The sequence below is a fragment of the Oncorhynchus keta genome, unplaced genomic scaffold, assembly GCF_023373465.1.
Source record: "Oncorhynchus keta strain PuntledgeMale-10-30-2019 unplaced genomic scaffold, Oket_V2 Un_contig_27618_pilon_pilon, whole genome shotgun sequence".
Lineage (NCBI taxonomy): Eukaryota > Metazoa > Chordata > Actinopteri > Salmoniformes > Salmonidae > Oncorhynchus > Oncorhynchus keta.
The window spans coordinates 43,127-115,215 of NW_026285618.1; the positions used below are offsets into that span (position 1 = coordinate 43,127).

General features: G+C 43.4%; 1 protein-coding gene across 1 annotated transcript; it reads left to right on the forward strand.

Moving 5' to 3' along the window:
• The first annotated feature begins 7,668 nt into the window (after positions 1-7,668).
• LOC127922911 (protein eyes shut homolog) lies at positions 7,669-49,269 on the forward strand. Its single transcript, XM_052506916.1, has 6 exons — positions 7,669-7,813; positions 11,548-11,618; positions 21,995-22,984; positions 24,482-24,598; positions 48,201-48,395; positions 49,256-49,269. Exons 3-6 carry the CDS (start codon positions 22,684-22,686, stop codon positions 49,267-49,269), a joined length of 627 nt encoding a protein of 208 aa, XP_052362876.1. The 5' UTR covers positions 7,669-7,813; positions 11,548-11,618; positions 21,995-22,683.
• Positions 49,270-72,089: the final 22,820 nt, after the last annotated feature.

The window sequence follows — 72,089 nt, forward strand, 5'->3', positions numbered from 1 at the left end:
TCTGGGGCCTTCAGTGATTCATTATAATATTGTTGCTATTCACTCTGGGGCCTTCAGTGATTCATTATATAATATTGTTGCTATTCACTCTGGGGCCTTCAGTGATTCATTATATAATATTGTTGCTATTCACTCTGGGGCCTTCAGTGATTCATTATAATATTGTTGCTATTCAATCTGGGGCCTTCAGTGATTCATTATAATATTGTTGCTATTCACTCTGGGCCCTTCAGTGATTCATTATAATATTGTTGCTATTCATCTGGGCCCTTCAGTGATTCATTATAATATTGTTGCTATTCACTCTGGGCCCTTCCGTGATGCATTATAATATTGTTGGTATTCACTCTGGGCCCTCAGTGATTCATTATAATATTGTTGCTATTCACTCTGGGCCCTTCAGTGATTCATTATAATATTGTTGCTTTTTACTCTGGGCCCTTCAGTGAGTCATTATAATATTGTTGCTATTCACTCTGGGCCCTTCAGTGATTCATTATAATATTGTTGCTATTCACTCTGGGCCCTTCAGTGATTCATTATAATATTGTTGCTATTCACTCTGGGCCCTTCAGTGATTCATTGTAATATTGTTGCTATTCACTCTGGGCCCTTCAGGGATTCATTATATAATATTGTTGCTATTCACTCTGGGCCCTTCAGGGATTCATTATAATATTGTTGTTATTCATCTGGGCCCTTCAGTGATTCATTATAATATTGTTGCTATTCACTCTGGGCCCTTCAGTGATTCATTATAATATTGTTGCTATTCACTCTGGGCCCTTCGGTGATTCATTATAATATTGTTGCTATTCACTCTGGGCCCTTCAGTGATTCATTATAATATTGTTGCTATTCACTCTGGGCCCTTCAGGGATTCATTATAATATTGTTGTTATTCATCTGGGCCCTTCAGTGATTCATTATAATATTGTTGCTATTCACTCTGGGCCCTTCAGTGATTCATTATAATATTGTTGCTATTCACTCTGGGCCCTTCGGTGATTCATTATAATATTGTTGCTATTCACTCTGGGCCCTTCAGTGATTCATTATAATATTGTTGCTATTCACTCTGGGCCCTTCAGGGATTCATTATATAATATTGTTGCTATTCACTCTGGGCCCTTCAGTGATTCATTATAATATTGTTGCTATTCACTCTGGGCCCTTCAGTGATTCATTATAATATTGTTGCTATTCATCTGGGCCCTTCAGTGATTCATTATAATATTGTGCTATTCACTCTGGGCCCTTCAGTGATTCATTATAATATTGTTGCTATTCACTCTGGGCCCTTCAGTGATTCATTATAATATTGTTGCTATTCACTCTGGGCCCTTCAGTGATTCATTATAATATTGCTGCTTTTCACTCTGGGCCCTTCAGTGATTCATTATAATATTGTTGCTATTCACTCTGGGCCCTTCAGTGATTCATTATAATATTGTTGCTATTCACTCTGGGCCCTTCAGTGATTCATTATGATATTGTTGCTATTCACTCTGGGCCCTTCGTTAACCTGGTACTTTGTCTGAAATGGCTCCATAATGGCTCCATAATGAAGGGTTACCTAACAAATCCCTTTGCCATGTGTAGAGGACATTTGATCCATCTACTTGTATTACTCTATTGGAAACACATCTAACACTTTGTATGAGCTGCTGGACTGCAACAGAGCTATTGTACAAGGCATACACTATGATGGAACAGGTTTTATGATTCGGAAGGATGATGATAGTGGGAGGCATGTGGATAAATGTTTGTTTTACTCTGTTATATATTCTCATGAAGACACGAAGGTCAATATCTCTCTTTCTAACAAAGATCCCCAATGCTATGGGAATTAGAAAGATGGCCTGTGTTAGAAGCAAAAGGGCAACTCGTTAATCTAGGACCTACCGGGAGGGAAAACTGTTTTCAAAATGGCACCCTATTCCCTACATTGTACGAAATGGAACCCTATTTCCTATGGGCCCTGGTCAAAAGTAATGCCCTATAGAGGGAATAGGGTGCTATTTGGGATGGAGATAACTATATTGGAAAAATAAAATGTCTTTCACAATGCCTCAAAATAGAATCCTATTTCCTAGCCTCTGGCACGGCAGGGGAAGGAGGGGCAGGTGTGCTGCATATCATGTTTTTACAGTATTTATTGGTCATTTAAGAGGGAGACTTTTATCTCTTGTAATATTGTAGTGAATACTCTTTTATTGAAACATATGACATTACTCTTTCTGTGTGGTAGCTCAAAAATATTGTGTTGTGTTCAATTGTTTAGTGTAGCATCCATGGATTCAAACATCGATTGCATTTTCTGTTTAGTTTGCATGTTGTGGTCGGAATTTACTAGGTGACGAATGGAGGAAGACAGTCCTGGATGGGACTGGAGGGGACTGGATGGGGACTGGTGGGGTGGTGGAGGGAACTGGATGGGGACTGGAGGGGAGGTGGAGGGGGACTGGATGGGGACTGGAGGGGAGGTGGAGGGGAACTGGATGGGGACTGGAGGAGAGGTGGAGGGGAACTGGATGGGGACTGGAGAGGAGGTGGATGGGAACTGGATGGGGACTGGAGTGGAGGTGGAGGGGAACTGGATGGGGACAGGAGTGGACTGCACAGCACACAAAAAAAAGTCCCAAATGGCACCCTATTCCCTTATAGGGCCCTACTGCCTATAGGGTTATGGTCAAAAGTAGTGCAATATGTAGGGAATATGGTGCCATCTGGGATGCATCCCCGGAGACTAATAAACATGAACAAGGCCTAACCCGAAACCCCCTTCACACACTGGCCCATGCCCACCTCTGCTGGATCTGGGGTCATGGATCGGCCTCCAGCCATCGGACGACCCACAAACAGGATGTCATCTGGTTGTCAGCTGGTTGGATTGACTTCATATTAACCAGTTTCACCAGGTGCTACTAATCATACTTAACCCTTGAGTGAACACGGATGATTCAGTTGATACATTTTCTTGGAACGGTACATTGTTGGATTTCTCATTAAATATGAAAATTATTTTGCTTTGAAGTGACACACATAATGTCATGGCATTTTACTTCCGGAGAACGTTGTAGTACACTATTGTTAATTGCAAACCACAGAAATTGTGAACTTGGTCTTGCCCTTTTATAAGGACACAGACAGACTATTCATTATCTATAATTTTATGATGTAATAAGCATCCATTATTTAAAAACCATGAAGGTTAGATTCAAATGTATAATTTTCTTGCCAAAGCGTGAAACCATGACAGCATCTGAAATGGCACCTAATTCCCTTTAAAGTGCATTTACCAGAGCCCTATTGGCCCTGGTCAAAACAAGTAAGTGCACTATAGGGAAAGGGGTGCATCAGGGCGGTGGTGCTTCTATTAAGTGAAATACGGTAATCATGTGATCTGGAGCTGTGAGTTATTGGTACCATTTGAATGAATTGTTTGTGTGCTCCAATAGTTGCAGGTATGACTGGAGAATGCACCTACGCCTGTTTCCTACAAAATGGTGGTGCATTTTCTGTTCTGATGAGAGAATGGAAAGACGGGGAGAATCTCAAATGGTTTTACTCAATGCCTCGTGTCCTCTCATCTCCTCCTTTTGAAAAAGGGCACAGGTAATCAATGATAGGAGTCTAGGAGTGTGCTTGAATGAAATGAGACTTTCCTTCTCAACTAGCTCGTCATCGGTCATATGACATTTACAGAGAAGGAAACCCGTAATACATGTGTAAAGTGGTCAAAATAAATGCAGCTAGTTGTGCTAGACATTTCATAGATAAAAGGATAAGTAGTGTATAATTTCTAAATGTGTGCCTGCTTCTTTCCTCTGATTGAACAACAGCTGATTCAAAGGGGGTGTGGCAAATTTCCAAACTCTTCTGTGGAGGATATGAGTACAGTGCACTTCAGTATCCACAGATGGGGGTAATGGGGGACAGGAGCAAACTCCCCTGTTCGCCTACTAACGAATTTACTCTTCTTGACCACTTGGACACTTATGGACTAGGAGGCGGCTGGTTTGGTGGCTGAGTGGACTAGGAGATGGCTGGTTTGGTGGCTGAGTGGACTAGGAGACGGCTGGTTTGGTGGCTGTGTGGACGGTTTCCAGGTCACAGAGGAGGACAGACTTTTCCCCAATTGAGAATCTACCCTTGATTCCTTGCATCCTCACTCCTTGCCTCCTCCTCAACTCCCATTGGATGAAAAGGTCAGGGATCCCTTCCTATGACCTTCTCATCCAATGGGTTTGAGAAGGAGGTGAGGAGACAGGACTGGTTTGGTGAATAAACCAAGAATTGAAATCGAGATTCTCCAAGAGACAGATGCTGTTTATTCAAATCAGCTGGTTTGGTGGCTGTGTGGACTAGGAGACGGCTGGTTTGGTGGCTGAGTGGACTAGGACACGGCTGGTTTGGTGGCTGAGTGGACTAGGAGACGGCTGGTTTGGTGGCTGTGTGGACTAGGAGACGGCTGGTTTGGTGGCTGTGTGGACTAGGAGACGGCTGGTTTGGTGGCTGTGTGGACTAGGACTAGGACACGGCTGGTTTGGTGGCTGTGTGGACTAGGAGACGGCTGGTTTGGTGGCTGAGTGGACTAGGAGACGGCTGGTTTGGTGGCTGAGTGGACTCGGACACGGCTGGTTTGGTGGCTGTGTGGACTAGGAGACGGCTGGTTTGGTGGCTGTGTGGACTATGGCTGGTTTGGTGGGAGACGGCTGGTTTGATGGCTGTGTGGACTAGGAGACGGCTGGTTTGGTGGCTGAGTGGACTAGGAGACGGCTGGTTTGGTGGCTGAGTGGACTAGGAGACGGCTGGTTTGGTGGCTGTGTGGACTAGGAGACGGCTGGTTTGGTGGCTGAGTGGACTAGGAGACGGCTGGTTTGGTGGCTGAGTGGACTAGGAGACGGCTGGTTTGGTGGCTGAGTGGACTAGGAGACGGCTGGTTTGGTGGCTGAGTGGACTAGGACACGGCTGGTTTGGTGGCTGAGTGGACTAGGAGACGGCTGGTTTGGTGGCTGAGTGGACTCGGACACGGCTGGTTTGGTGGCTGAGTGGACTAGGACACGGCTGGTTTGGTGGCTGAGTGGACTAGGAGACGGTTTGGTGGCTGAGTGGACTCGGACACGGCTGGTTTGGTGGCTGAGTGGACTCGGACACGGCTGGTTTGGTGGCTGAGTGGACTCGGACACGGACTGGTTTGGTGGGTGAGTGGACTAGGAGACGGCTGGTTTGGTGGCTGTGTGGACTAGGACACGGCTGGTTTGGTGGCTGAGTGGACTAGGAGACGGCTGGTTTGGTGGCTGTGGGGACTAGGAGACGGCTGGTTTGGTGGCTGAGTGGACTAGGAGACGGCTGGTTTGGTGGGTGAGTGGACTAGGAGACGGCTGGTTTGGTGGCTGAGTGGACTAGGAGACTGCTGGTTTGGTGGCTGAGTGGACTAGGAGACGGCTGGTTTGGTGGCTGTGGGGACTAGGAGACAGCTGGTTTGGTGGCTGTGTGGACTAGGAGACAGACGGTTTGGTGGCTGTGTGGACTAGGAGACGGCTGGTTTGGTGGCTGAGTGGACTAGGAGACAGCTGGTTTTTGGTGGCTGAGTGGAGGAGACGGCTGTTTTGGTGGTGGACTAGGAGACGGCTGGTTTGGTGGCTGTGTGGACTAGGAGACAGCCGGTTTGGTGGCTGAGTGGACTAGGAGACAGCTGGTTTGTTGGCTGTGTGGACTAGGAGACGGCTGGTTTTTGGTGGCTGTGGGGACTAGGAGACAGCGGTTTGGTGGCTGTGGTTTGGGGACTAGTGGGAGACTGCTGGTTTGGTGGCTGAGTGGACTAGGACACGGCTGGTTTGGTGGCTGTGGGGACTGGTGGGAGACGGCTGGTTTGGTGGCTGAGTGGACTATGAGACAGCCAGTAAAGGTAATCCTTGTGTTTTTATTGTGGCTTTATTATGTATTACATTCATACACACTAACTACCTTTTTAGCGTCTATTCATGAAGGTATCTTTTGTTAAGAGCCCCGATGCTTCTACACCTGCATTGCTTGCTGTTTGGGGTTTTAGGCTGGGTTTCTGTACAACACTTTGAGATATCAGCTGATGTACGAAGGGCTATATAAATAAATGTGATTTGATTTGATTTGATGCTTGTCCTGAACATCGCTTGCCGAACGGTTTTGGAATCATAAGAAACATATCTTTTATATCAGAGAGAAATAATCATCATAAAAAATGCTGAATTACTGCACATCTTTATAGAGTTAGGGTTAGTGTTCCCACACGGCCATATCTCCATGTTACAGCACTTGTATACGGAAGACAAACTGAAGATAGAGGCGACCACCTGTGCTAATTAGCTATCTAGTGTGCGCGAACACCTGTGTGTAAGCGTAACTACGGAGGAAGTGTAGTTTGTTGGCTGGAGACACAGCCGTATGGATCTGTGCAAACCTGCTACAGTAAGTCTACCTTGTTTATTTGATAGCTTATTTCTCGCTCATATGACATTTAAATTCCATATGTTTGAAAGCAATGATTTGTTGGGATTGTACTTCACATGGTTCCACCGGTAAGTGATGCTTATAGCCCAGAACCCTTGAGATGAGGCAGAATGCCTTATTTAATGCTGTGGGCTTTTGAGATGAAATTTATTACGTGAAGAACCATGCAGAGAATAGTGCCATTTTTTGGGACAAACACATGTGAGTTTCCATGTTTCAGGATTTATTACAGAATAAATATGTATTGATCATAGACATAGTGTATTTATTTCATACATGATTCTTTATTTAAACCTAGATTCGCTGACATTTCAGCACGGTCCTTCAAGGTTACCATGGCAAAGAAATAGAGTAGTCCCCATACTGCACCACACAACCATGTGTCACTAATGGCACCATGTTCCCTATGTAGTGCACTACTTTACCATAGTGCATTACTTTCGACCAGAGCCCTGCATGTGTATGGCAAGGGTAGGCAACCCTATTCCTGGAGGGCCGCTAGTTGTTCCAACTAGGCACCACCCCTGACCATCTGAGATAATTGATCAGTTCAGTGATGGCCAAAATTCAACACACTTGGTCTTCCAGGTTGGTGTGCAATAACAAAGTTGAAAACTTGTTTCCTTTCACAGGTATTACAGTTTTAAAGATGATCTGGGCCTGGGTTGATCTCAGGCATGACCTTCTCATCCACTGTGTTCAAAGACCACTGGAAGGTAAAAGCATGATTGTTTCTGACAGACCAACCGATCTGACCTTTATAGGTCTTGACCCTGGCTGGATTGGGTTGTGTTGTTTTGTTTGGGCTATGTCTGATCTGATGAATGACAATATTGATAGATTCACTATTTATTTAATTTAATAGATATTGCTATATTACATTTGCCAAAGTTTTGGTCTTATCATATATGCTTGGACATTTGAGATCATTTTTGCATGAATCTCCTTGCCGATATTGCTGAAAATATATTATATTGTTTGCAAAACTGTAATGCGCTCAATATCTACTCCTGTGTCTTATTCGAATCAGTATAATTTCCTATAGCCAACTTTGCTTTTAGGCTCTCTCATATCCATGACTTTGTTATTCCGATATTCTCATCATGGGCTCAGAGAAACACCTGCTGCTCGAGCCCTGAAAGCTCTCTAAGCGTCAGGTTTCCGTAGCAACAGGTCCTTCACCGAGGCTTCCGGTGTTGTCTCACATGTCCAAAGAAAACATTGTAGCTATCCTTTTTAAATTGGAAACATATGACTCCATGTACTTTTGCAACTAACCATCATTCGAAGTGTGCTGCTGCAACATGTTCAACTGAGGGTGAGCATACACGTATGTGATAATTCTGTATTGAACGACGCGCGAAACTAAATTGGTGAGCAGGGAGCTCGAACATAGAGGCGCGAGCAGCAGATGGCCCTGTGTGTCGTCAGATTATATCCTAGTTAAACCCAGGGCCTTGAGCATTTCTAGAGCGGGGGCAGACGTGGTGGATGTTGCTGAAATAGTCTACGGTTACTTTGTGTACATTATAATTGCGAATAAATGAATGCATGTAGCCAGGCATTATCATGGCCGTGCCGTAATTGCCTCCACTCGCCATAGGCTATAGTTGGTGATTGGAGAATAGCAATTATGTCCTCCTTGTGCGAACGGAGACGACGTCGTAGTTTAATAAAAATGTATTGGCTACCAAATTCATCTTACGAGTGGTAAAATATAATGTGTTATTAACTGTAGAAAACAAACGCATTCTTGACATTGTCTACAGAATGGGAGCGCCTGTGACTCATTATATTCTCCACAGTCTATTCTAGATTCTAGAGACGATGGTACTATACACCGTTGGCACTTGACATTTATCACCAGAGAACACACCAGTATCCACCAATAATTCGATCATCAGACCTATGTATGAACTGTGTGAATGACACATGCCATGGACAAGGTTGGTCTTTGAGTCCTACGTTTTCATAGGGGGATGTCATAAGCACATCATATCAAGTAGAGGTACAGGTTCCTGGATGTGGAACTTGCACTTCTTATTGATAGCCTACACACGTAGCATACAGTATGGTCTCATACACTGTAATTAAAGCAGTCAATTAGAGGTATAAACGATATAATGAAAGCCTGTAATAAGTCAATGCTTTTGGGTGGTTTAAGAAATAATCATCAGGATTTATGGGTGTTCCAGATAATTGGATTGATCCGGGAAATCAATAGTGAAATGATATAAATGCATCCCAAATTCTATCCCTGTGTAGTGCACCATTAACCAGAGCCCTATGGGATACCCCATGCGTCCTAGTCAAAAGTAGTGCACTATAGAGGGAATAGGTAGCCATTTGGGACAGAAGCTATATACATGTCTATTTAACAGCTTCTTCATCATCATATTCCTCAGTGCTCTGTATTGACCTGCAACCTTTCTGCTGGAAATGGAGGGAGGAGAGGAGAGGGAAAGAACGTGCAGGAGGGAGGGAGGAGAGGGAAAGAACGTGCAGGGGAGGGAGGGAGGAGAGGGAAATAACGTAATGGAGGGGAGGGAGGAGAGGGAAAGAACGTGCAGGAGGGAGGGAGGAGAGGGAAAAACGAATGGAGGAGGGAGGGAGGAGAGGGAAATAACGTAATGGAGGGAGGGAGGAGAGGGAAAGAACGTAATGGAGGGAGGGAGGAGAGGGAAAGAACGTAATGGAGGGAGGGAGGAGAGGGAAAGAACGTAATGGAGGGAGGGAGGAGAGGGAAAGAACGTAATGGAGGGAGGGAGGAGAGGGAAAGAACGTAATGGAGGGAGGGAGGAGAGGGAAAGAACGTAAGGAGGGAGGGAGGAGAGGGAAAGAACGTGCAATGGAGGGAGGGAGGAGAGGGAAAGAACGTGCAGGGAGGGAGGAGGAGAGGGAAAGAACGTAATGGAGGGAGGGAGGAGAGGGAAAGAACGTAATGGAGGGAGGGAGGAGAGGGAAAGAACGTAATGGAGGGAGGGAGGAGAGGGAAAGAACGTGCAGGAGGGAGGGAGGGAGGAGAGGGAAAGAACGAATGGAGGGAGGGAGGGAGGAGAGGGAAAGAACGTGGAGGAGGGAGGGAGGAGAGGGAAAGAACGTGCAGGAGGGAGGGAGGGGAGGGAAAGAACGTGCAGGAGGGAGGGAGGAGAGGGAAAGAACGTGCAGGAGGGAGGGAGGGAGGGAGGGAGGGAGGGAAAGAACATGCAGGAGGGAGGGAGGAGAGGGAAAGAACGTGCAGGAGGGAGGGAGGAGAGGGAAAGAACGTGCAGGAGGGAGGGAGGAGAGGGAAAGAACGTAAGGGAGGGAGGGAGGAGAGGGAAAGAACATGCAGGAGGGAGGGAGGAGAGGGAAAGAACGTGCAGGAGGGAGGGAGGGGAGGGAAAGAACATGCAGGAGGGAGGGAGGAGAGGGAAAGAACGTGCAGGAGGGAGGGAGGGAGGGAGGGAGGGGGAGAGGGAAAGAAAAGTGTAGGAGGGAGGGAGGAAGGGAGGAGAGGGAAAGAACGTGCAGGAGAGAGAGAGGGAGGAGAGAGAAAGAACGTGCAGGAGGGAGGGAGGGAGGGAGAGGGAAAGAACGTGCAGGAGGCCTTTGAGTGTACAGTGTGTGTGCCTGTGTGAATCCATAGGCCTGTAACACATTTGCAAATCATGGTCATTTATTTTGTGGTCCTTAGTGAGACTCTTCCTTGCTTTTCAAACGTGACAAATGCAACAGTCAGCAAACCGACAAGTCAATAAGTGTTTTGATGTCAGTGTTCAGAGAGACAATTCCTCCTCAACAAGTGATATATGTGATCGGGAGCTTGCCAGTGTGAAATGCAAGATTGTATTACTGTTACTGGCTGACCTTATATCAAACAAAACAAAACAGCTGGTTGATTTGTCAGACAGTTATTTGGTTTGGCTTCTTTGGCTGACTGACTGGCTGACTGGATGGAGTGTGTCCTCTGACTGACTGGCTGGCTGACTGGCTGACTGGATGGAGTGTGACCTCTGACTGACTGACTGGCTGGCTGACTGGATGGAGTGTGACCTCTGACTGACTGGCTGGCTGACTGGATGGAGTGTGACCTCTGACTGACTGGCTGGCTGACTGGCTGACCGGATGAAGTGTGACCTCTGACTGACTGACTGGCTGACTGGATGGAGTGTGACCTCTGACTGACTGACTGGCTGACTGGATGGAGTGTGACCTCTGACTGATTGACTGGCTGACTGGATGGAGTGTGACCTCTGGCTGACTGGATGGAGTGTGACCTCTGGCTGGCTAACTGGCTGACTGGATGGAGTGTGACCTCTGGCTGGCTAACTGGCTGGCTGACTGGATGGAGTGTGACCTCTGACTGACTGGCTGGCTGACTGGATGGAGTGTGACCTCTGACTGACTGACTGGCTGGCTGACTGGATGGAGTGTGACCTCTGACTGACTGGCTGGCTGACTGGCTGACCGGATGAAGTGTGACCTCTGACTGGCTGACTGAATGGAGTGTGACCTCTGACTGACTGGCTGGCTGACTGGATGGAGTGTGACCTCTGACTGATTGACTGGCTGACTGGATGGAGTGTGACCTCTGGCTGACTGGATGGAGTGTGACCTCTGGCTGGCTAACTGGCTGACTGGATGGAGTGTGACCTCTGGCTGGCTAACTGGCTGGCTGACTGGATGGAGTGTGACCTCTGACTGACTGGCTGGCTGACTGGATGGAGTGTGACCTCTGACTGACCATAGTCGGACTAAACCAGGCATCACGTCTCATTCCTGGAAAAAGGTTTGTTGGGACTCCTTTGCCCAGAGGGGGCAGCTCATCAGACCTGAGACATCTTGCAGCATTCCTCATCCTTTTTTCTACATTTTTTAAATTGCTTCCTGGCTACACAAATACAGAATGAATTGTGATTGATCTACATTCCATTATTGATAAGCTTCAGGTTTACAACTATCCCTGATTTTCACTGTCTCTACACAGCTCTTGGACTACTAATCAGATGTGTGGGATTGTTGGTGATAATTAGTAGGCCTACATTATTTAATTGTTTCATGTTCTCTTAGGCTGGCGTGTGACCTCTATGACTGACTGCAGTCGGACTAAACCAGGCATCACGTCTCATTCCTGGAAAAAGGTTTGTTGTGACTCCTTTGCCCAGAGGGGGCAGCTCATCAGACCTGAGGGAGATCTTGTCCCCAGGCAAGAAAGCTACAGACTTCTTTCTTTCTTTCAATCCAGTTTTTCCTCTATTTAACATGGGAAACAAAAAATCTTTGGAAAATCACTTCCAGGATGGTAAAACATTTTTAGTGTTAACTTAAATGACTAAAACCAGATGGAGCAATATCTTTTTTAAATAAGATAATCTTTGACAACTAATCGAAATATAAACTAGGCAGGGAGAATTTAAAATTCCAAAAATGTCATGGCATGGGGCTCCTATTGATTTGTTATGTTTGAGTCAGTCAGATAGTATAAGAACAAGGCACAATACCATGACGAAATGTGTAGATTTGCAGGACATTTTCTTTCAAACTTAAACGTGTTCTCTCTGCCTCATGGCCAAATGTGTAGATTTGCAGGACATTTTCTTTCAAACTTAAACGTGTTCTCTCTGCCTCATGGCCAAATGTGTAGATTTTCAGGACATTTTCTTTCAAACGTAAACGTGTTATCTCTGCCTCATGGCCAAATGTGTAGATTTGCAGGACATTTTCTTTCAAACTTAAACGTGTTCTCTCTGCCTCATGGCAAAATGTGTAGATTTGCAGGACATTTTCTTTCAAACTGAAACATGTTCTCTCTGCCTCATGGCCAAATGTGTAAATCTGCAGGAAATGTTCTTTCTAACTGAAACATGTTCTCTCTGCCTCATACAAATGTGTAAATCTGCAGGAAATGTTCTTTCTAACTGAAACAGTTCTCTCTGCCTCATGACAAAATGTGTAGATTTGCAGGACATTTTCTTTCAAACTGAAACATGTTCTCTCTGCCTCATGACAAAATGTGTAGATTTGCAGGACATTTTCTTTCAAACTGAAACATGTTCTCTGCCTCATGGCAAAATGTAGATTTGCAGGACATTTTCTTTCAAACTGAAACATGTTCTCTCTGCCTCATGACAAAATGTGTAGATTTGCAGGACATTTTCTTTCAAACTGAAACATGTTCTCTCTGCCTCATGGCAAAATGTAGATTTGCAGGACATTTTCTTTCAAACTGAAACATGTTTTCTGCCTCATTTAAAATGTGTAGATTTGCAGGACATTTTCTTTCAAACTGAAACGTGTTCTCTCTGCCTCATGGCCAAATGTGTAGATTTGCAGGACATTTTTTTCAAACTGAAATGTGTTCTCTCTGCCTCATGGCAAAATGTAGATTTGCAGGACATTTTCTTTCAAACTGAAACGTGTTCTCTCTGCCTCATGGCCAAATGTGTAGATTTGCAGGACATTTTCTTTCAAACTTAAACGTGTTCTCTCTGCCTCATGGCCAAATGTGTAGATTTTCAGGACATTTTCTTTCAAACGTAAACGTGTTATCTCTGCCTCATGGCAAAATGTGTAGATTTGCAAGACATTTTCTTTCAAACTGAAACATGTTCTCTCTGCCTCATGGCCAAATGTGTAGATTTGCAGGACATTTTCTTTCAAACTGAAACATGTTCTCTCTGCCTCATGGCCAAATGGGTAGATTTGCAGGACATTTTCTTTCAAACTGAAACATGTTCTCTCTGCCTCATGGCAAAATTTGTAAATCTGCAGGAAATGTTCTTTCTAACTGAAACATGTTCTCTCTGCCTCATGACAAAATGTGTAGATTTGCAGGACATTTTCTTTCAAACTGAAACATGTTCTCTCTGCCTCATGGCAAAATGTGTAGATTTGCAGGAAGTTCGCTAACTTTTCCACCGTTGGGAAACACTGGAATTGCTTATTTTTCCTGAATTTGTTTACCATTGACATGGTATTTATTCACAATATAGCTTAGCCTGTATTTTGACAACCAATCAAATGTTTGGGATTCATTCATTCATTCGATTGGTTTATGTTTTCTGTGGTACACCAGTGGAGGGATTCCAGGTGGAAAAACCAAACAGTCACAATATTGATCTACAGTATTAGCTTGCAACATGTTTTACATTCTCCCCCCATGTTTTAACTAATGTTAAACCTCAATATTTTGTGGTGTACATTTTCTCTCACTTCCATTAAATCACAGCTTACATCATGTCTCGTCCTCAGCATCTGGAAGATATTCTCATGTCTAAACCCTTTGGAAGAACCGATACAGGCAATTCTATTTCCATGTGATAAATTAGCACAAGCAAGTGTCTCTTGCCAGCGAGGGATGGAGAAAGAGAAATGGAGAGCAAGGAAAGAAAATAAAGAATAGGAGAGAGATTTACCAATACTGTGTTATTGATCCGTTGGCCTCAGCACACGTGTGTGATTGTCATCCTATTATCCAAGCTGACATCGAGCACGACAGGAGCATTAGATGCCCCTCTTCACCCCCCCTCCCTCCCTCAGCTTCTCCTCGTTACTCCTCTCTCCTATGAGTCAGCCAATGTCATCCTGATTAGAGCTGGGTGATATGGACACTAAATACACATCGTGAGAAATGTAACTATTTTGCTGGATAACAATGAATACAACATGAAGAAAATAAATTTAATGGATAAGTGTAACCACTTGACATTAGTGACGGGGCTCTAGACACGTTGTTTTCCAGTGCCAACTAAGACAACTGAGATGGAGATTTTAAAAATGAAGCTCACAAATCCAGGGAATATATGATTGATATGTTGATGTACAAAATGTAAAAATAGGATCCAGGGGCCTCATGTACACTGCGTGAGTATGTGGACAGCTGCTCATCGAACATCTCATTCCAAAATGATGGGCATTAACATGGAGTTGGTCCCCCTTTGCTGCTAAAACAACCTCCACTCTTCTGGGAAGGCTTTCCACTAGATGTTGGAACATTATTGCAGGGACTTGCTTCCATTCAGCCACAAGCATTAGTGAGGTTGGGCACTGATGTTGTGCGATTAGGCCTGGCTCGCATTCGGCGTTCCAATTAATCCCAAAGGTGTTTGATGGAGTTGAGGTCAGCCGTGCAGACCAGGCAAGTTCTTACACACTGATCTCGACAAACCATTTCTGAATGGACCTGGCTTTGTGCTTGGGGGCATGGTCATGCTGAAACAGGAAAGAGCCTTCCCCAAACTGTCGCCACAAATTTAGAAGAATGTCATTGTAGTATGCTGTAGTGTTAAGATTTCCCTTCACAGGATCTCAGAGGCCTAGTCCAAACCATGAAAACAGCCCAGGACCTTTTTTCCTCCTCCACCAAACTTTACAGTAACAATATGCATCCGCCAAACCCGAAGATTCGTCCGTCGGCCTGCCAGATGGTGAAGCGTGATTCATTTGAGAACTTGTTCTCAACTTGCCTACCTGGTTAAATAAAGGTGAAATAAATAAAATCACTCCAGATAACAAGTTTCCACTGCACCAGAATCCAATGGCGGCGAGCTTTACACCACTCCAGCCGACACTTGACATTGCGCATGGTGATCTTCGGGTTTATGCGTCTGCTCAGCCATGTAAACCCATTTCATGAAACTCCCGACGAACAGTTATTGTGCTGACGTTGCTCCCAGAGACAGTTTGGAGCTCGGTAGTGAGTGTTGCAACAATGGTTTTTACATGCTACGCGCTACAACGGGTTGAGCTCTAGTAGGGCAGAAATTTGATGAACTGACTTGTTTGAAAGGTGGCATCCTATAATGGTTGTCACATTGAAAGTCACTGAGCTCTTCAGTAAGGCCGTTCTACTGCCAATGTTTGTCTATGGAGATTGCATGGCGGTGTATTTCCATTGTGAATTCATGCAACATATCTTGACAGGCTATATATAATTTGACCACATCAGTGCATTTGTTACGATAATAATCCATATAAAGTACAGTAATTTGTTAAGTTAAAGGTATGTGTGAAAGTGTAACCATTGTTTCACTGAGATAATGGGAAATCAAATGAGATGGCAGATCTTGCTCTGTTGGAAAATTTGGCAAACGCTGCATTTTGCAGAGAGTGCATTTTTAGAGACGGGTGGGACTTTTTTTTGCAGGAGGTACAGATTGGTTCATCAGATATCATTTCCCAAAACCAATCTTAAGAATCTTTGCAAGGATTTAAGACCTTTAGAAAGGCGAACCCATGCCGTTTCGGTGAACATCAAAGTGCAATCCACCCTTTGGTTTTTGGCAACGGGCTCTTTTCAGCTGGAGCTTGTTGTTCGGCATCTCACATCCCCCGATGTGCCAATGTTTTATGTTCTGGATGCAAAATGAACTGAGAACAACATTTCCATACACCATCAGGGAAAACCAGGTCTGTTGTATAACTGAATGCATTCAACTGTAATGTGTCTTCCCTCTGCATTTAACCCAACCCCTCTGAATTAGAGAGGTGCGATTAAGCCTGGCTTAATTGACATTCACGGCTGTTTGTGATACAGCCTGGAATTGAACCAGGGTCTGTAGTGACACCTCTAGCACTGAGATGCAATGCCTTTAGACCGCTGTGCCACTCGGGAGCCCTTTACATGTTGCGTTTTATATTTTTGCTCTGTATATATTTTCCATTGCTAAGGCAACGTGAATTGTCCTAATGGTCCTCTGTTGCTATGTTATTATTTTTATTGGTCAAACCACGACTGAGGGAGCCAAATAAAACCTTTTGGTTGTACTCAACCTCTGGCACGAACACCTATATTTTGGTTGCACTGTTGTAGGCTATTTCATGGTACGGCCTTGTATATATTCCCCATGGCCTTTTAAAGGGATGATTTTGACCATATATGGTTAATTGGGGGCGTTTCGAAATGCAAATAGCCAAGGTCACACGCGTGCACTGAGGATGAGAACAATTGGTATTTATCAACAGTTTTACCGGTGTGCATATAATTGTTTGATAAATGACATTTTTCTATGTGTACGAACATTCAAAATGATGTTTGTTAGTAGTATTTTAGAATAGTTTCTATGCAATATGAGGCCCCAGAATGATAAAAAAATATATATATCTTCAGGGAATTCGCAGACATCCTTGTGCATTGACCTATAGGCTCTATTATACACCACGTGAGGAAGTGGGAACTCACAACACTTCTAACTCTAAATATTATGTTGTTGCTATATATCTATTAGCCATGTAGGCTAATTGATGAATCTGTCAGTAAATGTAGGCTAATGTTCTAAAAACCGTTCCAGAGCAAGGCCGAGGCTACTTGATGTAGGCCTATTCACTGCAAATGGTGCTCTCCACTCCACCAAAACCATACTACAGCCAACTCCGGTTGTAAAGTGGTGCCATGAACTCTGTTAAGAGGTGACAAATACATAATATACTCGCAGAAAGCTGTGACTGTCCTCTCTGTAACTAGAATGACAGTAGTTGCTATGAAAACTGTATTTGTTCCCAATAGCATTTTGAGTAATGGTCATATGCTTGTGCTTCTCAGAATGCATCTCTCCCTCCTCCGTGTCACAGTGGGAAGAGGGGTGAGAGTGGCTCGCCCACACAACAGGCGACAGCCTAACAGGGCCAGGCACACTTTCATAGCAGGAATCAACATAATGTATAGGCTATTACTGTTGACTAGATAATGGTTCTACAACAATCTACTGGAACGTCGTGTAGCATTGCTTCGGTAAGAGGAAGGCAATGTCGATCATTTTCGGTTTATCTCCCCCCAAGGTCGCTCTTCTACAGACTACCATGCCCTCTTCAATTCATCCCCTTACCCCTCTCACCTTGTTATTTGGGTTAACTCTTCTCCTCCTCCTCTCCCCATGCATCGCCCAATTTGATCCTTGTGTGAACGGAAGGAGAACTCAGAGACTACCTCTTCTCCTCCTCCTCTCCCCATGCATCGCCCAATTTGATCCTTGTGTGAACGGAAGGAGAACTCAGAGACTACCTGTTCATCTGGGTTCTATCATATCTAGAAAGTAGTGGTCTTTATTCCAAATGGCACCCTACAGTATTCCTTACACAGTGCACCATTTTTTACCAGAGCCCTATGGACCCTGGTCAATGGAAGGGCACTATTTAGGAAACAGAGTGCTATTTGGGGTGTAGCCATGGTTCTTTAGACCAGGCCTGTTGCATGAATACGCTCTCTCAGCCCTTTTCATACATCAATATTATGACATGTGCCCCTGTGCTTGAATTTGAATATCAATCATAGAGCACTCTTCAAGCTTGTTGCTCCTTCTCACTGGTAATGTAAAACCTCATTTCACATCTCATAATGGTAAATAAGGACTCGGTGCAAACGCGTTACCTACGCAGGCTGAGACATTAAGCATAGAGTTGTTGTTTAATTCAAATATGCTTATTGGATACAGATTTTACAGCAAAGGTTGGATGATAGAAACATTTTTTTCTGCTGCATTCGCTTAATTTACCCATGAAATTCATCCAAGATGAAAGTCTATTGCCTTGCCTCCTAATTCTGATATGTATGGTGGTTTTCATGGTAACGGACCTGTCTCTTGACTAAATGTATCATCTGGTGAGTTTAATGAAAGATGATACCTGTCAGATCTGGGTTCAGATAATATTTGTTTTCTTTCAAATACTTCAGGTGTGCTTCATGGATCTTGCTTGTCACAATGGATTAGTCCCAAAAGCGCACATGTGACCCATTTGGCTCTCCAGACAGGCTTAATCAAACACACAAAGTATTTGAAAGGAAAACAAATACTATTTGTACCCAGGTCTGGAATAATACCCATCATGTATTTGATTATAGTCCTGGGTGTACTCTGACCTTTACTTCAAAGAAAACCTCCCAGGCTGATAATTAGGCTAGGATCTGATACCTCAGTATGTCTGACAGTTCCTGTTGACAACATGGATACTCTCCAAATAGAGCCCCACAGTGGAGGTGTCATAATGCCCATAAAACCTAGTGGTCAAACAAGGAAAGCTTTCCAATTGTTTTTTTCCATAGGGGAGTTTAGAAACACGTAAAATAAAGGCTGTGTTTCATGTATTCTTACCCTGGTGTGACATTTTGCTAACCATGTAAATCTCTCTAGGACAAGATGACTTTTATCAATATAGTCGCCTGTATTTGGTCTCATATTCGAAAATGCTAATTAGCGTCAAAGTAGACAAATCAAGAGATTCTTACCTTTGCTTCAATTTGGTAGTCTCATCCAGATCACCATGGTATTTGTAGTTCTTTATGATAGAGGCAAATTAGCATTTTATTTTTGTGGATAAATACAGGCGACTATATTGATAAAAGTCACCTTGTCCTAGAGAGATTTACATGATTATTAAAACGTCATGCCAGGGTAAGAATACACGAAACACAGCCCTTATTTGAAGTGTTTCTAAAATCCACTATGGGAAAAATTAGTGGTGGAAAAACGATTGGAACCATTTCCCTGTTTGACTGCTAGGTGTTATGGGTATTAATGACTCATACTGTGGTACTCTATGGCACTCTTTTTCTTTCGACTACTGTACTAATGTTGACCAGGGCCCATGGGGTAGGTCCCTTGTAGGGAAAAGGGTGCCATTTGGGAGACAACCTATGTATCCAGTTGTGGTTTCCTTTTTGTTTGTTCAGTAATCATGAGCCTCTGATTACATAGTAATTAACCTCCACACGTATAGAGATTATTCTTCTAACTATAGAAACACAGTAAAACAATTATACTGTCCAGTCTCGTTATTATTGGTCTATTACCCAATATAATAAATATAATTATTTTAATTATAGCAACATAGTTGATTTGTTTATGAATACAAATAAATGTACAGTATTTATACAATCTTTGCATAGTAAAGGGCAGCTGGATTTGTCTTTATCCACAGTAAAGCTTGTGTTATCAGTACAGACTTTCCATGCTCTTTTCTTCACCTCCCTCCTGAACGACTGTACCGTGAGAGAGATGGTGAGCTGAGGAACACAATGGCATCGTTCCTTCCTGTCTCCGACTGTGTCCCAAACGGTACGGTTTTTCGCTCCAAGCCCAGTGGTAATTTATCAACCAATTAATTATTTGAATCAGGTGCACTTTATTAGGGTTGGAGTGAATCCCTACAGGATAGTCGCTCTCCAGGAACAGGGTTGGAGAGCCCCATTATAAACAATTGCAAATTGTTAATCAAGGAAGGTTGTTGATGGTAATGTACTGCCCTGCCCTGCCCCAAGCCTGGTTGTTGATGATGGTACTGCTCCAGACCTGGTTGTTGATGATGGTACTGCTCCAGGCCTGGTTGTTGATGATGGTACTGCTCCAGGCCTGGTTGTTGATGATGGTACTGCTCCAGGCCTGGTTGTTGATGATGGTACTGCTCCAGACCTGGTTGTTGATGATGGTACTGCTCCAGGCCTGGTTGTTGATGATGGTACTGCTCCAGGCCTGGTTGTTGATGATGGTACTGCTCCAGGCCTAGTTGTTGATGATGGTACTGCTCCAGGCCTGGTTGTTGATGATGGTACTGCTCCAGACCTGGTTGTTGATGATGGTACTGCTCCAGGCCTGGTTGTTGATGATGGTACTGCTCCAGGCCTGGTTGTTGATGATGGTACTGCTACAGGGCTGGTTGTTGATGATGGTACTGCTCCAGGCCTGGTTGTTGATGAGGCCTGGTTGTTGATGATGGTACTGCTCCAGGCCTGGTTGTTGATGATGGTACTGCACCAGGCCTGGTTGTTGATGATGGTACTGCTCCAGGCCTGGTTGTTGATGATGGTACTGCTCCAGGCCTGGTTGTTGATGATGGTCCTGCTCCAGGCCTGGTTGTTGATGATGGTACTGCTCCAGGCCTGGTTGTTGATGATGGTACTGCTCCAGGCCTGGTTGTTGATGATGGTACTGCTCCAGGCCTGGTTGTTGATGATGGTACTGCTCCAGGCCTGGTTGTTGATGATGGTACTGCTCCAGGCCTGGTTGTTGATAATGGTACTGCTACAGGGCTGCTGCACTGGAAGGTTCTCTCTTTCTTCTGTCGTCCTTTTTCTTTCACTGTCATTCTCCTTTCTCTAACTCTTTAACGGTCTGTCTGGTCTGGTCGTGAGTGAGTCTGCTATCCATACTACAGTGTAATGTTTCAGAAAGGATAACACTTCAATGGGATGGCTATAGATGGGAAGGATGGGAAGGGATTGTGATATGGTTTCATATACAAGGACACCATGTTTAAGCTGGAAACATGGTTCATTATTGATAGAGATAACTACAGTATGTCCAGCATTGTCAACATTTGATCGTTGTAATTGACTACAGTACGCTCGCATGATTGTTCCTCATTGCTTTACAATCATACAATGTGGATAAAACAACCGTTGATAGAAATACAATGTATTCAGGTCAAAGGGATCTTTGCCAATGCAAAGCAGGAACAATCCCTCCCCAGACAGCTTGCTCTGTCAAACAGTGTAGGCCGCTACCGAGTTCCCTGCAAAGCTTTCAGTCACAATAGCCTCCCCAATCTCATTGCCTTTATCACTCCCCCTTGTATTGATACTACTGCTCCGTGTATTCAGACTTCTCTATGTATTACTTTATCACCAGGCAGTTATTCATATCAGTCATTGTGAGTCAGACAGATCTGACAGTGGGAATGTGCAGTTACAGTAACACTGGGGGATGGGTGCCTCAAATGGCACCCTATTCCCTACATAGTGCACTACTGCTGGCCAGGGCCCATAGGGTGTCATTTGGGACGTAGACAGGGCTTTTTTATCTCTCTACTCCCTAGTTCTTTTATCTGGAGTACACGGGTTAGAGAAGGTCCTAGGGGAGAGAGACAACTGCTTCTGGTTTAACTCATCTCACATGCTTGACACTGAGGGATCTGTCTGTGTGTGTCTGTGTGTGTGTGTGAGCGAGAGAGGAAATATTTTATCTGACGCTGTCACTGGTTGTATAAACCTCAGGGAAATGAGGCTATGTGACATTCTCGGTGGTCAGCAGCGGTACAACCCATACCTGGGTTAAAATACTATTTGAAATTATTTCAAATACTTTGTGCTTAATTGAGCTCTACTTGCTAATAGAAGAGTCCCAAAAGTGTCAACCCGCCTTTCCCATCTCTCGCTCCAGGCAGACTAGTGCTTATATAATAGTATTTGATCCTAGGTCAGATCAAACAACTGATGGTAAAGTCACTGCAGTTTTAACTATACATGTAGCCTGCAACGTCAGAACTGACTTACTTAAACTTGATTGTATATTTTGAGGATTAGGACTGTCATTCAAAATGTTGTCATGTTGACACAAAATGGTTTGGACTAAAACTTAACTAGTTTAGTTGATGTTCACATTGTTGGAAGTCCAGGCAGTATAAACAGAACTTTTGAAATACATTTACATTTTCATCAGCAGCATCATTCAAGGTTGTCATATTGACAGAAAATATGATCTTTTTGATTGATTTTAGCTAATCAAACTCTTACTTGTTTTGTCTTTAGGTTGGTGTGTTGCCATGACGTTCATCAAGCCTCCTTCATTGGACCTCTGACTTTATCAGACAGGAATTCTCTTTTACCCTGAACATTCCTCAAATTAAATGTCTTCAGGAATGCTCTGAAGACCTGTACGAAAGCTCTGAAGACCTGTACGAAAGCTCTGAAGACCTGTACGAAAGCAAATAGGGAAGCACCAAAAGGGAGAAACTTAAAAATGCAGAGGCTTTCATTTCACATCATCGCTGTCATAATAAGCTATTTTCTCAATGGCTGCATAGTTGTTCACAGCCAGACAGTCTGCAACCGACCAGCCAATCTGGAATGGCACCTACAACCACAAACTGCTCAGGTGAAATGGACACTCATGGAAAACATCTGTGATAGTATGGTCCAATGTTGGGGTGATCAAGAAAGGACAGAGACCCAAAAGTCAGATGTTCCGCCAACTTGGAACTTACCTCAGATTTGTCCTCTAGAGGTGCAGTTTGGCGTCAAGCTGTTTGTTTCTATTGATGCCACTCTGGATTTATACGGTATCAGGATCCTCAATGTGTCAAAGGAGGACTTTGAAAGTTGTTCCACTGCACCACAGTCACAAGACCAGTTTCTCTGTTCCGATGATGTTATGAACGCGTCTAGGCAGGTCCAACCTAAGTGGCTTCTCCCGGGCCTTCATTATTTCATAGCTTCGCATGAGGGGGAATTCACAGCTCTGCAAGCTGGGTCTTCGTCTCAACGTCTCTGTGAAGGAACAACAGTGTCGAAGCAGCCCACTAGTGCGACTCTGCTCCGGGAACGGTGTTTGTAGGACAAGCTTTTGGGAAGACGGAGCGTACCGCTGTCAGTGCCGCCAGCGTTACTCTGGAAAGTTCTGTGAGAAGTTTGATGCGTGTTTGGAAAACCCATGTGAGAACAAAGGAGTCTGTGTAAGCAATGGTACGACAGATCACATTCACGTAACATATAAGTGTTTGTGCCCTCCACATTTTACAGGTGAGGAATACAACTAACAATTCTGACTTTGTTTCTACTGTTATGTTTTTAAAGGGGCATTCTGCAGTTCAAACAACAACAAATCCCCCTCCCCGACCCCGCCACTGATACGCTATATATAGTCCAAAAATGAATGTTGATTTCATTTTAAGCTACTTTGTGAAAAAGTTGCACACTCATCTCTCCTTGCAGTGGATTTATTTAACCAATGTTGTGGCCAAATAGCCTTCATCAGGGTTTGATGCTTTACTTTACACCCTGTACTCATCCACCAAATGCTAAACTCAATGGATTGTTGTACCTTCAATTACTATAAATGCGAAAATAAATTGCTCTCGTTAATTAAATCTGCCGTGACAGAATCCACCTACCTACCTGGAGGCTAAGGATGTGTCCCAAATGGCACCCTATTCCCTACATTGTGGGCTCTGGTAAAAAAAAAAATAGTGCACTATATCGAGAATAGGGTGCAATTTGGAACATAACCCTAATGTTACAACCCTATTGCTTGGAGATACTTCCATATTATTTATCTATCATAATTACTAGTTCTCATCTAGCTTAATGCATTTATTTCAAGAATATCCAGATTCCGTCCCAAACTGCACCCTTTTCCCTTCATAGTACACATAGGGCTCTGGTCAAAAGTAGTGCACTTCATTGGGAAAAGGGTGCTATTTGGTATGTAGACACAGATACCCTATGGGCTATTTATGTGAACAATATTTTCTTCCAGGACTTTATTTTGTGTTAATCACCATAATTATTTCTGGAATGGGTTTTTGTACCACCTGAATGCATTCTTAGTTACTTTACCTCCTCTCTACCATTTTCATTTAGATTTGATTCCTTCTCTCACCATGTCTTTGTCAATAAACGATGGCTCTCAAACGTTGTTTAAACATTGGCTCTGAAGAAGACTTAGGAGCCAACTTGTGATGTCAAAAACATGACAAGTCATCTGAATCATGAAATGAACACCGTTATCATTAGAAATGCATTATGCAATAACTAACTAACTTTGTGCAACGGGGCCACCGTAAGTGAGTTTCAATGTAGACTTTCAAGCTGCAATGATGTCTTTCAGTTTAATTTAATTTCAGAATCTGTTAATTACTGTAGGTAATTGTTGACCCTACGTTTCTTCAAATCAAATAAAAAACAATAGATTGAATCTATATGAATAAAATACTGTAGATCCAATCTATAAAATACTGTAGATTGAATCTATACGAATAAAATACTGTAGATTGAATCTATACGAATAAAATATGTAGATTGTAGACTGTAGAATCTATACGAATAAAATACTGTAGATTGAATCTATACGAATAAAATACCGTAGATCCAATCTATATGAATAAAATACTGTAGATTGAATCTATACGAATAAAATACTATAGATCCAATCTATACGAATGTAGAATCTAGATACTTATCTAAACCATTTTGTTAATTTTAAATTATTCATAATTCATGCTTTATCTTTTCCCTCAGGGGCTAACTGCTCTGATGTGATTGGACGAGAGAACTGCGATAGATTTTGTCGTAATGGAACGTGTCTCCAAGTTTCACCTTTCTCCTTCAAATGTGTGTGTTACACAGGAAACCCAGGTAAGGAACCACAGTATTATTCTGTTCTGCATGGGTTACAATCCCTGCTACAGTGATGGATTTAGAATTAATCACGAATGTACAGTACAGGGGGTAGCCTGCCTTAGGGAAGGGCAACAATGACATGTATTCTTGTTTATAACAGCCTACCTACATCTGTATTGCTTGCTGTTTGGGGTTTTAGGCTGGGTTTCTGTATATCATTTTGTGACATCGGCTGATGTTAAAAGGGCTCTATAAATAAATGTGATTGATCTGGTAAGGGCAACAATGACATGAACTCTTGTTTATGACACACTGATTGCATCTACGGGCCATGGGTCCTGGTGAAAGTAGTGCACTACATAGAGAATAGGGTGCCATTTGTTCATGACACACGGCTGCTACCGCACCCTTTAGGTAGATCGTGAGCCTCATAATGAGCCTCATTTTCTCCAGTAACAGTACAGTTATGTTAATGGGGGACTCTCACAAATGGATTACAAAAAGTTGTACCAACCAGTGCTTCCTAGTTCTTGGCCTGGATAATGGTCTCTAGGTATGCGTCCCAAATGGCACCCTATTCCCTTTATAGTGCACTACTTTTGACAAGTGGTTCCCTTGAATAGGGAATAGGGTGCCATTTGTGATGCATCCTAGCTAAAGCAGGGGCCTTATGATGGACTTTCTGCTGTAACAAACTCCAGGTGGCCTTCTAACTTGATTCATTGTTTTTGTTTTGGCGTGCAATTTGTCCAGGCAACACTCGGGAAATCTCATACCTGTATACCTTCCCTCTGAGCTGTGCTGGGCTGCAGTCCTCGCTGCAGAGGCTTTAAGACTGAATATTTGGGTGCTTGTATTCTCAAGGTTACACTTTTATTATTTATATAGCTATCTCACTAAGCCAGTTATAGAAACATACTGTGGTTTTGATTTGTTGAAATAACAGCTCAGAGAAATACAGTAGTGGATAACTATTCTGAATGTCATAGGGGAGAACGGTGAGGAACAGTACCAGACAGTGAGATGTCTTTCATTTCTGCAGAGTTGTACAATAATTGTGTCCCTGGTTGGAGCATTATGCAGAGATCTACAGTGTTCTAGAAGTCAGTCAAACCTGTAGTTTCAGACTGATCTATGGAAGTAAAACTGATGTTCAGATGCCATGGGATGGGGATGGTCTCGCTCTAATCATGAAGTTAGTCCGTAGTGGCTCCTCAAGCCCAGGTTTAGATTACTACTGGACTCTGGTCTGTAGACCACTTAGTACAGGTGTCCTATCTTCATTTGACTAGTCTCACAGCAAGAAAATAATCCTGCAGCAACAGAACATTAATTATTATGTGGATTATAATGAATGCACAATTTTGTAGAGGTTGATCCATAGTTTGTTAGGGCAAATCAAGTCTGATTTTTTTAAAGTTGAAATTACAAACTTCAGAAGCCTGGAATACACAAGTTTGCATTTCCTGCTGGACAGGAACATTATCTGTGACCACAGAGTGATCAAATTAAGATGGCACACCTAAATTAAGCAATGCATTGACACTTCTTAGAATACCCCTTACAGTGCGTAGACTATTAATATGTAAGTACATCCGTTGTCATCACTATTCAATTACATTCAGTGATGTAGTGGAACGTAAAACAGTTGAATGTACAGTACCAATCAATGGTTTGGACACACCTACTCATTCTAGGGTTTTTCTTTATTTTTACTATTTTCTACATTGTAGAATAATAGTGAAGACATCAAAACTATGAAGTAACACATATGGAATCATGTAGTAACTCCAAGAAAGTGGTAAACAAATCAAAATACACTACCATTCAAGAGTTTGGGGTCCATTAGAAATTCCCTTGTTTTTGAAAGAAAACGTATTTTTTTTTGGTCCATTTAAAATAACATAAGATTGATCAGAAATAAAGTGTTGACATTGGTAATGTTGTAAATGACTATGTCACGGTTTTCTAATGGTGAAGGAGAGTCGGACCAAACTGCAGTGCGTATATTGTGATCCATGTTTATTTACACAACGTAACACAAATCCAAAACAATAAACGTAGTGAAAACCGAAACAGCCTTAACTGGTGCAAACTAACACAGACTAAGGACATCAAGACACTCAGGACATTCACCCACGACAAACTCAAAGAATATGGCTGCCTAAATATGGTTCCCAATCAGAGACAACGATAAGCACCTGCCTCTGATTGAGAACCACTCCAGACAGCCATAGACTTTGCTAGATAACCCCACTAGCTACAATCCCAAATACATATACACCAAAACCCCAAGATAAAACACACCACAATACAAAAACTCCATGCCACACCCTGGCCTGAATACATGAAGAAAAACACAAAATACTTAGACCAGGGCGTGACAGACTATTGTAGCTGGGAACGGCTGACTTTTTAATTTAACCCCCCTCCCCCTCAATTTCGTGGTATCCAATTGGTAGTGGTTACAGTCTTGACTCATCGCTGCAACTCCCTTACGGACTTGGGGAGGCGAAGGTCGAGAGCCATGCGTCCTCCGAAACACAAGCCAACCAAGCCGCACTGCTTCTTGACACAATGCACATCCAACCCGGAAGCCAGCCACACCAATGTATCGGAGAAAATACCGTACAACTGGCGACCTGGTCAGCATGCACTGTGCCCAGCCCACCACAGGAGTCGCTAGTGTGCGGCAAGACAAGGATATTCCTGCCGGCCAATGCCCTCCCAATCCCGGATGACGCCTGGCCAATTGTGCGCCGCCCCATGGACCTCCTGGCCGCGGTCGGTTGCGACAGAGCCTGGGCTCAAACCCAGAGTCTCTGGTTGCACAGCTAGCACTGCGATGTGCCTTAGACTACTGCGCCACCCAGGAGGCCCGGCTGAATTTGAATCGAATATCTACATAGGCGTACAGAGGCCCATTATCAGCAACCATCACTCCTGTGTTCCAATGGCACGTTGTGTTAGCTAATCCAAGTTTATCCTCTTAAAAGGCTAATTGATCATTAGAAAACCCTTTTGCAATTATATTAGCACAGCTGAAAACTGTGTGCTGATTAAAGGAGCAAAAAAACTGCCCTTTAGACTAGTTGAGTATCTGGAGCTTCAGCATTTGTGGGTTTGATTACAAGCTCAAAATGGGCAGAAACAAATAACTTTCTTCTGAAACTTGTCAGTCTATTCTTGTTCTGAGAAATTAAGGCTCTTCCATGTGAGAAATTGTCAAGAAACTGAAGATCTTGTATAGCGCTGTGTACTACACTCTTCACAGAACAGCACAAACTGGCTCTAACCAGAATGGGAAGAGGAATGCACAACTGGGCAAGAGGACAAGTACATTAGCGTATGTAGTTTGAGAAACAGGCACCTCACAAGTCCTCAACTGGCAGCTTCATTAAATAGTACCCACAAAACACCAGTCTCAACGACAACAGTGAAGAGGCGACTCCAGGATGCTGGCCAACTAGGCAAAGTTGCGAAGAAAAAGCCATATCTCAGACTAGCCAATAGAAATAAAATATTAAGATGGGCAAAAGAACACGGACACTGGACAGAGGAAGATTGGAAAAAAGTGTTATGGATAGACAAATGTAAGTTTGAGATGTTCGGATCACAAAGAAGAACATTCGTGAGCTAGAAAAATGTAAATATTTTGGAGGAGTGGTTGACGCCATCTGTCAAGCATGGTGGAGGCAATGTGATGGTCTGGGGGTGCTTTGGTAGTAAAGTGTGAGATTTGTACAGGGAAAAAGGGATGTTGAAGAAGGAAGGCCATCACTCCATTTTGCAACGCCATGCCATACCCTGTGGACAGCGCTTAATTGTAGCCAATTTCCTCCTAGAACAGGACAATGACCCAAAGCACAGCTCCAAGCTATGCAATAACTATATAGGGAAGAGGCAGTCAGCTGGTTTTCTGTCTATAATGGAGTGGCCACCACAGTCACTGAAACTCAACCCTTTTGAGCTGTTGTGGGAGCAGCTTGACCGTATGGTAAGAAGTGCCCATCAAGCCAATCCAACTTGTGGGAGGTGCTTCAGGAAGCATGGGGTGAAATCTCTTCAGATTACCTCAACAAATTGGCAACTTGAATGCCAAAGGTCTGCTTTAAATGGAAGATTCTTTGACAAAAGCCAAGTTTGAAGGACACAATTATTATTTCAATTAAAAATCATTATTTATAACCTTGTCAACATCTTGACTATATTTCCTATTCATTTTGCAACTCATTTCATGTATGTTTTCATGGAAAACAAAGACATTTCTGTAATGCTCCGGGTGTCGTGGGTGTGGAGTCAAATGCAGGAGACAGAGTTCAATGCTGTGCGTCTTTTAACAGCACCAACGCACCACAGGGTGCTCACAAAAGTTACGTTCCCAACCACAGGGAATCAAAAAATACAATGGGAAAAATCACGACCAGGCACTAACACGTACCTCTACAACAGAGCCAAAGGTTACATTGAAATAATCCCGCACAACAACTAGGTGGGCCGGCTGTCTAATAAAGACAAACTAATTAACATGAACAGGTGCTACCACTAAACATACAAGGAGGGAGAGGAAAAACAATCAGTGGCAGCTAATAGGCCGGTGATGACGACCGCCGAGCTCCACCCGCCCGGGAAGGGGAAACACCCTCGGTCGGACTCGTGACAATTTCTAAGTGACCCCAAACCTTTGAACGGTAGTGTATATTTTGTATTTGAGATTCTTCAAAGTAGCCACCCTTTGCGTGGTTGGCAGCTTTGAACACTTTTGGATTCTCTCAACCAGCTTCATGAGGTAGTCACCTGGAACGCATTTCAGTTAACAAGTGTGCCTTGTTAAAAGTTAATTTGTGGATTTTTTTTCCTTATTACGTTTGAGCCAACCAGTTGTATTGTGACAAGGTAAGGGTGGTATACAGAAGACAGTCCTATTTGGTAAAATACCAAGTCCATATTATGGCAAGAACAGCTCAAATAAGCAAGGAGAAACAACAGTCCATCTTTACTTTAAGACATGAAGGTCAGTCAATCTGGAACTTTTCAATAACTTTTAAAGTTTCTTTAAGTGCTGTCACAAAAACCATCAAACGCTATGATGAAACTGGCTCGCATGAGGACCGCCACAGGAAAGGAAGACCCAGAGTTACCTCTGTTACAGAGGATAAGTTCATTAGAGTTACCAGCCTCAGAAATTGCAGCCCAAATAAATGCTTTCTCGGAGTTCAGGTAACAGACACATCTCGGCAGGCTACCCTGAAGGAACATCAACCCAGGAGGTAAGATGTGAGTGCTGGTCCCCACTATAAACTACTAGCCATATGGACAGGACCATATGAAGTACGGGAGAGAATATGAGAAGTTAATTATGCAGCTTCCTTGGGAGCCATGCTATCCCAAGAGCTAGAAGGGGTGGAACACCCCATCCTGTTTTTAAGCAGGAAGCTGCATAATTAACTTCTCCTATTCTCTCCCGTACTTCAAATTCCAGAAAATGATGTCATGGCTTTAGAAGATTCTGATAGGCTAATTGACATCATTTGAGACAATTGGAGGTGTCCCTGTGGATGTATTTCATGGCCTACCTTCAAACTCAGTTCCTCTTTGCTTGACATCATGGGAAAATCAAAAGAAATCAGCCAAGACCTCAGAATAGTGATTGTAGACCTCCACAAGTCTGGTTCATCCTTGGGAGCAATTTCCAAACGCCTGAAGGTACCACGCTCATCTATACAAACAATAGTAAGCTATTATAAACACCATGGGACCACGTAGCCGTCATACCGCTCAGGAAGGAGACGCTTTCTGTCACCTAGAGATTAACTTACTTTGCTGCGAGAAGTGCAAATCAATCCCAGCACAACGGCAAAGGACCTTGTGAAAATGCTGGAGGAAACCGCTACAAAAGTATCTATATGCACAGCAAAACGAGTCCTATGTGGTCATAACCTGAAAGGCCGCTCAACAACGAAGAAGCCACTGCTCCAAAACCGCCATAAAAAAAGCCAGACTACGGTTTGCAACTGCACATGGGGACAAAAATCATAGCCTAATGAAACAAAAGTAGAACTGTTTGGCCATAATGACCATCGTTATATTCTTAGGAAAAAGTGGGAGGCTTGCAAGCCGAAAACACCATCCCAACCGTGAAGCAAGGGGTGGCAGCATCATGTTGTCAGGGTGCTTTTCTGCAGGAGTGACTGGCTCACTTCACAAAATAGATGGCATCATGAGGTAGGGAAATTATGTGGATATATTGAAGCAACATCTCACGACATCAGTCAGGAAGTTAAAGCTTGGTCACAAATGGGTCTTCCAAATGGACAATGACCCCAAGCATACTTCCATAGTTGTGGAAAAATTGCTTAAGGACAACAAAGTCAAGGTATTGGAGCGGCCATCAAAAAGCCCGGACCTCAATCCCATAGAAGATCTGAAACTGAACTGAAAAAGCATGTGGAAAAAGCCTGTGCGAGCATAGAGGCCTACAAACCTGACTTAGTTACACCAGCTCTGTCAAGAGGAATGGGCCAACATTCACCTAACTTGTGTGGAAGGCTACCCGAAACGTTTGACCCAAGTTAAACAATTTAAAGGCAACGCTACCAAATACTAATTGAGTATATGTACATTTCTGACCCACTGGGAATGTGATGAAAGAAATAAAAGCTGAAATAAATTATTCTCTCTGCTATTATCCTGACATTTCACATTCTTAAAATAAAGTGGTGATCCAAACAGACCTTAGACAGGGAATTGTTACAAGGATTAAATGTCAGGAATTGTGAAAAACCGAGTTTAAATGTATCTGGCTAAGGTGTATGTAAACTTCTGACTTATACAGTATATATATATATATATTTATATAAATATCTCAGCTGGATTTACCGTGTATAAGCTGGACTGTTTGGACTTACCTGTTGCCGTTTGGACCTGGACCTACCGAAAACCCGATTTGTGTACCGAACCCTGCTATCCTTGACCTCGCCTGCGGCCTGGGAGGACCAGGACAGAGCACCAGACGCACAGGTACTGACTGTCCTGTTCGAAGGAACTCTCATTCTGGGGTGATTTTGGTGACGGTCTCCTGCTTAATTTGTGACAAACTCTCCTAACCTTGAAGAGGTTTGTCACAGGATGTAGTCCAATGTCTTTACTAGCACACAACTTAGAGGTGTGGATACTGGAACACAGTCTAATACTGTCTTTATCCACCTGGAACAGTCTAATACTATCTCCATCTTATCTGCCTGGAACACTGTCTAATACTGTCTGCATCTTATCTGCCTGGAACACGGTCTAATACTGTCTTTATCCACCTGGAACAGTCTAATACTATCTCCATCTTATCTGCCTGGAACACTGTCTAATACTGTCTGCGTCTTATCTGCCTGGAACACGGTCTAATACTGTCTGCATCTTATCTACCTGGAACACGGTCTAATACTGTCTGCATCTTATCTGCCTGGAACACGGTCTAATACTGTCTGCATCTTATCTGCCTGGAACACGGTCTAATACTGTCTGCATCTTATCTGCCTGGAACACGGTCTAACACTGTCTGCATCTTATCTGCCTGGAACACGGTCTAATACTGTCTGCATCTTATCTGCCTGGAACACTGTCTAATACTGTCTGCATCTTATCTGCCTGGAACACAGTCTAATACTGTCTTTATCCACCTGGAACAGTCTAATACTATCTCCATCTTATCTGCCTGGAACACTGTCTAATACTGTCTCCATCTACCTGGAACACTTTCTAATACTGTCTGCATCTTACCTGCCTGGAACACGGTCTAATACTGTCTCCATCTACCTGGAACACGGTCTAATACTGTCTGCATCTTATCTGCCTGGAACACGGTCTAATACTGTCTGCATCTTATCTGCCTGGAACACGGTCTAATACTGTCTCCATCTACCTGGAACACGGTCTAATACTGTCTGCATCTTATCTGCCTGGAACACGGTCTAATACTGTCTGCATCTTATCTGCCTGGAACACGGTCTAATACTGTCTCCATCTACCTGGAACACGGTCTAATACTGTCTGCATCTTATCTGCCTGGAACACGGTCTAATACTGTCTGCATCTTATCTGCCTGGAACACGGTCTAATACTGTCTCCATCTACCTGGAACACGGTCTAATACTGTCTCCATCTACCTGGAACACGGTCTAATACTGTCTGCATCTTACCTGCCTGGAACACGGTCTAATACTGTCTCCATCTACCTGGAACACGGTCTAATACTGTCTGCATCTTACCTGCCTGGAACACGGTCTAATACTGTCTGCATCTTATCTGCCTGGAACACGGTCTAATACTGTCTGCATCTTATCTGCCTGGAACACAGTCTAATACTGTCTGCATCTTATCTGCCTGGAACACGGTCTAATACTGTCTGCATCTTATCTGCCTGGAACACGGTCTAATACTGTCTGCATCTTATCTGCCTGGAACACTGTCTAATACTGTCTGCATCTTATCTGCCTGGAACACTGTCTAATACTGTCTGCATCTTATCTGCCTGGAACACGGTCTAATACTGTCTGCATCTCATCTACTTGGAACACCGTCTAATACTGTCTCCATCTACCTGGAACACGGTCTAATACTGTCTGCATCTCATCTACTTGGAACACCGTCTAATACTGTCTCCATCTACTTGGAACACGGTCTAATACTGTCTGCATCTTATCTGCCTGGAACACAGTCTAATACTGTCTGCATCTCATCTACTTGGAACACCGTCTAATACTGTATGTCATCTACCTGGAACACTGTCTAATACTGTCTCATTTACGAAGTAACAAAGTAATCCTCTATATAGGGAATGGGGTGCCATTTGGGACGCAACCCATGGCTGTTCCCTCATTAATCACCTGGAATCACCTGTCTCCCCTACTGCAGAACAGAGCCGGTCTGCCCTCGCAGGCCAGAGCCTATACTCACAGAATAATCAGGCCCAAACTCACGGGACGTTTCAAATGAGATTTCTCTTTTGATTCTCCGGCTCTCCTGCAGAGTTCCTCTATGGTATTTATCAACAGGTATTACCGCCTTATAGGGCAACATCCCATCTGGGATCATACAGCTTGTTTTCACAATTCACTTAACCCATTGTTTTAGTGGGTAGATTCATCTATGAGGGAGTGATTTGGTTGGGGACTGCGTTGTTAAGTTGTGGGTATATCTGAGTCCTGTTAGATACATTTAAGACTGTACTGTATATAGGTTACATTGACAAGAGATTAAGTGAGCATTCCTGAGCACATTATTCAATATTCATAGTTGTTTATGCATTCTATGGATTGTATTATTTATTATTATGATTCCTTGACTTAGACTATCCAGGTGAAAGCTATGATCCCTTATTGATGTCACCTGTTAATTCCACTTCAATCAGTGTAGATGAAGGGAGGAGACGGGTTAAAGAAGGATTTTTAAGCCTTGAGACAATTGAGACATGGATTGTGTATGTGTACCATTCAGAGGGTGAATGGGCAAGACAACCTATTTAAGTTCCCTTTGAACGGGGTATGATAGCAGGTGCCATGAACTGCAACGCTGCTGGGTTTTTCACGATCAAAAGTTTCCTGTGTTTTAAGAATGGTCCACCACCAAAAAGAAACCCAGCCATCTTTTGGAAGCATTGGAGTCAACATGGCCCAGCATCCCTGTGGAACGCTTTCGACACCTTGTGGAGTCCATGCCCCAACGAATTGAAGCCGTTCTGAGGGTAAAAGGGGGGGGGGGGGATACAACTAAATATATTAGGAAACTGTTCTTAATGTTTTATACACTCAGTGTACAACGTCTATAAATTGTACATGGTTTGTAAGGTTCACAAGCAATGTTCCCTCTAAGCCGTGCGCATGCTGTGCTGTAGCCACGACACTTCCACTCAGAAGAAATATCAGCCCATGGAGAGAAGCATGAGATTGAACTTCACTCAACCTTCTAGAGCAGTGGTCACCAGCTGGTTGATCACGATCCACTGGCCAATCTTTCTTTACATTTTATTCGTCTTCGGCAAAGAGCTGCTGTTTTTATGAGTGAGTTCATGTTTAACTTCTTACTCAGCCCTGTCAACACTTTGTATTCAAGACTTTTATAAGCCATAAAATGTGCATTCTTCTTATTTCCACTCAGCGCTACAACAAGCACTGCAGCAGTAATGAATGAGTAGGAACGTGTCTCTATAGGCTTGTGTTATTATAAGCAGATTGGGTCTTTTTAATATCAAGGAATATTGATGTGTTCATAGGAGTAACAACACGAGGCATGAGCATGAGGCAGAAATAATGCGGTGCGACTCGAGTTTCACCATCAGCTGGAAACCGTGTCCCTTTTTGGTCAGTGTCTGTGGAGGAAAGGGAGAGCGGAGGGATGTTGAGGCGGACCCTTAGTCTGAGACTGACCATCAGATGAAGGAACCATCAGCCCAATAAAATAAAAAAGCAATTTTTAAAAATGTATGCTCACTCAGCTGTGCCTCACAAGTAATACAACAACGGATTTATTACTGGTATGATCATGCAACCTACTTCAAATGTTTTAATATAATTTAAAAGATGGCCTGAACAGCAATGCATTGGCAGGGCAATTCAAGCAAAGCCAATATGTCATTATAATGTTTTGGGCCTGTAGCCTACTGCACAAACCTCATTGCTACAGTACTGTTTGTAATTGGTTAATGTTGCAAAGGCGTACGTTTTTTAAAAAGCCATTTTAATACAAAACATCTGAGCTGTAGATCTCGGCTTGCATTTTGACTCAAAGTGATCTTGACTCAGAAAAGGTTGGTGACCACTGTTCTAGAGTTTTCCCTGTTAACACTATCAACCTTTCCTTTTACTGTGCGAATTGTAATCAAATCAACACAATATTAGCCACTTTCAATGCAACATACCAAAACAACAAAACTAACTGCAAGACACTTTCTTGTAGGCAGAACACATCAGAGTAGGATTCTATTGCATTGACATGCAGGACTCAGCCCGTTCTCTACACAGACCGGTGCGTTGACATGCAAGACTCAGCCCGTACTCTACACAGACCGGTGTGTTGACATGCAGGACTCAGCCCGTACTCTACACAGACCGATGTGTTGACATGCAAGACTCAGCCCGTTCTCTACACAGACCGATGTGTTGACATGCAAGACTCAGCCCGTACTCTACACAGACCGGTGTGTTGACATGCAGGACTCAGCCCGTACTCTACACAGACCGATGTGTTGACATGCAAGACTCAGCCCGTACTCTACACAGACCGATGTGTTGACATGCAAGACTCAGCCCGTACTCTACACAGACCGATGTGTTGACATGCAAGACTCAGCCCGTACTCTACACAGACCGATGTGTTGACATGCAAGACTCAGCCCGTACTCTACACAGACCGGTGCGTTGACATGCAAGACTCAGCCCGTACTCTACACAGACCGGTGTGTTGACATGCAGGACTCAGCCCGTACTCTACACAGACCGGTGTGTTGACATGCAGGACTCAGCCCGTACTCTACACAGACCGGTGCGTTGACATGCAGGACTCAACCCGTTCTCTACACAGACCGGTGCGTTGACATGCAGGACTCAGCCCGTTCTCTACACAGACCGGTGTGTTGACATGCAGGACTCAGCCCGTACTCTACACAGACCGGTGTGTTGACATGCAGGACTCAGCCCGTACTCTACACAGACCGGTGTGTTGACATGCAGGACTCACCCGTTCTCTACACAGACCCGTTGACCGGTGCGTTGACATGCAAGACTCAGCCCGTTCTCTACACAGACCGGTGCGTTGACCGGTGCGTTGACATGCAAGACTCAGCCCGTTCTCTACACAGACCGGTGCGTTGACATGCAGGACTCAGCCCGTACTCTACACAGACCGGTGCGTTGACATGCAGGACTCAGCCCGTTCTCTACACAGACCGGTGCGTTGACATGCAGGACTCAGCCCGTTCTCTACACAGACCGGTGCGTTGACATGCAGGACTCAGCCCGTTCTCTACACAGACCGGTGCGTTGACATGCAGGACTCAGCCCGTTCTCTACACAGACCGGTGCGTTGACATGCAAGGACTCAGCCCGTTCTCTACACAGACCGGTGCGTTGACATGCAGGACTCAGCCCGTACTCTACACAGACCGGTGCGTTGACATGCAAGACTCAGCCCGTTCTCTACACAGACCGGTGCGTTGACATGCAAGACTCAGCCCGTTCTCTACACAGACCGATGTGTTGACATGCAAGACTCAGCCCGTTCTCTGCACAGACCGGTGAGTTGACATGCAAGACTCAGACCGTACTCTACACAGACCAGTGAGCCATAACTAGTCAGATCTGCAGGAGGTCTCTATGCAAACCGACCATTGCCATATATGGAACTGGACTGTGTTTACAGCATTAGAGGTTGTGAGTAGATGTGTTTGTTTTGGAATCAAAGCAAGCTGCATGTAGCCACGTGTGCACATTTTGTTCATATCCTTTGCTAGTTAGTGAGTTATTAGCCCAGTTATAGATCATTAGTCGTCAGCAATAGGGATGCAAGACTCAGTGATTACTAGTTAGTGAGTTATTAGACCAGTTATAGATCATCTAGTAGTCAGCAATAGACCAGTGATTACTAGTTAGTGAGTTATTAGTCCAGTTATAGATCATTAGTAGTCAACAATAGGGAGTGATTACTAGTTAGTGAGTAATTAGCCCAGCTATAGATCATTAGTAGTCAACAATAGGGGAGTGATTACTAGTTAGTGAGTTATTAGTCCAGTTATAGATCATTAGTAGTCAACAATAGGGGAGTGATTACTAGTTAGTGAGTTATTAGTCCAGCTATAGATCATTAGTAGTCAACAATAGGGGAGTGATTACTAGTTAGTGAGATATTAGCCCAGTTATAGATCATTAGTAGTCAACAATAGGGGAGTGATTACTAGTTAGTGAGTTATTAGTCCAGTTATAAATCATTAGTAGTCAACAATAGGGGAGTGATTACTAGTTAGTGAGTTATTAGTCCAGTTATAGATCATTAGTAGTCAACAATAGGGGAGTGATTACTAGTTAGTGAGTTATTAGTCCAGTTATAGATCATTAGTAGTCAACAATAGGGGAGTGATTACTAGTTAGTGAGATATTAGCCCAGTTATAGATCATTAGTAGTCAACAATAGGGGAGTGATTACTAGTTAGTGAGTTATTAGTCCAGTTATAGATCATTAGTAGTCAACAATAGGGGAGTGATTACTAGTTAGTGAGTTATTAGTCCAGTTATAGATCATTAGTAGTCAACAATAGGGAGTGATTACTAGTTAGTGAGTTATTAGTCCAGTTATAGATCATTAGTAGTCAACAATAGGGGAGTGATTACTAGTTAGTGAGTTATTAGCCCAGTTATAGATCATTAGTAGTCAACAATAGGGGAGTGATTGCTTCCTACAAGAGCACCTATTGGGATAGGTATAAAACCTATTTTTAAGGGTCACATTTAAACCAGTTTAATTGAGTACAGGCTTAACTGAATGACAACATAGATTAAATGCAATATATAATTGTATTGAATAGTTTTGGGGTAGTTCTCATCTCTGAGGAATGCTCCTCAGAGCCAAATGCTGATTACCGGTCGCTCTATGCTGGGCAGCTGGCATCAAAAACCCCAGCTGGGAGAATGGGCTTCCGATGACTGGTGGTGGTGGTGGAAGGTGGTTGGAAGACTGTTGCTGTGATTATTGCATGAGTGCGCCCATTCAGCAAGCGTTGTGGAATTTCTCTAGTGTGCCACGCTCATAGGCTGAAGGTAATAGGTGAATGACATTCCTCACACTTGCTAATAGAAAAGTACCAGCGGAGATGTGATGCTATGCTGGTGAGGTAATATTACAATACTACCCTATACTATACCTGCTATGTTGATGAGGTATCATTATTAATACTACCCTATACTATACCTGCTATGTTGATGAGGTATCATTATTAATACTACCCTATACTATACCTGCTATGCTGGTGAGGTAATATTACAATACTACCCTATACTATACCTGCTATGTTGATGAGGTATCATTATTAATACTACCCTATACTATACCTGCTATGCTGGTGAGGTAATATTACAATACTACCCTATACTATATCTGCTATGTTGATGAGGTATCATTATTAATACTACCCTATACTATACCTGCTATGCTGGTGAGGTAATATTACAATACTACCCTATACTATACCTGCTATGTTGATGAGGTATCATTATTAATACTACCCTATACTATACCTGCTATGCTGGTGAGGTAATATTACAATACTACCCTATACTATACCTGCTATGTTGATGAGGTATCATTATTAATACTACCCTATACTATACCTGCTATGCTGGTGAGGTAATATTACAATACTACCCTATACTATACCTGCTATGTTGATGAGGTATCATTATTAATACTACCCTATACTATACCTGCTATGCTGGTGAGGTAATATTACAATACTACCCTATACTATACCTGCTATGTTGATGAGGTATCATTATTAATACTACCCTATACTATACCTGCTATGCTGGTGAGGTAATATTACAATACTACCCTATACTATACCTGCTATGTTGATGAGGTATCATTATTAATACTACCCTATACTATACCTGCTATGCTGGTGAGGTAATATTACAATACTACCCTATACTATACCTGCTATGTTGATGAGGTATCATTATTAATACTACCCTATACTATACCTGCTATGCTGGTGAGGTAATATTACAATACTACCCTATACTATACCTGCTATGTTGATGAGGTATCATTATAAATACTACCCTATAGATACCTGCTATGCCTGTGAAAGAATCGATGTGAATCATATTGTGCTTACTAGATAAATGTGAAAGTGACCAGCCTTAGTGATGTTGAACTTGCGTAAACTATATTATTCCCAACGACTCTTGTTTCGGCCTTTGGTAGGCAACCCGCTATGCAAACTCAATTTCCAATGGCTAGTGTAGCAAGCCTAAACAAGCCCAGAAGCTGTATGTATATACTGTAAGATTGATGTCCACTGATACCTGCACACAGGCTATGGTTGAGTCCCAAATGGCACCCTATTCACAATGCAATGCACTACTTTTTACCAGGGCCCATAGGTAGTGCACTATATATTGAATAGGGTGCCATTTGGGATACATCCTATGGGAAGCCTCTGGGAACAAGAGCACTAGAATACGCAGGGGAATTAGCATAGAGGAATATGCTACAAGAAGAATCACAGAGAAAGATAAATGAGTTAGTGCCTACTGAAGAACACAAAAATGAAAAGCCTACGCCAGGGAATAGAATCAAATTGTATTCACCTTGAACCAGCGGTGTGTTCAGTCTAATTTTATCCCACGTGGAGAAGCCAATGTCACCACCGCGGCATTTGACATTAGAGGTGGATTACAGTATGTAATGTATGTGTCTCCAAGCCAAGATGCTCTTGTCCAAAACTTCTAGCTCTGATCTGAGCTACTGTTGTCAGCTCCATAAAGTCCATTTATTCTCCTTTATTCAATTAAGTTTGTTGTTTTGCATAATTTAAATATGATTTACAGAGGGGGGGAGGATAATTCAAAACTAATCATAGGCATTCAATGTAATTATGATTCTTTATAAGGGTTAAATATGGCACGTCATTATAATTGATCTGATATACAGTAGGTAATATGTCACCCTAAGTGACATACAACTACACTGAAAATATAAATGCAACATGTAAAGTGTTGGTCCCATGTTTCTTGAGCTGAAATAAAAAGTTCCAGAAATGTTCCATCTGCACAAAAAGCTTTATTTCTCTCAAATGTTGTGCACAAATTTGTTTATATCCCTGTTAGTGACCATTTCTCCTTTGCCACAATAATCCAACTGCCTGAAAGGTATGGCACATCAAGAAGCTGATTAAACAGCATGATCATTGCACAGGAGCACCTTGTGCTGGGGACAATAAAAGGCCACTCTAAAATGTGCAGTTTGGTCACACAGCACAATGTCACAGATGTCTCACGTTTTGAGGGAGCGTGCTATTGGCATGCTGACTGCAGCAATGTCCTCCAGAGCTGTTGACAGAGAATTTAATGTTAATGTCTCTACCATAAGCTCCGTCGTTTTAGAGAATTTGGGAGTACACCCAACCGGCTTTACAACTGCAGACCACGTGTAACCACGCCAGCTCAGGACCTCCACACACAGCTTTTTCATTTTGCGGGATCGATCGTCTGAGATCAGCCACCCGGACAGCTGAGGAAACTGTGGGTTTGCACGACCGAATAATTTTTACACAAACTGTCAGAAACCGTCTCAGGGAAGCTCATCTATGTGCTCGTCGTCCTCACCAGGGTCTTGACCTGACTGCAGTTCGGCATCGTAACCGACTTCAGTGTGCAAATGCTCACCTTCGATGGCCACTGGCATGCTGGAACTGTTTCAACTTTACCGGGCAGATGGCTTTGTGTGGGCGAGCGGTTTGCTGATGTCAACGTTGTCCTGCCATTCATCCTCCGCCACCATTTCATGTTTCAGCATGATAACGCATGCACGACTCCATATCGCAAGGATCTGAAGACCACAACTGGAAGCTGAAAATGTCTCTTCTTCCATGGCCTGCATACTCACCAGACATGCCACACATTGAGCATGTTTGGGATGCTTTGAATTAGCGATGTGACAAATGGACAATTTTGCTTAACGTTTAAACTCTGTGTCAATTTACAGTGCAGAATAATGGTCATATTACGTATGTATGAACCCCAGGGACTTGTAAAGAAGTTACATCTACTGTAACACTTTACAGACATACAACACAGCTACGGTAACATGTTGATATCAACTATTAATAACTTTACTGAAAATTAAAAAAAGTGCCTTTTCAGGTGTTTACATGTTCGGTATGGTTCCCCTGACTACAGTTAACTGATTGATGAGCTGCTGTGTTGTTGTTTATGCTGTTTTTATGGTATGGTAACGAGATGTGCTTTCTTTCTACTGAATGTCTTGGTAAGTCACGGTAGTTAAACAGAGAGGAGAGAGTGGTCTGTGTGTAGTTGGCAGGCTGCGAGCAGCAGCTCGATTATTTGATTGACAGTTCTGGTTTCCTAGTGATGGACTTCAGAAGCGGCATTCCTTTACATACAAGTAAAATGTCTGTTCGATTCACCAGAGAAGGTTTTGTGTCGGCATTTAAAAAAACATAGTGTAGCATACCCTAACATACAGAATAACATAGTGTAGCATACCCTAACATACAGAATAACATAGTGTAGCATACCCTAACATACAGAATAACATAGTGTAGCATACCCTAACATACAGAATAACATAGTGTAGCATACCCTAACATACAGAATAACATAGTGTAGCATACCCTAACATACAGAATAACATAGTGTAGCATACCCTAACATACAGAATAACATAGTGTAGCATACCCTAACATACAGAATAACATAGTGTAGCATACCCTAACATACAGAATAACATAGTGTAGCATACCCTAACATACAGAATAACATAGTGTAGCATACCCTAACACACAGAATAACATAGTGTAGCATACCCTAACATACAGAATAACATAGTGTAGCATACCTAACATACAGAATAACATAGTGTAGCATACCCTAACATACAGAATAACATAGTGTAGCATACCCTAACATACAGAATAACATAGTGTAGCATACCCTAACATACAGAATAACATGACGTAGCATACCCTAACATACAGAATAACATAGTGTAGCATACCCTAACATACAGAATAACATGCCGTAGCATACCCTAACATACAGAATAACATGATGTAGCCTACCCTAACATACAGAATAACATGCCGTAGCCTACCCTAACATACAGAATAACATGTGTAGCCTACCCTAACATACAGAATAACATGTGTAGCCTACCCTAACATACAGAATAACATAGTGTAGCATACCCTAACATACAGAATAACATAGTGTAGCATACCCTAACATACAGAATAACATAGTGTAGCATACCCTAACATACAGAATAACATGCCGTAGCCTACCCTAACATACAGAATAACATGATGTAGCCTACCCTAACATACAGAATAACATGAGTGTAGCCTACCCTAACATACAGAATAACATGCCGTAGCCTACCCTAACATACAGAATAACATGATGTAGCCTACCTAACATACAGAATAACATGTGTAGCCTACCCTAACATACAGAATAACATGATGTAGCCTACCCTAACATACAGAATAACATGATGTAGCCTACCCTAACATACAGAATAAGATACGTAGCCTACCCTAACATACAGAATAACATGCCGTAGCCTACCCTAACATACAGAATAACATAGTGTAGCATACCCTAACATACAGAATAACATGACGTAGCCTACCTAACATACAGAATAACACATGTAGTAGCCTACCCTAACATACAGAATAACATAGTGTAGCATACCTAACATACAGAATAACATGTGTAGCCTACCCTAACATACAGAATAACATGATGTAGCCTACCCTAACATACAGAATAACATGCCGTAGCCTACCTAACATACAGAATAACATGACGTAGCCTACCCTAACATACAGAATAACATAGTGTAGCATACCCTAACACACAGGATAACATAGTGTAGCATACCCTAACATACAGAATAACATAGTGTAGCATACCCTAACCTACAGAATAACATGTGTAGCCTACCCTAACATACAGAATAACATAGACGTAGCCTACCCTAACATACAGAATAACATGACGTAGCCTACCCTAACATACAGAATAACATGACGCAGCCTACCCTAACATACAGAATAACATGGCGTAGCCTACCCTAACATACAGAATAACATGACGTAGCCTACCCTAACATACAGAATAACATGCCGTAGCCTACCTAACATACAGAATAACATGCCGTAGCCTACCCTAACATACAGAATAACATAGTGTAGCCTACCCTAACACACAGAATAACATAGTGTAGCATACCCTAACATACAGAATAACATGCCCTAGCCTACCCTAACGTACAGGATAACATAGTGTAGCCTACCCTAACGTACAGGATAACATAGTGTAGCCTACCCTAACGTACAGGATAACATAGTGTAGCCTACCTAACATACAGAATAACATAGTGTAGCATACCCTAACACACAGGATAACATAGTGTAGCATACCCTAACATACAGAATAAGAGCCATGTTCCATTATGTCTGAAAAGCGTAATCGATACAGGCTCCCAGTAGCCTACTGTCATTTCATGAGGCAAAAATGCTTGCAAAACTGTCCGAAGACATTAGTGGCATGAATAGGCTAGGATATTCTACAGGCAACAGACCGAAGACTGAGCACACACTGGCATCATTAGGAAGAGACGGAGCAGCCAGGCCAGTGTGGGGAGGGAGAGAGAGGCGGAGCAGCCAGGCCAGTGTGAGGGAGAGAGAGGCGGAGCAGCCAGGCCAGTGTGAGGGAGGGAGGGAGGGAGAGGCGGAGCAGCCAGGCCAGCGTGAGGGAGGGAGAGAGAGAGGCGGAGCAGCCACTGGCATCGTGAGGGAGGAGAGAGACGGAGCAGCCAGGCCAGTGTGGGGGGAGAGAGAGGCGGAGCAGCCAGACCAGTGTGAGGGAGAGAGAGACTGAGCAGCCAGGCCAGTGTGGGGGAGGGAGAGGCGGAGCAGCCAGGCCAGCGTAAGGGAGGGAGGGAGGGAGAGGCGGAGCAGCCAGGCCAGCGTGAGGGAGGGAGGGAGAGGCGGAGCAGCCAGGCCAGCGTGAGGGGGAGGGAGGGAGGGAGGGAGAGGCGGAGCAGCCAGGCCAGCGTGAGGGAGGGGAGAGAGATGGAAAAAGCAGAAGCCTGCTCATATGTTTTGGTAATCTGCATCTCACTATGTCATGTCTTGTCTTGCATGCCTTGCAGGGAGGGACCAAGCTGAAAATTTGCCAGGCATCCTCTCTGGTTTTATTTGAATTACAGCCAACCAGCGTGAGGGCATTTATAGCCTATCGGTGAGAACACAGAAAATAATGTTTTGTGATCACTGAACTGTGATTTTAATTAATACATTTTTTATTTAACCTTTATTTAACTAGGCCATTAAGAACAAATTCTTATAAACACTTGACAGCCTACTTAAGGATCCCAACTTCATTAAAATGTTTAAACGTTCATACCCCTACTCTGGATCAGCGTGAGGGACAGAGTGTTCCAGTTCCCACCAATATCCAGCAACGTCGCACAGCAATTGAAGAGGAGGGGCAACATTCCACAGGCCACAATCAACAGCCTGATCAACTCTAAGTGAAGGAGATGTGTCACGCTGCATGAGGCAAATGGTGGTCACACCAGATACTGACTGGTTTTCTGATCCACACCACTACTTAAAAAAAAGAAGGTATCTATGACCAACAGATGCATATCCGTATTCCCTGTCATGTGAAATCCATAGATTAGGACCTAATTAATTGAGGGATTGACTGATTTTACGTAACACCAAAATCTTTGAAATTGTTGCGTGTTGTGTTTATATTTTTGTTCAGTGTAAAAGGTTAGCTCAGCTGATGTATTTTTTGATTCATAAGGATCCCCATTAGCCGACCTCAATGGCGACAGCTAGTCTTACTTGGGTCCGACATATAACGAAAAATACATTACAGACAACAGACTTTACAATTTGCATACATTTAAAAATGTGTGTGTTTTCATCTTTAGTTACACATACATTTCAGTAAATACACACAACAAGTAGGTCACAATGATTAAATGTCACCATTTTGGCATATTGAAATGAGACCATGTTGAAAAGACACCACTGAACTAGGTAGACTGTTGATGTTCCAGTCAATTCTGGACCTTTCTTATATCTTCCTGTCGACAGTTTGACCAGTCAACTTCATCTTTCTCTCCCAGTTAAAAGTCCATTGTGATATTAAAGATGGTGGTGGCAGTCCAACTGATTTCCTTTTTCTCGACTGTAATAATGTATTAATCAGCTTGGGGTGTTTGTTCTGCATTCTCCCCTGGTAGTATGGGGATGATATATATAGAGTGTTCCAGTTCCCGCAATATCCAGCAACTTACAGTCATGTGTGCCATTGAAGAGGAGTGGTCCCGGGCGAACCCACTATTCCACAGGCCACAAGCGCAACATGCTCTGATCAACTGAGTGAAGGAATGGACCACTGACCATGATGATATGCAGAGGCAAAAAAGAACAGAAACAGCATGATACCTGTTGTGTCTCCAGTCTCAGTTCAGGACAGGAAACATCAACAGAGATATCAAGAGCCGTACAATGTCCAACAGTGTTTGACAGAATCCTAATGCCAATAAGCAGTTTAATCATTTTATGCCCTGAGGGGATATATATTTGTCTTATTCATATTGTTATGTCGATCATACAATAGGAGGACATCAATGGTACAGGTACTTGGAGAAGACTGTGATTTACTTTAAAAGGTCTATTTGCTAATTAGAACAGAACACAATAACAATAAAAGCATTGAAAAGGAGGGAAAAATATTAAAGAAAAAGGAGAATTACCAAACACACAGTTTGTGTTTCCAGCTCCTCTTCTCTGACTTTTTGTGCCAGAGAAAGTTGCATCATTAGGAGGGCCAATTTGACACAACGAATATAGCCTAGTTTTCTTATGAGTAAACATAGGAGCTGTTGCGTGAGGTGTAGTGGTTTGGTTGCATGCTTGAAAATTCATTCTCTTTTGTCTTTTATACTGAGATGAAAAGCCAACTTCCTGGTTCTTCTCTTGGGTTGTGGGAATTGGTGTGGAGTTCAGATTCACTTGTGCGTTCCAAAATAGACGGAAGAAGCGCATAGGAGAGATGATACAGTATAGGGAGGCTTGCATCCCAAATAGCACCCTATTCCCTATATAGTGTCACATAGGGCCCTGATCAAAAGTAGTGCACTATATAGGGAATAGGGTGCCATTTGGGATGATCCCACAGTGTAGTGTAGGGAGACCTTGCTCAAGGAAGTGAGTGAGTCCAGGAAAAGCAGTTGATTATTAATTAGAGTCAAGGAGAGAGAGAGCCCTGGAGCCTTGTATTCACATGAAGACAAATATATACATGGGATACTTCAGGATTGCTCGTGTGTTTGAAAACACCATCAAACCCAATAAAACACTGAGTAAAGGAAGGCACTCTTTCTTTAATGAGCGTGTGATTCACATGTAGGACTAGTAGGGGATAATGTTATTAACTTGAACAGAACTCTATGACCAGGTACTGAGGTACTGTTCACATCCCTGACCAGGTACTGAGGTACTGTTTCACCAGGTACTGAGGTACTGTTCACATCCCTGACCAGGTACTGAGGTACTGTTCACATCCCTGACCAGGTACTGAGGTACTGTTCACATCCCTGACCCAGGTACTGAGGTACTGTTCACATCCCTGACCAGGTACCTGACCAGGTACTGTTCACATCCCTGACCAGGTACTGTACACATCCCTGACCAGGTACTGAGGTACTGTTCACATCCCTGACCAGGTACTGAGGTACTGTTCACATCCCTGACCAGGTACTGAGGTACTGTTCACATCCCTGACCAGGTACTGTTCACATCCCTCACCAGGTACTGTTCACATCCCTGACCAGGTACTGAGGTACTGTTCACATCCCTGACCAGGTACTGAGGTACTGTTCACATCCCCCTGAGGTACTGACCAGGTACTGAGGTACTGTTCACATCCCTGACCAGGTACTGAGGTACTGTTCACATCCCTGACCAGGTACTGAGGTACTGTTCACATCCCTGACCAGGTACTGAGGTACTGTTCACATCCCTGACCAGGTACTGAGGTACTGTTCACATCCCTGACCAGGTACTGAGGTACTGTTCACATCCCTCACCAGGTACTGAGGTACTGTTCACATCCCTCACCAGGTACTGAGGTACTGTTCACATCCCTCACCAGGTACTGAGGTACTGTTCACATCCCTCACCAGGTACTGAGGTACTGTTCACATCCCTGACCAGGTACTGAGGTACTGTTCACATCCCTGACCAGGTACTGAGGTACTGTTCACATCCCTGACCAGGTACTGAGGTACTGTTCACATCCCTGACCAGGTACTGAGGTACTGTTCACATCCCTCACCAGGTACTGAGGTACTGTTCACATCCTCATCCTGTTTTTGCTTTGTTTCCCGCCTCTGTGGTTTAAACCATAAAATATAATTAATTATACTTATATGGTTTAAACTGTATGTTGCTGTGGGATGAAATGTTGAAATCAGAGTTGTTGAAGTGAGGAACAAATCAAGTTTTTCCTCAACAAATTATCACAATCATTTGCTCTTTTTGGAGCCATGCTGTCAATCGGACTGACTTGAACTAACATTGTCCGTGAAGTTTGTATGGCTGTAACAAATACTGTCGAGTTCAGCTGTGGAGACCTCTGCGATTGTTTTCAGGTGTCCTGAGTTATCATGGGTTGTTGGACCGACACTTCTGCTCTATCTCTGACATCCAGCCGGAGAGCTGTCACGTGTCAAATATTCATTGAAGTTCAACGCCTCTGGGAATCTTATCCAATAACCAACTGTTCATTCTCATCCATAGGTCCACCTTGTGGGACATCTTGTGATCCCAACCCATGTAGGAACGGCGGAGAGTGTGAGGAGAGCTCCGGGAGCGCTGCTGGATATGCTTGTGCTTGTCTGGAGGGATTCACGGGCCTCCGCTGTGACACCCCGTTAACATCAATTGCCTTTCATACGAATGTCAGCGGGAAAAGGCGTGCTCCTCGGGGAACATGTGAGAACTCTATTTCTATGTCCCAAATGTCACTCTAAATAGTGCACCGCTTTCGACCAGAGCCCATGCAGTCTGGCCCAAGGTATCGCACTATAGAGGGAATAAGATGTCATTATGGACGCATCCCATTTCTCCTTCTTCATTCTTCTGAGGCCTCCTCCTCCTCCGCCTCTCAGAGCCTGATTTAATAGGAAATGTCACATGAAAATTAATATCTTAGTCTTTGAAGCAGATCGAGTGTACTTTTGAAGGTTGGAACAACAATGAATATTTCTGCCTTCAATGGGGGGGTTAGCATTGCTTGGGAAGGAAAGCCTGATGGTGGTGGCTCTGGTTATTTGTGGTGGCTATTTTGATTAGACTGGAATTAACTATTGCATATTTTAAGAGGCAGATTGAAATTGCAGTTATGAAAGGGGCTCTTTTGTTCTAGATGGAGGCGTCTGTTGGCCACAGTCCGTTTTCAATTTCAGGCCTTTTATCTATGAAATGTTACAGTGATACAGGACAGGGGTTTTAATCATCAACTGCTGAGTGCCAATAGTTTCTCTATTATGCAAGAAGCGAAGCACAGAGAGAAAAATATATTAAAATGGGCTAATTGTCTTTTTGTGACCTTCACTTGTGACTTCATTATGGAATTTGCCACAGATTTGACAATAACTGATTTGTAATGGGTTTCTCAACCCAATCGAGAATGTTCTGTAAGGCATTCTTAACCAGTTATAACACCTTAATGAGTGATGCAGGATTACACATAACAACCTTCATAACACAGTCACATTAATGGGAGCCCAGTGTTGATAGCATAGCAGCACTCTTATGTCAACCTGATCTGTTTGACATTGATTTTGCCTCAGTCTCATCTCTATAAGGGACTTCATCTGACTGAAAATGAACTCATCTTTCAACCTGAGAGCCTTGGCGACTCGAAGCAACTGTTAATATTAGTATCTTCTCTGATTAAGGATCTTGGTTTTATCATGTCAGACTCTTGAGTCAGATATATTATTATTGTCAAGATCATTCCTGATGAGATGTGATGAGAGCTGGAGTACGCTAGTTGAGCTAATGGCCTTGCTGTCTCCATCTATTCTTAGTTTCTCTATGATGGATCGATTTATTTATTTATGTCTCGAACACCAATTGTTGCCCAATGGGCTTATAAGACACTATTTCTTTACGTACGTGTGCACAAAATACAAAACCAAATGACATTTAACAAATGAAATGCATAGTTAGAGTGGCGCTGTAGTCGAAGGCCCGCATCGCAGTGGCGTCACTACAGACCCGGGTTCGATCCCAAGTTGTTTCTCAACTGGTCTTGACCGGGAGTCCCACAGGGTGGTGCACAATTAGCCCAGCATCGTCCGGGTTAGGGAAGGTTTGGCCGGGGGGGGGGGGCTTTACTTGGCTCATTACTCTCTAGCGACTCCTTGTGGCGAGCTGGATGCCTGCAGGCGGACAACGGTCATCAGTTGAACAGTATTTCCTCCGACACGTTGGTGCAGCTGGCTTATGGGTTAAGCGGGCGTTAAGAAGTGCGGTTTGGTGGGTCATGTTTCCCCCCCATGACTCGACCTTCACCTCCCGAGCCCGTTGGGGAAATGCAGCGATGAGACAAGATCAAAATTGAAAAGAAAAAGGGAGTCAAAAAAAATAAAAAAAATAAAAAAGCATAGTTAGTAATCATCAGAAAGTACAGTTTTCACCTTGTCACATTAAACAAACGATACACTTGTTCTTCTCTCTGTGTCACTGCAGCTATCCCGTTTCACTCCCTAACGTTGTACTGTTACAGTTCTTTACTCACTTGTTTTGCTGGGGAGAGTGATCTGTCTCCACTAACACTGTCTTGTTCTGCTGGGGAGAGTGATCTGTCTCCACTAACACTGTCTTGTTCTGCTAGGGAGAGTGATCTGTCTCCACTAACACTGTCTTGTTCTGCTGGGGAGAGTGATCTGTCTCCACTAACACTGTCTTGTTCTGCTAGGGAGAGTGATCTGTCTCCACTAACACTGTCTTGTTCTGCTGGGGAGAGTGATCTGTCTCCACTAACACTGTCTTGTTCTGCTAGGGAGAGTGATCTGTCTCTACTAACACTGTCTTGTTTTGCTGGGGAGAGTGATCTGTCTCCACTAACACTGTCTTGTTCTGCTAGGGAGAGTGATCTGTCTCTACTAACACTGTCTTGTTTTGCTGGGGAGAGTGATCTGTCTCCACTAACACTGTCTTGTTCTGCTAGGGAGAGTGATCTGTCTCTACTAACACTGTCTTGTTTTGCTGGGAGAGTGATCTGTCTCCACTAACACTGTCTTGTTCTGCTAGGGAGAGTGATCTGTCTCTACTAACACTGTCTTGTTTTGCTGGGAGAGTGATCTGTCTCCACTAACACTGTCTTGTTCTGCTGGGGAGAGTGATCTGTCTCCACTAACACTGTCTTGTTCTGCTAGGGAGAGTGATCTGTCTCCACTAACACTGTCTTGTTCTGCCGGGGAGTGATCTGTCTCTACTAACACTGTCTTGTTCTGCTGGGGAGAGTGATCTGTCTCCACTAACACTGTCTTGTTCTGCTAGGGAGAGTGATCTGTCTCCACTAACACTGTCTTGTTCTGCCGGGAGAGTGATCTGTCTCCAATAACACTGTCTTGTTCTGCTAGGAGAGTGATCTGTCTCCACTAACACTGTCTTGTTCTGCTGGGGAGAGTGATCTGTCTCCACTAACACTGTCTTGTTCTGCTGGGGAGAGTGATCTGTCTCCACTAACACTGTCTTGTTCTGCTGGGGAGAGTGATCTGTCTCCACTAACACTGTCTTGTTCTGCTGGGGAGAGTGATCTGTCTCCACTAACACTGTCTTGTTCTGCTAGGGAGAGTGATCTGTCTCTACTAACACTGTCTTGTTCTGCTAGGGAGAGTGATCTGTCTCCACTAACACTGTCTTGTTCTGCTAGGGCGAGTGATCTGTCTCCACTAACACTGTCTTGTTCTGCTAGGGAGAGTGATCTGTCTCCACTAATACTGTCTTTACCTTTAATTTAAGTGTGTTTTCAGGCCTTTTTCGTCATGTGTGTGTGCGCTTGTGCGTGCAAACGTGTGTGTTTGTTTTACGTGTGTGTGTGTGTGTGTGTGTGTGTGTGTGTGTGTGTGTGTGTGTGTGTGTGTGTGTGTGTGTTTCTGCAGACCTCTCCTGAGTGTGCAGCCTCAGTCTGGCAGTGTTCAGATGGCACCACAGGCCCACAGTGCAGGAGGCAGCGAGGCCCGTGCAGCCCTTCGCCCTGCCACAACAACGCCAGCTGTTTAGTCCAAGGAGAGGACTACGTCTGCAGGTGAGACATGGAAGTATATTCAGGATGCAGTTGAGACACATGGCAGTATATTCAGGATTTAGGTGAGACACATGGCAGTATATTCAGGATGTAGTTGAGACACATGGCAGTATATTCAGGATTTAGGTGAGACACATGGCAGTATATTCAGGATGTAGTTGAGACACATGGCAGTATATTCAGGATGTAGGTGAGACACATGGCAGTATATTCAGGATGTAGGTGAGACACATGGCAGTATATTCAGGATGTAGGTGAGACAGATGGCAGTATATTCAGGATGCAGGTGAGACACATGGCAGTATATTCAGGATGTAGGTGAGACACGTGGCAGTATATTCAGGATGTAGGTGAGCCACATGGCAGTATATTCAGAATGTAGTTGAGACACATGGCAGTATATTCAGGATGTAGGTGAGACACATGGCAGTATATTCAGGATGTAGGTGAGACACATGGCAGTATATTCAGGATGTAGGTGAGACACATGGCAGTATATTCAGGATGTAGTTGAGACACATGGCAGTATATTCAGGATGTAGGTGAGACACATGGAAGTATATTCAGGATGTGGTTGAGACACATGGCAGTATATTCAGGATGTAGGTGAGCCACATGGCAGTATATTCAGGGTGTAGGTGAGACACATGGCAGTATATTCAGGATGTAGGTGAGACACATGGCAGTATATTCAGGATGTAGGTGAGACACGTGGCAGTATATTCAGGATGCAGGTGAGACACGTGGCAGTATATTCAGGATGTAGGTGAGACACGTGGCAGTATATTCAGGATGTAGGTGAGCCACATGGCAGTATATTCAGGATGTTGTTGAGACATGGCAGTATATTCAGGATATAGGTGAGACACATGGCAGTATATTCAGGATGTAGGTGAGACACATGGCAGTATATTCAGGATGTAGGTGAGACACATGGCAGTATATTCAGGATGTAGGTGAGACACGTGGCAGTATATTCAGGATGTAGGTGAGACACGTGGCAGTATATTCAGGATGTAGGTGAGCCACATGGCAGTATATTCAGAATGTAGTTGAGACACATGGCAGTATATTCAGGATGTTGTTGAGACATGGCAGTATATTCAGGATATAGGTGAGACACATGGCAGTATATTCAGGATGTAGGTGAGACACATGGCAGTATATTCAGGATGTAGGTGAGACACATGGCAGTATATTCAGGATGTAGGTGAGACATGGCACTATATTCAGGATGTAGGTGAGACACATGGCAGTATATTCAGGATGTGGTTGAGACACATGGCAGTATATTCAGGATGTAGGTGAGACACATGGCAGTATATTCAGGATGTAGGTGAGACACATGGCAGTATATTCAGGATGTAGTTGAGACACATGGCAGTATATTCAGGATGCAGGTGAGACACATGGCAGTATATTCAGGATGTAGGTGAGACACATGGCAGTATATTCAGGATGTAGCTGAGACACATGGCAGTATATTCAGGATGTAGGTGAGACACATGGCAGTATATTCAGGATGCAGGTGAGACACATGGCAGTATATTCAGGATGTAGGTGAGCCACATGGCAGTATATTCAGGATGTAGGTGAGACACATGGCAGTATATTCAGGATGTAGGTGAGACACACGGCAGTATATTCAGGATGTAGGTGGTGAGCCACACGGCAGTATATTCAGGATGTAGGTGAGACACATGGCAGTATATTCAGGATGTAGTTGAGCCACATGGCAGTATATTCAGGATGTAGGTGAGACACACGGCAGTATATTCAGGATGTAGGTGAGACACATGGCAGTATATTCAGGATGAAGGTGAGACACATGGCAGTATATTCAGGATGTAGGTGAGACACATGGCAGTATATTCAGGATGAAGGTGAGACACACGGCAGTATATTCAGGATGTAGGTGAGACACATGGCAGTATATTCAGGATGAAGGTGAGACACACGGCAGTATATTCAGGATGTAGGTGAGACACACGGCAGTATATTCAGGATGTAGGTGAGACACATGGCAGTATATTCAGGATGTAGTTGAGACACATGGCATTATATTCAGGATGAAGGTGAGACACATGGTATATTCAGGATGTAGGTGAGACACATGGCATATTCAGGATGTAGGTGAGACACATGGCAGTATATTCAGGATGTAGGTGAGACACATGGCAGTATATTCAGGATGAAGGTGATAAAAAAACTTGAACCTTTAACAAGGCAAGTCAGTTAAGAATACGTTCTTATTTACAATGACGGCCCTCCCTGGCTAAACCCGGACGACGTGATCCAGTGACCTACGCATCCTGATGGCCCAGTGTGTTAGTTAGAGTAAGGGGCTTAGATAGCAACACCAGGGTTAGAGCATGGGGCTTAGCTAGCAACACCAGGGTTAGAACATGGGGCTTAGATAGCAACACCAGGGTTAGAGCATGGGGCTTAGGACAGCCTGCTAGCGGTTTACTTGGAGTCAAATATCGATATAATATTGAACAAAAATAAGATCACCATATTTGACTGTCTCGATCCCCCCCCCCCCATCACTACCTCAGATCTGTGTAATGATATTAGTTGGTTATTAACATTTCTTTAAAGAATGTATACATTTTCTCCCTTTTAAACTGATCTCTGGTGATCATGACAAAGAGTAATGGCAACGTATAATATTTTATAGGTACTTACCATTTAGGATGGGGGATTCAGGCCCTGTTCTAGAGCTATTGTTTCGGCTGTCTCAGGCAATAGGGTATGAAGAGTAAAGTTCAGGCCAGTCAACACATTCAAATGTCTTCTCTTCTCTGAGTCAGGTGGACTTAGAGGTGGACATAGAGGTGGACATAGAGGTGGACATAGAGGTGGACAAAGAGGTGGACAAAGAGGTGGACAAAGAGGTGGACAAAGAGGTGGACAAAGAGGTGGACAAAGAGGTGGACATAGAGGTGGACATAGAGGTGGACATAGAGGTGGACATAGAGGTGGACATAGAGGTGGACATAGAGGTGGACAAAGAGGTGGACAAAGAGGTGGACATAGAGGTGGACATAGAGGTTGACATAGAGGTTGACATAGAGGTGGACATAGAGGTGGACATAGAGGTGGACATAGAGGTGGACATAGAGGTGGACATAGAGGTGGACATAGAGGTGGACATAGAGGTGGACATAGTCAATCGGAACACATTTCAACATTTTATTTCAACATTTTTGAGCAACCTCTTTTTTGGAGAAAGGTATATTAGTATTGAATGAGATTGACCTGATGACGTATGGGAGTTGAATGAGCCAATGACACAGTGTCATGGGTGAGTGGTTCTCTAGTGGGAGAGCAAGGGAGGGCAGTGCCCAGATAAATGGGTAACGGTCTCACGGGACCCACAGCTCTCTGTGTGTGTGTCTGTCTTTGTGTGTGTCACATGGGACCTGTGTGTGTGTGTGTGTGTGTGTGTGTGTGTGTGTGTGTGTGTGTGTGTGTGTGTGTGTGTGTGTGTGTGTGTGTGTGTGTGTGTGTGTGTGTGTGTGTGTGTGTGTGTGTGTGTGTGTGTGTGTGTGTGTCAGTCACATGGGACCAACTGGTAATAACAATGGGAACATGGTGCAGCCTGACCCCATGACATTATTTCAGTCCCATAGCTCAGGATGGAAGATGGGTTCCAAGCAGAGAATGGGACGTGTCTGTCTGTTGAAGAGAGGATAGTGTAGAGAAGGAGATATGTCGGTCTGTTGGGTAGAGGATAGTTCAGGCTAGTTGTGTTTTATTGTTAGAGTTTTGGTGAGTGAGATTTTCATTGTGTTCCTGACACTTGAAACTTGAATGCAATAGGCCCTGATTTTCACTTTCCTAAAATGTAGATCCTGTAGTCACAATAGCACTTTAGTGCAATGGGGTTTATTTATAGTGATTCCTGTCCATTACCAAAATACATTTGTCAATTGTTAAAAGCACCATGGTTATGTAAATGTTTGATAGACCATGATACATGTTTCTCAGACTACAGTGCTTTTCACTGTTGTGTGGATGCTATAGCTAGACATAGTGTCTTCAGAATGTATTCACACCCTTGACATGTTCCACATTTTATTATGTTACAGCCTTAATTTACTATTTATTACATTTAGATTTTTTTTTGTCACTGGCCTACACACAATACCCTCCTAAATGTCACAATACCCTCCTAAATGTCACAATACCCTCCTAAATGTCACAATACCCTCCTAAATGTCACAATACCCTCCTAAATGTCACAATACCCTCCTAAATGTCACAATACCCTCCTAAATGTCACAATACCCTCCTAAATGTCAAAGTGGTATTATGTTTTTAGAAATGTTTACAAGTGAATTAAAAATGAAAAGCTGAACTAAGAATTGAACCCTTTTGTTAAGGCCTAACTAAGTTCAGGAGTAAAAATGTGCTTAGTAGTCACATATTAAGTTGCATGAACTCACTGTGTTTGAAAGAAACGCAGACATTGAATTTCCCTTTGAACATGGTGAATTTATTAATAACACTTTGGATGGTGTGTCAATACACCCAGTCAGTACAAAGACACAGGCGTCCTTCCTAACTCAGTTGCCGGAGAGGAAGGAAACCGCCCATGGTGATTTCACCATGTGTCACGCCTTGGTCATTGTATTTTGTGTTTTCGTTATATGTTTGGTCAGGCCAGGGTGTGACATGGGTTTATGTTGTTGTATTTCGTATTGGGGTTTTTGTATTATTGGGATTGCGGCTGATTAGGGGTGTTGTATAGGCTTGGCTGCCTGAGGCGGTTCTCAATCAGAGTCAGGTGATTCTCGTTGTCTCTGATTGGGAACCGTATTTAGGTAGCCTGAGTTTCGCTTTGTATTTCGTGGGTGATTGTTCCTGTCTCTGTGTAGTTTCACCAGATAGGCTGTATAGGCTTCACGTTCCGTTTGTTATTTTGTATCGTTATTTCATGTGTCGCTTTTTACAATAAAGTCATGAGTAACTACCACGCTGCATTTCGGTCCGACTCTTTCGACAAACGAAGAACGCCGTTACACCATGAGGCCAACGGTGATTTTAAAACAGTTACAGAGTTGAATGGTTCTGATATGAGAAAACTGAGGCCTTGTTATTATTCGACCATGCTGGTCATTTATGAACATTTGAACATCTTGGCCATGTTCTGTTATAATCTCCACCCGGCACAGCCAGAAGAGGACTGGCCACCCCACATAGCCTGGTTCCTCTCTAGGTTTCTTCCTAGGTTTTGGCCTTTCTAGGGAGTTTTTCCTAGCCACCGTGCTTCTACACCTGCATTGCTTGCTGTTTGGGGTTTTAGGCTGGGTTTCTGTACAGCACTTTGAGATATCAGCTGATGTACGAAGGGCTATATAAATAAATTTGATTTGATTTGAGGATGGCGGCAGCGTAACCTAGTGGTTAGAGCATTGGACTAGTAACTGGAAGGTTGCGAGTTCAAACCCCCGAGCTGACAAGGTACAAATCTGTCGTTCTGCCCCTGAACAGGCAGTTAACCCACTGTTCCTAGGCCGTCATTGAAAATAAGAATGTGTTCTTAACTGACTTGCCTGGTTAAATAAAGGTAAAAAAAAAAAATTAAAAAAAATTAAAATTTAAAAATTGTAGTTACTCCACAATACTAACCTAAATGACAGAGTGAAAAGAATGAAGCCTGTACAAAATACAAATATTAAACATGCATCCTGTTTGCAACAAGGCACTGAAGTAAATCTGCAAAACATGTGGCAAAGAAATTCACCTTTTGTTCTCAATACAAAGCGTTATGTTTGGGGCAAATCCAACACAACACCTCCCTGAGTATCACTCTTCATATTTTAAAGAATGGTGGTGGCTGCATCAACTTATGGGTATGCTTACACATGTTATGTTATATTCTACCCTGATGAGAATGTTATGTCTTACACATGTTATGCTATATCCTACCCTGATGAGAATGTTATATCTTACACATGTTATGCTATATCCTACCCCGATAAAGGATATTATAGCTTACACATGTTATGTTATATCCTACCCTGATATCCACACCGAGGAGAGATGAGTGTGTGACTTTGTTTTTCAACTCCACCACACCATGATCGTCTTGTCTGCATTTCCTCCTCTGTCCTTATTATTATCATAGATCTGGTCTACATATCATGCCAGGTGTTATTGATACAGCTGACAACCCGTTGCTCTCCTCCTCTGTCCTTATTATTATCATAGATCTGGTCTACATATCATGCCAGGTGTTATTGATATTGATACCTCTGACAACCAGTTGCTCTCCTCCTCTCCTCTGCAGGTGCCTGCCAGGGTTTTCCGGGAAGAGCTGTGAAGAGATAACAGACTACTGCAGTCTGCTCAGTGTCAACTGTCTGCACCAGGGACTGTGCCTCAGCGTAATTGGTGGATATAATGTAAGTCAGCCAATAGGTGAGGCCTAATGAAATGTGGGAAAGGCAAAAAAAAAGGTTTGATATGATGAGCCATAGTTTATTAGTGGGCTGCTTGGACAGGGTAGTGTTCTGCCCTCTACACATCAGAGAAAACACACCCTGGGGCTATTAGGAATGTTTTACAATAGACTACAGTAACCATTAGTGTATAGACCTCTCTACGTTCCAAATGGCTCCCTAGTACCTATATAGTGCACTACTTTTGGCCATTTTGGCCTTTTCCTCTCCACTCCATGTTCAAAACAAGTGGCATGTTTTGTGTAATGATTTAGTATGTCTAGTATAGGGGCACCTTGTACCTCGCTTCAGGTTAGTGCACATTCAGGAGTTATTTTGTTTTCATAGTCTGAACAACCGATGAACACCACTATGGTATGCCAATGTCGGGTAATAAAACGACAGGCCACTGGTAGCCGTTAAAGGAATAGTGCAAGATTTTGGCAACAAAGCCTTTTTTTACCCAGAGTCAAGTGAACTCGTGGATTCCATTATTTTTGTCTGCGTGCAGTTTAAAGGAAGTTGGAGGTAGTTTTGCGAGCCTTTTCCAGTCACTGCGCTAACACTAGTTAGCAATGGCTCGTAAAACAACCTCAAACTTCCTTCATTGTCAAAATCAGGCACTATCCCTTTAACATCATCTATTTATTTATTTATGACATATATAGAAGCTATCAGTTTCTCACTTTTCATGTCTATATTTTTTTGCTACATGATTTATATACTTTGTTTTCTTGCCACTGTTTCAATAACGTTTTGCTGTCACATTCAATATCAGCTGTACACTTTGAATAATGTGCCAAGCAGCCCATTCTATCGACTTGTTTAGAAGAATATTTACATTTGAGATAGTAGATAGCAATATATTGATAATTTTATGTCAATATTTGTTTATGTAATGTATTATAGTGTTCTAGTGTTCTAAGTTCTAGATATGATGATAAAAGGTAAAACGTTCACAAAATATGGTATCTATTTATATTTGATCATATCGTCCACGCCAACTTGTCAATGTGGGGTTTAACTATCTACTATCACATGTAAATATTCTTCTAAACAAGTCGATAGAATGGGCTGCTTGGCACATTATTCAAAGTGTACAGCTGATATTGAATGTGACAGCAAAACGTTATTGAAACAGTAGCAAGAAAACAAAGTATATAAATCATGTAGCAAAAAATATAGATATTTAAATCTCCAAACAAAAAATCATCACATGATTACAGGTTTCCTATGGGTGGTGATTAGGGCTTGTCCATGGACATGAACATTGTTCATCATAGCTATTAAAGTATATCTATGCATCACACTTCCTAAATGTTCAGACATCTGTTTTCTGAATCTAGCCAATGGATTACACTCTAGTCTCGTTTAAAGTAAAGGACAGTCAATAGAATCTGCTTGGTCTAACGCTGTCATGCTATAGATGATTGAGTATTTATTCTATCTGACTACTACATTGCTTGTACATTTCCATTTGTACTAGATTGTACATTACCATTTGTTTGCAGAAAATGCCAAATTATAATAAAACATTGTGCAAATGAGAATATGATGCTAATGAGAGAGCCGTCGGTTAAAATCGGATTCTATGACGTCTTGTGAAGCCATAAAACCATTTCACAACCATAAAATACCCAAATTGTGCCCACTTCATCATAATCCTGCATCGGAAGGCACCTGAAACCAGGCTGTAATGCCCATGGCCCTTAGCTTCTAATTATCCCCATCAGTCCTGGTCTGTTGCTTTAGATCATTCAGAAGGCTCTGGGGCTGCATCTGAAATGCCACCCTATTCCCTATTCCCTTTTCCCGATGTAGTGTATGGGCTCTGGTCAAAAATAGTGCACTATGTAGGGAATAGGGTGCCATTTGCTTCTGACTCTGAGCTGCAGGACTGTTTAAAGCTGCCTGTGTTGCTGTGTGTGGATTTCTCTTGCTCCAATCAGTGTCAGTCATAATCAAGACATTGACACTAGTCTGGCGTAATGAGCCGTCTCCTTTGCAATTTCTTGATCTGCTACCCCCTGGGGAAAATGATGAGGTCGTTTGTCAGGTCAATTTGGGCTGTTGTCCATTAGATGCGCTGACTGTGTCCTGAAGTTGCCCTCTTTATTCAGTGTAGACTGAAGAGGTACTGGCGTTCACGTCGTAGAACCAAATGAAACCTTCTAATTAGGAAGAACAGAGATACCGTACGCTACCCATCAGCACTTGGATCTGCTGATAAAATGAAACTTTAGTTAAATTAGTGTTGAGTTGCACAATGTGAACCGGTCAACTCAGTGCCATTGTAGGTTTCCCTGGCATGAATCTCATCAGGAAGTTGCCTTAGTGTAGAGGCATAGAGCTCGCCAGTTATGTCTTAAAAACGGAAATGAAACCTCAGCCATTCCTATGTGGGATAGAATGGCATTTTGGGGTCAACCCCAAAATAAGATCTGAGGTTAACACAGGCTTAGGAGATCTTATATGTTTTGTTCTATGAGATAATATCAGTCAGTTAACATGACCTTTATGAGTTATGAAGCCTTTATGTGCTTATAAATACTTCAAGTTCCACAAAAAGGTATGTTAGCTGATGAAGATTATTTCATAGAACAAAACGTATAGGATCTCCTAAGCCTGTGTTTACCACAGACCTTATTTTCAGAGTTTATCAAAAAACTCTCCAAAACCCCATTAATTTCCCCTGAGGCTTTGGCTAACGAACTAGTGCGGAGTTAGCCTCCATTTGTGCCTACAAAAGACAACATTACTATTGCTGTCTATTGGTAACCTGCATGACAGTATGTTGTGTAGAATGTACATTAGTCCAAGAAACGAATTGAACCCTTATAATTGTCAGTAAAAGATGTGATGCATACCACTGCAGTAGGAGGAAACAGGATGAAGTCAAATAACAGACCTGGTTAGTATGGATTTACAAGACCAGATTGGTGATTGTGTTTGTCTGCAGATCAATGATTACTGGTTCATCTCTTCCTCACAGTGTCTCTGTGCTCCTGGATGGATAGGGAGTTCTGTCAGTATGGAGGGAACGCCTGCCTGATCTAACGACCCAGACAGCTGCCTTTTGTTGAATGGGGCCACCTGCATCACCACAAGTCAACCTGAGGAGACGGCAGTTTTCCCCAGCAGGAGTACAGATGTATCTGAAACAGCCCTGGTTACACAGATGTAAGTGCTTCTCCTCTGAATGGCATGGTAACGTGACAAAGGGGGCGGACACATTTCAGTTCTACAATTTAAGTCATTTAGAAAGACGCTCTTATCCAGAGTGACTTCCTACAAATCATACTGCTGCAGACATCTTGGACAAACGGCAGAGAGCTGCACATATAAGGAGACATAGTAAAACAGAGCTTCAAAAATTCAGCTCATTTCCTGTTTGAGGTTACATACAAATTTACACCTTAGCATCATGCACTCACAGATAATACAACCCGGTTTTCTTTCAAAGGCCAATTATACATAGTGAGCATCTGACAAAATAGCCCATTGGGGGGGGGGAAACGGGCACTTACTTACCCTATTAATCAAATGAAGAGGTCATAGCTAGCTCCCGGAAGGTAGCCTTTGATTGACTCCACTGTCCTGGCTTAGATTTTCCAAAATTGGGGGCTCAGCGAACAGTTTTGACTGGGCTGAGCGGGAACTGTACTTCCTCAGTGGTAGGGAGGCGAGCATTTACCCTCTGAATTAGAGGTGGATGATACGCAGTGTATTACATTTACATTTACATTTAAGTCATTTAGCAACTTGTTTCACCTTATGACATAGTGGAACAGCCTGCATCTAAATCAAAGCCTGGAGGTGGGGTCACTGAGCTGTCCTGCCGTGAGGGAGTTTGTTCCACCATTCCGAACAGTTTTGACTACGGGAACTGTACTTCCTCCGTAGGGAGGAAGCACCAGAGGTGGATGGTCTTGTAGCGATCAGAGCCTGGGAGGCTGAGCCTTCACAGCTCCTGACCAGTCCAGTGGAGTGGAAGCGGAGGAGCGGGGTGACGTGAGAGAACTTGGGAAGGTTGAACACCAGACGGGCTGCGGCGTTCTGGATGAGTTGTAGGGTTTAATGGCACAGGCAGGGAGCCCAGCCAACAGCGAGTTGCAGTAATCAAGACGGGAGATGACAAGTGCCTGGATTAGGACCTGCGCCGCTTCCTGTTGAGGAGGGTCAATCCTCAAGGATGTTGTAGAGCATGAACCTACAGGAACGGGACACCGCCTTGATGTTAGTTGAGAACGTCAGGGTGTTGCCAGGATCACGCCAAGGTTCTTAGCGCTCTGGGAGGAGGACACAATGGAGTTGTCAACCGTGATGGCGAGATCATGGAATTGGACAACGGGCAGTCCTTGACCCCGGGAGGAATAAGCTCCGTCTTGCTGAGGTTCAGCATATGAGGTGGTGATCCGTCATCCACACTCAAATATGTCTGCCAGACATGCAGAGATGCATTGGCCACCTGGTCATCAGTTCTGGGGAAAGGAGAAGATTAATTGTTGCAGTTCTGCATAGCAATGATAGGAGAGACCATGTGAGGTTATGACAGAGCCAAGTGACTTGGTGTATAGCGAGAAAAATAGAGGGCCTAGAACAGAGCCTGGGGGACACCAGTGGTGAGAGCGCGTGGTGAGGGAGACAGATTCTCGCCACGCCACCTGGTAGGAGCGAGGTGTCAGGTAGGACGCAATCAAGCGTGGGATGCAGGAGTCATTTGCCCAACCCTCGGAAGGGTGGAGAGGAGGATCTGATGGTTCACAGTATCGAAGGCAGCCGATAGGTCTAGAAGGATGAGAGCAGAGGAGAGGAGTCAGCTTTAGCAGTGCGGAGCCCCTCTGTGATCAGAGAAGAGCAGTCTCAGTTGAATGACTAGTCTTGAAACCTGACTGATTTGGATCAAGAAGGTCATTCTGAGAGAGATAGCGGTAGAGAGCTGGCCAAGGACGGCACGCTCAAGAGTTTTGGAGAGAAGAGAGAAGGGATACTGGTCTGTACCCCTTGACATCGGAGGGATCGAGTGTAGGTTTTTCAGAAGGGTGCAACTCGCTCTCTTGAAGACGGGAGGGACGTAGCCAGCGGTCAGGGATGAGTTGATGAGCGAGGTGAGGTAAGGGAGAAGGTCTCCGGAAATGGTCTGGAGAAGAGAGGAGGGATAGGGTCAAGCGGGCAGGTTGTTGGGCGGCCGGCCGTCATCAAGAGGTGAGATTTCATCTGGAGAGAGAGGGAGAAAGAGGTCAGAGCATAGGGTAGGGCAGTGTGAGCAGAACCAGCGGTGTCGTTTGACTTAGCAAAGAGGATCGGATGTCGTCGACCTTCTTTTCAAAATGGCGGACGAAGTCATCTGCAGAGGGGAGGAGGGGGAGGATTCAGGAGGGAGGAGAAGGTGGCAAAGAGCTTCCTAGGGTTAGAGGCAGATGCTTGGAATTTAGAATGGTAGAAAGTGGCTTTAGCAGCAGAGACAGAGGAGGAAAATGTAGAGAGGAGGGGTGTTTTCAGGATGCCAGGTCCTTGGGAGGCGAGTTTTCCTCCATTTCCGCTCGGCTGCCCGGAGCCCTGTATGAAAGTCATTTTATTGTAGTGTTTTTTTTGGGAAAATCACTTGGTACTGTATAAGGATGCACTATTTTCAGAGTATTGATCTCTACATATAACTTTAAATATGAAGTTATTGTGCAGTTTAAAGATAAATGTTTGTACATTGAAGTGCATATTTGATACTACTGGTTTTAGATCTGCAGTATCCTACAACACGTTTAATACAGCAGTTATCCTAATTTATTTATTTCACCTTTATTTAACCAGGTAGGCTAGTTGAGAACACCTTTATTTAAAAATCGTGCAACATTTCAGCGCCCTGCTGCTCATGCCAGGAATATAGTATATGCATATGATTAGTATGTGTGGATAGAAAATACTCAGACGTTTATAAAACTGGTTAAATCACGGCTGTGACTATAACAGAACGTGCGTTTCATCGAAAAGTGCAGGAAAATCTGATCACTGAAAATGGAAATAAATATCCATGCGCCACTTCCAGGAATTGTTCAAGAAGAACCAAATTAAATGAGGCCGAGGTTGCAGTACCTACAGCTTCCACACGATGTCTAGAGTCTTGTCATTTGCTTCGGCTTTGATTCTTGGTCAAACCGAATCAAGGGAACCGATTCCCTCCGGTCTCCGACCGAATGTTTTGGTTGAGAAATATCCGGACATTTTTTCCAGACGGACACCTATAGAATTTACATCGCCTCCTGATGAATTTTATCGCTTACTAACGTGTACTAATGCCTAAAGTTGCATTACAAAAGTATTTCGAAGTGTTTTGTGAAAGTTTATCGTCGACTTTTTTAATTTAAAAAAATGACGTTACGTTATGAAACGCTATTTTATTTAGTTTATCACACAGTCTTCATAGATCGATATCTAAGCTATATATGGACCGATTTAATCGAAAAAAAGACCCAATAGTGATTATGGGACATCTAGGAGTGCCAACAAAGAAGATGGTCAAAGGTAATGAATGTTTTATATTTTATTTGTGCGGTTTGTGTAGCGACGACTATGCTAATTATTTTGTTTACGTCCCCTGCGGGTCTTTGGGGTGTTACATGCTATCAGATAATAGCTTCTCATGCTTTGAGAAAAGCATTTTAAAAATCTGACTTGTTGCCTGGATTCACAACGAGGGTAGCTTTAATTCAATACCCTGCATGTGTATTTTAATGAACGTTTGAGTTTTAATTAATACTATTAGCATTTAGCGTAGTGCATTTGCATTTCCAGATCTCTAGATGGGACGCCTGCGTGCCAGGTAGGAGCAAGAGGTTAACCAGGTAGGCTAGTTGAGAACACATTTATTTAACCAGGTAGGCTAGTTGAGAACACCTTTATTTAACCAGGTAGGCTAGTTGAGAACGCCTTTATTTAACCAGGTAGGCTAGTTGAGAACGCCTTTATTTAACCAGGTGGGCTAGTTGAGAACGCCTTTATTTAACCAGGTCGGCTAGTTGAGAACGCCTTTATTTAACCAGGTAGGCTAGTTGAGAACACCTTTATTTAACCAGGTAGGCTAGTTGAGAACACCTTTATTTAACCAGGTAGGCTAGTTGAGAACACCTTTATTTAACCAGGTAGGCTAGTTGAGAACACCTTTATTTAACCAGGTAGGCTAGTTGAGAACACCTTTATTTAACCAGGTAGGCTAGTTGAGAACACCTTTATTTAACCAGGTAGGCTAGTTGAGAACACCTTTATTTAACCAGGTAGGCTAGTTGAGAACACCTTTATTTAACCAAGTAGGCTAGTTGAGAACACCTTTATTTAACCAGGTAGGCTAGTTGAGAACACCTTTATTTAACCAGGTAGGCTAGTTGAGAACACCTTTATTTAACCAGGTAGGCTAGTTGAGAACACCTTTATTTAACCAGGTAGGCTAGTTGAGAACACCTTTATTTAACCAGGTAGGCTAGTTGAGAACACCTTTATTTAACCAGGTAGGCTAGTTGAGAACACCTTTATTTAACCAGGTAGGCTAGTTGAGAACACATTTATTTAACCAGGTAGGCTAGTTGAGAACACATTTATTTAACCAGGTAGGCTAGTTGAGAACACATTTATTTAACCAGGTAGGCTAGTTGAGAACGCCTTTATTTAACCAGGTAGGCTAGTTGAGAACGCCTTTATTTAACCAGGTGGGCTAGTTGAGAACGCCTTTATTTAACCAGGTGGGCTAGTTGAGAACGCCTTTATTTAACCAGGTGGGCTAGTTGAGAACGCCTTTATTTAACCAGGTAGGCTAGTTGGGAACACCTTTATTTAACCAGGTAGGCTAGTTGAGAACACCTTTATTTAACCAGGTGGGCTAGTTGAGAACACCTTTATTTAACCAGGTAGGCTAGTTGAGAACACCTTTATTTAACCAGGTAGGCTAGTTGAGAACACCTTTATTTAACCAGGTAGGCTAGTTGAGAACACCTTTATTTAACCAGGTAGGCTAGTTGAGAACACCTTTATTTAACCAGGTAGGCTAGTTGAGAACACCTTTATTTAACCAGGTAGGCTAGTTGAGAACACCTTTATTTAACCAGGTAGGCTAGTTGAGAACAAGTTCTCATTTGCAAGTGCGACCTGGCTAAGATAAAACAAAGCAGTGTGACACAGACAACACAGAGTTACACATGGAGTAAACAATAGACAAGCCAATAACACAATAAACAAGTCAATGACACCGTAGAGAAAAGAAAGTCTATATACAGTGTGTGCAAAAGGCATGAGGAGGTAGGGCAATAAATAGGCCATAGGAGCGAATAATTACAATTTAGCAGATTAACACTGGAGTGATAAATGAGCAGATGATGATGTGCAAGTAGAGATACTGGTGTGCAAAAGAGCAGAAAAGTAAATAAAATAAAAACAGTATGGGGATGAGGTAGGTAGATTGGGTGAGCTATTTACATATGGACTATGTACAGCTGCAGTGATCGGTTAGCTGCTCAGATAGTTGATGTTTAAAATTGGTGAGGGAAATAAAAGTATCTTATCACACATTTAATACAGTGTTTCTCCTCATGTGTTTGGATCTGAGTATCCTATCACACATTTAATACAGTGTTTCTCCTCATGTGTTTGGATCTGAGTATCCTATCACACATTTAATACAGTGTTTCTCCTCATGTGTTTGGATCTGAGTATCCTATCACACATTTAATACAGTGTTTCTCCTCATGTGTTTGGATCTGAGTATCCTATCACACATTTAATACAGTGTTTCTCCTCATGTGTTTGGATCTGAGTATCCTATCACACATTTAATACAGTGTTTCTCCTCATGTGTTTGGATCTGAGGCGTGTATCCTATCACACATTTAATACAGTGTTTCTCCTCATGTGTTTGGATCTGTTCAGTATAAGGCGTTCATTCACACATTTAAGGCGTGTCATTCCCGTTATATGGCGTTTCTTCCCGTTATATGGCGTGTCATTCCACATTCCCATAAGGCGTGTCAATAAGGCGTGTCATTCCCGTTATATGGCGTGTCATTCCCCGTTATAAGGCGTGTCATTCCCGTTATAATGGCGTGTCATTCCCGTTATAAGGCGTGTCATTCCCGTTATATGGCGTGTCATTCCCGTTATAAGGCGTGTCATTCCCGTTATAAGGCGTGTCATTCCCGTTATAAGGCGTGTCATTCCCGTTATATGGCGTGTCATTCCCGTTATAAGGCGTGTCATTCCCGTTATATGGCGTGTCATTCCCGTTATATGGCGTGTCATTCCCGTTATATGGCGTGTCATTCCCGTTATAAGGCGTGTCATTCCCGTTATAAGGCGTGTCATTCCCGTTATAAGGCGTGTCATTCCCGTTATAAGGCGTGTCATTCCCGTTATATGGCGTGTCATTCCCGTTATAAGGCGTGTCATTCCAGTTATAAGGCGTGTCATTCGTGTCATTCCCGTTATAAGGCGTGTCATTCCCGTTATAAGGCGTGTCATTCCCGTTATAAGGCGTGTCATTCCCGTTATAAGGCGTGTCATTCCCGTTATATGGCGTGTCATTCCCGTTATATGGCGTGTCATTCCGTTATAAGGCGTGTCATTCCCATTCATTCCGTTATATGGCGTGTCATTCCCGTTATAAGGCGTGTCATTCCCGTTATAAGGCGTGTCATTCCCGTTATATGGCGTGTCATTCCCCGTTATAAGGCGTGTCATTCCCGTTATAAGGCGTGTCATTTCCGTTATAAGGCGTGTCATTATGGCGTGTCATTCCCGTTATAAGGCGTGTCATTCCCGTTATATGGCGTGTCATTCCCGTTATATGGCGTGTCATTCCCGTTATATGGCGTGTCATTCAGGCGTGTCATTCCCGTTATAAGGCGTGTCATTCCCGTTATATGGCGTGTCATTCGTTATATGGCGTGTCATTCCCGTTATAAGGCGTGTCATTCCCGTTATATGGCGTGTCATTCCCGTTATATGGCGTGTCATTCATTCCCGTTATAAGGCGTGTCATTCCCGTTATATGGCGTGTCATTCCCGTTATATGGCGTGTCATTCCCGTTATAGGCGTGTCATTCCCGTTATAAGGCGTGTCATTCCCGTTATATGGCGTGTCATTCCCGTTATAAGGCGTGTCATGTCATTCCCGTTATATGGCGTGTCATTCCCGTTATATGGCGTGTCATTCCCGTTATAAGGCGTGTCATTCCCGTTATATGGCGTGTCATTCCCGTTATATGGCGTGTCATTCCCAGGCGTGTCATTCCCGTTATAAGGCGTGTCATTCCGTTATATGGCGTGTCATTCCCGTTATAAGGCGTGTCATTCCCGTTATATGGCGTGTCATTCCCGTTATATGGCGTGTCATTCCCGTTATCATTCCCGTTATAAGGCGTGTCATTCCCGTTATAAGGCGTGTCATTCCCGTTATAAGGCGTGTCATTCCCGTTATAAGGCGTGTCATTCCCGTTATAGGCGTGTCATTTCCGTTATACGGCGTGTCATTCCCGTTATATGGCGTGTCATTCCCGTTATAAGGCGTGTCATTCCCGTTATAAGGCGTGTCATTCCCGTTATAAGGCGTGTCATTCCCGTTATATGGCGTGTCATTCCCGTTATAAGGCGTGTCATTCCCGTTATAAGGCGTGTCATTCCCGTTATAAGGCGTGTCATTCCCGTTATAAGGCGTGTCATTCCCGTTATAAGGCGTGTCATTCCCGTTATAAGGCGTGTCATTCATTCCCGTTATAAGGCGTGTCATTCCCGTTATATGGCGTGTCATTCCCGTTATAAGGCGTGTCATTCCCGTTATAAGGCGTGTCATTCCCGTTATAAGGCGTGTCATTCCCGTTATAAGGCGTGTCATTCCCGTTATATGGCGTGTCATTCCCGTTATAAGGCGTGTCATTCCCGTTATATGGCGTGTCATTCCCGTTATAAGGCGTGTCATTCCCGTTATATGGCGTGTCATTCCCGTTATATGGCGTGTCATTCAGTTATAGAGCGTGTCATTCCCGTTATAAGGCGTGTCATTTCCGTTATATGGCGTGTCATTCCCGTTATAAGGCGTGTCATTCCCGTTATAAGGCGTGTCATTCCCGTTATATGGCGTGTCATTCCCGTTATAAGGCGTGTCATTCCCGTTATAAGGCGTGTCATTCCCGTTATAAGGCGTGTCATTCCCGTTATAAGGCGTGTCATTCCCGTTATAAGGCGTGTCATTCCCGTTATAAGGCGTGTCATTCCGTTATAAGGCGTGTCATTCCAGTTATAAGGCGTGTCATTCCCGTTATAAGGCGTGTCATTCCCGTTATATGGCGTGTCATTCATTCATTCCCGTTATATGGCGTGTCATTCCCGTTATAAGGCGTGTCATTCCGTTATAGGCGTGTCATTCCCGTTATAAGGCGTGTCATTCCGTTATATGGCGTGTCATTCCGTTATAAGGCGTGTCATTCCCGTTATAAGGCGTGTCATTCCGTTATAAGGCGTGTCATTCCCGTTATATGGCGTGTCATTCCGTTATAAGGCGTGTCATTCCCGTTATATGGCGTGTCATTCCCGTTATATGGCGTGTCATTCCGTTATAAGGCGTGTCATTCCAGTTATAAGGCGTGTCATTCCCGTTATAAGGCGTGTCATTCCGTTATTTATAAGGCGTGTCATTCCCGTTATATGGCGTGTCATTCCCGTTATATGGCGTGTCATTCCGTTATAAGGCGTGTCATTCCCGTTATATGGCGTGTCATTCCGTTATATGGCGTGTCATTCCCGTTATAAGGCGTGTCATTCCCGTTATATGGCGGCGTTATAAGGCGTGTCATTCCCGTTATAAGGCGTGTCATTCCCGTTATAAGGCGTGTCATTCCCGTTATAATGGCGTGTCATTCCGTTATATGGCGTGTCATTCCCGTTATAAGGCGTGTCATTCCCGTTATAAGGCGTGTCATTCCCGTTATATGGCGTGTCATTCCCGTTATAAGGCGTGTCATTCCCGTTATATGGCGTGTCATTCCCGTTATATGGCGTGTCATTCCCATTCATTCCCGTTATATGGCGTGTCATTCCCGTTATAAGGCGTGTCATTCCGTTATATGGCGTGTCATTCCCGTTATAAGGCGTGTCATTCCAGTTATAAGGCGTGTCATTCCCGTTATAAGGCGTGTCATTTCCGTTATATGGCGTGTCATTCATGTCATTCCCGTTATAAGGCGTGTCATTCCGTTATATGGCGTGTCATTCCGTTATATGGCGTGTCATTCCCGTTATAAGGCGTGTCATTCCCGTGTCATTCCCGTTATAAGGCGTGTCATTCCCGTTATAAGGCGTGTCATTCCCGTTATAAGGCGTGTCATTCCCGTTATAAGGCGTGTCATTCCCGTGTATAAGGCGTGTCATTCCCGTTATAAGGCGTGTCATTCCCGTTATAAGGCGTGTCATTCCCGTTATATGGCGTGTCATTCCCGTTATAAGGCGTGTCATTCCCGTTATAAGGCGTGTCATTCCCGTTATATGGCGTGTCATTCCCGTTATAAGGCGTGTCATTTCCCGTTATAAGGCGTGTCATTCCCGTTATATGGCGTGTCATTCCCGTTATATGGCGTGTCATTCGTTATATGGCGTGTCATTCCCGTTATAAGGCGTGTCATTCCGTTATAAGGCGTGTCATTCCCGTTATATGGCGTGTCATTCCCGTTATAAGGCGTGTCATTCCCGTTATAAGGCGTGTCATTTCCGTTATATGGCGTGTCATTCGTTATAAGGCGTGTCATTCCCGTTATAAGGCGTGTCATTCCCGTTATATGGCGTGTCATTCCCGTTATAAGGCGTGTCATTCCCGTTATATGGCGTGTCATTCCCGTTATATGGCGTGTCATTCATTCCCGTTATAAGGCGTGTCATTCCCGTTATATGGCGTGTCATTGTCGTTATGAAAGGCGTGTCATTCCCGTTATAAGGCGTGTCATTCCGTTATAAGGCGTGTCATTCCCGTTATAAGGCGTGTCATTCCCGTTATAAGGCGTGTCATTCCCGTTAAAGGCGTGTCATTCCCGTTATATGGCGTGTCATTCCCGTTATAAGGCGTGTCATTCCCGTTATAGGCGTGTCATTCCCGTTATAAGGCGTGTCATTCATTCCCATTATAAGGCGTGTCATTCCCGTTATAAGGCGTGTCATTCCCGTTATAAGGCGTGTCATTCCCATTATAAGGCGTGTCATTCCCATTATAAGGCGTGTCATTCCCGTTATAAGGCATGTCATTCCCGTTATATGGCGTGTCATTCCCGTTATAAGGCGTGTCATTCCCGTTATAAGGCGTGTCATTCCCGTTATAAGGCGTGTCATTCCTGTTATATGGCATGTCATTCCCGTTATAAGGCATGTCATTCCCATTGCTCATCTTTTCACAATTCCTCTCCAAGTGGATTATTCCATAATTTGCGTTATTTTGTCTAAAACATGAAAGGCGGAGGTTGCAGGACATTTCTTCATTGAACCTGCCAACCAAGGACAGCAACAAGATATTGGCTAATACATGAATACTATAAGCAACAGCTATTGGAGTAATTTAACCACTTCTATCCACCCTAAAGGAAAAACATTAACCTATATTTGTTGTCTTAGATATGATCAAATTGAAACACATACTTTAAAATATATATATATATATATATTTTACAATTTTTAAGTCCGAAAGTGTAATCGTTGGGTCGACCAAAAAAGTAATTAACTTTACAGAAATATTTCAATACAATTTTAGACTCATGTCGTTTGATAGTTAATGATGCTCCTTGTTTATTCTAAACCTGTACAAAAAGCTGGATGCCATGAAAAGTCATTTTTCAATTTGTTTTATACATCGTACACTATTCATTTCTGGGTCCATTAACCAAATTCCAAATACTTTAGACT

What these genes read in the sequence shown, in the direction of transcription:
- LOC127922911 (XM_052506916.1), top strand. Translation starts at nt 22,684, where the DNA reads ATGAGGGGGAATTCACAGCTCTGCAAGCTGGGTCTTCGTCTCAACGTC. An exon ending in GTGCCCTCCACATTTTACAG is followed by an intron (nt 22,985 to 24,481) that starts GTGAGGAATACA and finishes CTTTTCCCTCAG; the next exon opens with GGGCTAACTGCTCTGATGTG. An exon ending in GTGTTACACAGGAAACCCAG is followed by an intron (nt 24,599 to 48,200) that starts GTAAGGAACCAC and finishes TCTCATCCATAG; the next exon opens with GTCCACCTTGTGGGACATCT.